The sequence below is a fragment of the Oncorhynchus mykiss genome, chromosome 5 (genome assembly GCF_013265735.2).
Source record: "Oncorhynchus mykiss isolate Arlee chromosome 5, USDA_OmykA_1.1, whole genome shotgun sequence".
Taxonomy (NCBI): domain Eukaryota; kingdom Metazoa; phylum Chordata; class Actinopteri; order Salmoniformes; family Salmonidae; genus Oncorhynchus; species Oncorhynchus mykiss.
Genome location: NC_048569.1, coordinates 43303411 through 43366187, shown reverse-complemented (window position 1 = coordinate 43366187; position 62777 = coordinate 43303411). Strand labels below are relative to the sequence as shown.

The following is a 62777-nucleotide window of genomic DNA, read 5'->3' as shown; positions in this document are numbered from 1 at the left end:
AATCGTCTCTTCATTCCTTTTTAGTTGACACTGTTATCCAGAGGGAGTGCATACATTAGGGAGTGCATACATTTTCATAGTACTGGTCCCCTGTGGGAATCAAACTTACTTTTCTCTCGTGTTATTTGATCAAGAAAAATATGACATTTTAAGTGGATGTTTTGTGTCTTTGCCCATTACTTTGCACCTTTTGATGTAAATGTTTTGAGGACAGGGTTTTGTCATTTCTGGATTCCATTAGAATGGCAATCACAGAAAAACAACCAACTCATACTATTCCAACTACTGAATCCTGCAAGATACTGTCCTTAAATTATACAACTACCATTCCTGCCAAAGCAGAGATTATGATTTTTTTGTTTGTTGCCTGTGCTACAGACGTCTATATTGTTCCGTTAATACTAGTAAAGGCTCACAGTACCAACTTTTATTTCAATTTTTGTATTTTTTTCTCTTCTGATTTTTCAGGGGGTGCCACAGCACCCTCAGCTTTCCACTGCTATGGGATACATAATTCCCATATTCCCTATATTTGGACTTAATTGGCTCCTGGGTGGGTGTAATGCACACAATTTGACATTTTACAATTGCTTGTTCATAATCAGAGACAGACAGTGATGAGTTTATACTGTCTAAAATCATTGATTGGCAAGTGATGCACAGTAGAAGAGGCTGGTGGGAGGAGCTATAAGAGGACAAACTCATTGTAATGGCTGGATTGGAATCAATGGAATGGTACCAAACAGATGGAAACAACACATTTCACTCTGTTCTATTGATTCCATTCCAGCCATAACAATGAGCCCGTCCTCCTATATCTCCTCCCACCAGCCTTTTCTGATGCAATGTTTTCATTTTTTTTTATCTAGGCAGGATGAAAACGGTTGGAAACCCCCTGATTAATTCAATAGCAGAGTCTATAAAAGTGAATGACCCTATCCATCTTCAATATGGACCAACAGAAGGCGGGGCACTGCCTGTGAGAGGGTGGAATATTTATGTAGTGAGGTCACCTAGCAACCCCTACGATCTCCCCTGCCTCTCTATGCTGCTTGGGAATGAAACATCTGCATGTTCCTCCCCCATCCCCCTTATGCACACACAGCAACAAAAATATGTTTCCATTGCACTTTAAAGGCTTTTGAGATAGGCTCAACAGAAATCAAGAGAGCACAACTAAGATATCTTAACAATGTGTTTTTTAATAACTTTGTTACAGATTTCTTATGTTGCCATAAGGTTCTGCTGCATAGCTGGTCTGCAAAAAATCAGTCATAATTGTGCAGCTAGACTGCCTCCTGCTGGTCAACTGACAGAAGACCAGTGTCAAAACAGAGCTCTACATTCTCACTTTCAAGTCGGCCTCGGCAAAGCCACCTCTCCCTACGAGCTGAGCGTAGGGCCCCTTGGCCGCTAGGGGACCCAGACCAAAAAACCTCAGGAACCAGTTCTTAAAGTACTGCTGAGAATGAGAAAAGTAGAAAACACAAGGTGCAATTAAAAAATGTGGTAGTACATAAGCAGTATCCCACTTGTTTTGTCAGTCATTCAATTAGCCCATGTCAGCTAACACTTCTTAAATTGGTAGTTAATCATAACCAAATTACCATCCGGACCGCAGGGCATGTGCTCAGGGGGACTGAACTCCCCATTGATTTTGTTATTCACTCTCACACTGATATCATATGAATTTGGCATAAATCAAGGGCACCTGAGTGGCGCAGCGATCTAAGGCACTGCATCTCAGTGCTAGAGGCGTCACTACAGACCCTGGTTCGATCCTGGGCTGTATCACAAGCAGCTGTGATCGGGCGTCCCATAGGTCGCCGCACAATTGGCCCAGCGTCGTCCGGGTTAGGGGAGGGTTTGGCCGGGGTAGGCCATCATTGTAAAATAACAATTTGTTCTTAACTGAAAAATTACCCACTGCCAAGTGGAGACACTAAAACTTTTTTTCCTGCGAGGTGGGCAGCTAAATCTCGCTTAAGGCCCTTAAAAAGGCGACAAGGCCTAGTTATCAAATGTTATTTTCTCATCTGTTATCGCAACACATGAAACATAGTAGACATTAACATATAAAACTTTATTAACATATTTTACATGAGCTACAGAACAGCTATGTTAGTTTGAACCAACAGTGGCTGCAGAACATAATCAATAATTGAGAACTGAAATTGAACTCATGATCTGTGCACTGTTTCTGTGAGTTTGTCACTGTACATGGATTAAACTAGAGGATTCTGTTCCAGCGCCGTTTTAAATTATATTTCCTGTATCTTCAGCGAGCATGAAATAAAGAGACATTGCTGTGCTGTCCCTCAAGCTGCAAAGCTGGGTCTTGTTCATGCATGAAGAGTGAAAAACCAAAGTAAATGTTAAGGGTACATACCCCTCCAATATATCTGATCTAAATTATAATAAACATATATACACACACAATGCTCATGTTTAGACAATGGCTACCTATGTAAACAATTTTAAAATAAGAACACAAATTTGAATGTGAAAGTCCCTGTAGTAGAGTGAGTTGACACTGATTTCAAGTATTCTCCTTCTTGCCGATAGAGGGAAATTATCATGAATGTCTGGCTTGGTGTGGTTTGAAAAAATGTAAACCAAATAAATATAAATATGTAATTAGAATGAATAGATTACTCAATAGGCTAGATAATATGATTGGGGTAAAAGAGCCAAAAAAACGTAATCGTTCAATATAGGAAAGTAGCTTAAAGGCGCGCCAGTTTGGTCCCCCCCAAAATTTGAAGAGGAATTATCCCTAGTTTGGTTTCACTGTTGCCATCTTGTGACCAAATCTGTTCGCTGCAAGCATGAAACCTTGTTCACATAAACACAAGCAAGCAGAAACGTAATTTCAGTGGTAGATACAAAAACATGTTTTCTTAAGTATTTAACATTTTGTTCTCCAGTTTGATTCAAACAAAGAGTCAAAGAGTGCCTTTTTGATCTCCTTTCCCTTCCTCCGTCTCTCATCCCTCATTCTCCTCGACCTCGGTGAAGATGTCACTGAAGAAGTACTGGGACACGTTGATGGGTTCCTCGTCTGCTGAACCACTGTCCACACAGGGAGACGCACTGGGCTGGGCGGCTGGCACCTGAAAGGACTGGTGGAGAGAGATGGGGAGGGAGAGAGAGCGAGAGAGAGAGGGACAGGAGTACAATGAGGGTTCTGTTTCTCATCATTTAAAACAAAAAAAAATACAAGATCATACCCACAACAGTAGGTTAATGTTTTTTTTGTTTTTTTGCAAAGTTCATAGGTAAAATACTGTATCACCAGATGTTGTCCATCTCTTTACCTCAGTATCTGTAGTACACAGGGAAGTACTGGGCTGTGGGTCTGAGTGTAAGGCCAGGGCATCAGAGGGTTTTTCCTGAGTCACCCTGGCGGAAAAATCTGGCTTAGTGGTGGTTCTGGTGGCCCTAGTGGGGGTGGTGGTGTAATGCATTATGGAAGGTGAAGGCATGGTTCTGGTTGTGGTGGAAGGTGCAGGAGCAGCCCGTTTCCCCCCTGGGCGGGTGGTGTTGACCTGGGGCCTCCGAGCGGCTGCTCTGGTACCTCGGGGGGGGGCAGCTACAGGGGAGGTGTTCTTATTGGACATGAAAGACAGGAATCCTCTGGGTCTCCTACCAGGCCTGTAGGGGGAAGGAACATACAAAAGATTTAAAATCAATAATTATTAACACTCCTAATCAATCGAATCAATGGAAGACAATGGAATGTGTCCTGTCAATTAACTATAATACAACAGCAGGTCCTTTGAGCTACTAACGACTTAATCTTTAATTGAGGAGTTCATAACTAATAGATAGTACAAACAGGGGGAGATAGAGAGTGACAGGTATAAGAACGAATGCTTTTCAGATAAATCACCTGCTCAAGGGGCCACTCATAGCCAGCGGTGTAATTTGACGGGCAGCCTGAGACTCCGCCCCTGAACTATTGTCCTCCCCTCCAGTCGGCTTGTGCTCGGTCTCTGTACGATCGAAACAGCCCACAGTCCCCTGCTGTGGCTCATCAGCCACCCCCTGTCGTGATGCAGTTCCCGTGACGGAGGGGCCTGGCTGGGCCAGGGGACTGGAGGCAGTGGGGTGGTAAGTGTCTAGGGTGGTAGTGGTCAAAGAGGGTGTCTGGTCTGGGGTAATGGGTGACACAGCCTCCTTGGCAGGGGCCGAACAACTGGTCTGTTTCCTTACTGCAGTGTTAGGTCTCACCTGCAGTTTGTCTACTTCGCACAAGCAGAGACAGAATTATATTAGGAGAATTTTACACAATAAAATGGATGGACGGATAAATGAACGGAATCGAATTGAATGAACGAACAAACAGACGATGGAGAGTAAGTGTTCTACACATTGTATTAGATGCACTACGGTGTACTCTGTGCCCACCTCTCCTGTCTCTCTCTGGCGCTTTCCTCTTCTTAGGAGGATGCGTGTCCTCACTAGTCTCTGCATCAGCCATGGAGTCTTCTGAGGGTTTGGCCGAGGCACACACACCTACTGGACCCGCCGTGGAGCCAGACTCCACTTCCTTGATACTGGTGTATGAGGGTTGAGGAAGGACCTCATCCACTGACATAGGCTCAGGGACTTCACAGAGGACACCAGCATTCCCTTTCTCCAAACCACCTCCGGGGGCAACAATATCACTGCTGAAGGAGAGGAGAAGGATATGCAAGGTGAAGGGACAGAGTGCACAAAAGAAGGACGAAAGAGAGAAAGAATGAGGGGGAGAGAGGAGAAAATGTACATTCATTTGGGAGATAAATTGCATTTGTGGGGGGGGCTGAGTGGAAAAGGGGTTAGTGATGACTGACAGGCACTAACCTCTGCTGCAGTTGAGCGCCTGCGTCTGGTAGAAAAAGGAAAGGCTCAGAGAGGGTCTGGGATGTGCAGCCACTCTCCTCCCCTGTGGGGAGCACTGGGATTTCAGTCAGGGAGAGGATGAATATAGGCTCATCCGGGTCTGACTGGGCCTGGTCCAACGGAGCAGTCGACACAGACGTTTCTGAGTGCTGTATGAAGACAGCATCACTTTGTTGCGAGAAAATGCTTCCCTCCGTAAAGACAGACATATCGCCCTGTGAATATTAACGTCGGACACACACAGATGAGATGCATATCTTAGGAGCACATTTCTACACGCAACCAGACATCTTCGGGTAGGAATACAATGAATTACCTGGGTAGAATCAATGACGTCAGTAAGAGGGATGACTTGGTGAATCTGTTCCATTTCCTCCTATGAATACAAACACCACACACACAGATCCGAGACTTTAAAAACACATTGGGGTAATGCAACCGGCTAAACCAATAGCTGACATTTATACTAGCCTTACCTGGGTCGTATCGATGATGTCACAAAGGGGGGAGACTTGGTGGATCTGTGGGATTTCCATGGGAACCTCAACAGCTTCCTCTGGTGTCTGGATTTCAGGGCTTGGCCTGCTTTCTGGTACCTGGACTGCAAAGCGCGTAGCGGCTCTGGCGGTGAGACCCAAGTTGGGTTTGGGTTTAGGTAAACGGGCCCTACGGGTTAGAGGACCTGTCTGTTTGGGCTGGTCTGAGTCTGATGTCCCTGACTGGGACCCTCCAGCACTGAGGGAAGTATTTCCCTTACGGCCATCGTGACCTTTCACCTCTTCTGATGACGTCAGAGGTGACTCTGAGACTATGGGTGTGAGTGTAACTGGACCTGGCTGCTCAAGGCTTGAGGTGGGCTGTGGTTGTGAGAGTATGGTGGTATTCTGTGTGGATTGTTGTTTTGAGAGTGTGTTTGTGGTGGAATTTAGTGTGGGCTGGAGTGGTTCTGACTGTGTGGTGGTATTCAATGCAGGCTGTGGTTTTGAATGCGCTACTCTGGTTCTCTGAATGGGCTGTGGTTCTGAGAGTGTGGTGGTAGTCTGTGGTGGTTCTGACAGTGTGGTGGTAGTCTGTTGGTGTTTGGTTTGTGTGGTCCTAGCAGCCCGTCCCAGGTTGGGTTTGACCTTAGGGAAGTGGCTCCTCCTGGTCTGTGAGGTTGTCTGTTGCTCTGAGCCCTCTGACACTTCAGAACCTGATTCTACCTGAGAGGCGTGTCCAATATCAGTCCCCTCCCTCTGTCTGAGAGGCCCCTCTATGGGTGGATGAGGGATGACTTGGTGAATCTGTTGTATTTCCTCCTATGAATAAAATCATACACACCCTTTAAAAACACACTGTGGTAATGCAACTGCAACACAATCAGACATCTTTGTTAAACACATTAAATTATAAATAGCATTTAGGCTAAACCAATAGCTGAAATTTATAAAAGCCTTACCTGGGTAGTATCGATGATGTCACAAAGGGGGAAGACTTGGTGGATCTGTTGTATTTCAATGGGAACCTCATCAGCTTCCTCTGGTGTCTGGACTTCAGGGCTTGGGCTGCTTTCTGGTACCTGGACTGCAGAGCGTGTAGTGGCTTTGGTGGTGCAACCCAAGTTGGGTTTGGGTTTAGGTAAACGGGCCCTACGGGTTAGAGGACCTGTCTGTTTGGGCTGGTCTGAGTCTGATGTCCCTGACTGGGACCCTCCAGCACTGAGGGAAGAGGAAGTATTTCCCTTACGGCCATCTTCTGATGACCTCAGAGGTGACTCTGGGACTATGGGTCTGAGACCTGGCTGCTCAAGGCTTGAGGTGGGCTGTGGTTGTGAGAGTATGGTGGTACTCTCTGTTGATTGTGGTTTTGAGAGTGTGTTTGTGGTGGAATTTAGTGTGGGCTGGAGTGGTTCTGACTGTGTGGTGGTATTCAATGTAGGCTGTGGTTTTGAATGCGCTACTCTGGTTCTCTGACTGGGCTGTGGTCCTGAGTGTGGGATGATATTTGTGGTGGGTTGTGATTTTGAGTGTGTGGTAGTTCTCTGTTTGGGCTGTGTTTCTGACTCTGTGTTAATACTCTCAGTAGGCAGTGGTGGCTCTATGGTGATAATCATGGAAGGCTGTGGTTCTGAGGTTGTGGTGATATTCAGCATAGAATCTAGTGGTGGTTCTGACAGTGTGGTGGTAGTCTGTGTTGGTTCTGACAGTGTAGTGGTCGTCTGTTTGGGTTGTGTGGTCCTGGCAGCCCGTCCCAGGTTGGGTTTGACCTTAGGGAAGTGGCTCCTCCTGCTCTGTGAGGTTGTATGTTGCTCTGAGCCCTCTGACACTTCAGAACCTGATTCCACCTGAGAGGCGTGTCCAATATCAGTCCCCTCCCTCTGTCTGAGAGGCCCCTCCTCTATGGGTGGATAAAGGATGACTTGGTGAATCTGTTGTATTTCCTCCTATGAATAAAATCACACACACACACACACACACACACACACACACACACACACACACACACACACACACACACACACACACACACACACACACACACACACACACACACGTAATGCAACTGTAACACAATCAGACATATTTGTTGGAACACATTAAATTATAAATAGCATTTAGGCTAAACCAATAGCTGATATTTATAAAAGCCTTACCTGGGTAGTATCGATGATGTCAGAAAGGGGGACGACTTGGTGGATCTGTTGTATTTCCATGGGAACCTCATCAGCTTCCTCTGGTGTCTGGACTTTAGGGCAGGGTCCAGTATCTAGTCTCTGGACGTCAGATTTGGGTCTGGAAGCCACATCTGGTACCTGGACTACAGAGCATGTAGCGGCTTTGGCGGTGCAACCCAAGTTGGGTTTGGGTTTAGGTAAACGGGCCCTGCGGGTTGGGGGACCTGTCTGTTTGGGCTGGTCTGAGTCTGATGTCCCTGACTGGGACCCTCCAGCACTGAGGGAAGAGGAAGTATTTTCCTTGAAGCAATCGTGACCTTTCACCTCTCCTGATGACCTCAGAGGTGACCCTAGGACTCTGGGTCTGAGTGTAACTGGACCTGGCTGCTCAAGGCTTGAGGTGGGATGTGGTTGTGAGAGTTTGCTGGTACTCTGTGTTGATTGTTGTTTTGAGAGTGTGTTTGTGGTGGAATTTAGTGTGGGCTGGAGTGGTTCTGACTGTGTGGTGGTATTCAATGTAGGCTGTGGTTTTGAATGCGCTACTCTGGTTCTCTGACTGGGCTGTGGTCCTGAGTGTGGGATGATATTTGTGGTGGGTTGTGATTTTGAGTGTGTGGTAGTTCTCTGTTTGGGCTGTGTTTCTGACTCTGTGTTAATACTCTCAGTAGGCAGTGGTGGCTCTATGGTGATAATCATGGAAGGCTGTGGTTCTGAGGTTGTGATGATATTCAGCATAGAATCTAGTGGTGGTTCTGACAGTGTGGTGGTAGTCTGTTTGGGTTGTGTGGTCCTGGCAGCCCATCCCAGATTGGGTTTGACCTTAGGGAAGTGGCTCCTGGTCTGTGAGGTTGTCTGTTGCTCTGAGTCCTCTGACACTTCAGAACCTGATTCCACCTGAGACGCGTGTCCAATATCAGTCCCCTCCCTCTGTTTGAGAGGCCCCTCTATGGGTGGATGAGGGATGACTTGGTGAATCTGTTGTATTTCCTCCTATGAATAAAATCACACACACACACACACACACACACACACACACACGTAATGCAACTGTAACACAATCAGACATATTTGTTGGAACACATTAAATTATAAATAGCATTTAGGCTAAACCAATAGCTGATATTTATAAAAGCCTTACCTGGGTAGTATCGATGATGTCACAAAGGGGGACGACTTGGTGGATCTGTTGTATTTCCATGGGAACCTCATCAGCTTCCTCTGGTGTCTGGACTTCAGGGCTTGGCCTGCTTTCTGGTACCTGGACTGCAGAGCGCGTAGCGGCTTTGGCGGTGAGACCCAAGTTGGGTTTGGGTTTAGGTAAACGGGCCCTACGGGTTAGAGGACCTGTCTGTTTGGGCTGGTCTGAGTCTGATGTCCCTGACTGGGACCCTCCAGCACTGAGGGAAGTATTTCCCTTACGGCCATCGTGACCTTTCACCTCTTCTGATGACGTCAGAGGTGACTCTGGGACTATGGGCATGAATGTAACTGGACTTGGCTGATCAAGGCTCGGGGTGGGCTGTGGTTGTGAGAGTTTGGTGGTACTCTGTGTAGATTGTTGTTTTGAGAGTGTGTTTGTGGTGGTATTCAATGTAGGCTGTGATTTTGAATACGCTATTCTGGTTTTCTGAATGGGCAGTGGTTCTGAGTGTGGGATAATATTTGTGGTGGGCTGGTGCTTGGAGTGTGTGGTGGTGGTTTGTGGTTTTGAGTGTGTGGTAGTTCTCTGTTTGGGCTGTGTTTCTGACTCTGTGTTAATACTCTCAGTAGGCAGTGGTGGTTCTGTGGTGATATGCATGGTAGGCTGTGGTTCTGAGGTTGTGGTGATATTCAGCATAGGCTCAAGTGGTGGTTCAGAGAGTGTGGTGGTAGTCTGTGGTGATTCTGACAGTGTGGTGGTCGTCTGTTTGGGTTGTGTGGTCCTGGCAGCCCGTCCCAGGTTGGGTTTGACCTTAGGGAAGTGGCTCCTCCTGCTCTGTGAGGTTGTCTGTTGCTCTGAGCCCTCTGACACTTCAGAACCTGATTCCATCTTGGAGGCGTGTCCAATATCAGTCCCCTCCATCTGTCTGAGAGGCCCCTCCTCTATGGGTGGAGTTTCTAGAGTGGGCGTATCACTGCTCTGAGGCACTGGGACAGATGCCGTTGTTGTCAAGGTGACTGGAGGAGAAGATGTTGTCGTGGTGACTGGGACTGAGGCTGTTGCCATGGTAATTATGACACAGGCTGTTATTTTGGAGCCTGGGATAGAGGCTGTTGTCGTGGTGACAGGGACAGAGGCTGTTGTTGACGAGGCAACAGGTACAGAATCCTCAGCGATTCGTGATGCCTCAGTGACCCTAAAGGATTCAGAAGGAATGGTGCTAGTTTGTGATTGGTCAGTGGGCTGTGGTGTCATCTGGTACAGTTGGTCCTCATTGGAACGTTCTTCCGTGATGATATCATCTGCTCCGGCAGTGAAGGCCTCAGCCGCCTGAGACAGGTGGGTGAGGTTGCCGATGGCCAGAAGGGTTCTAGCTGCCTCGTTGTAGCTCTCCTCAGATACTGGAACACAGAGGGGAGAGGAGAAGAGAAACAGTTGAACATTCAATAGTTAGTGGTATGAGGGAGAACGTTTATATTTTGTATATATTTTTTTACTTAAGAGAATACAATAGATATCAGCTCTTGAAAGGACCAACCTACCTTCCGTGTTATCTGGAGACAGGAAGTCTATCACGTCCTAGAACGAAGAAAACAAAAACATTAGTCCTCATAACATAGACAGAATCTGGAGCAAAACAGCAGCCGTGCTTGACCCAATTGGATGCTTGACCCAGTGATCTCAATTTAACACCGAGAACTTCTGAAAGGTGCTATATACTGAATCTCAAATGTGAAACTATAACCAGATTTCTATCCAACCATTTAATACGGATGAATTGCCTGACACATGAAAAAAGACACGAATGGACCGATGGAAACAGTAAATACTGGTACAATTTCAGAAATGTTGACAATTCGTTCGTTCGACATCTTTTAGTGTCTGGAAAATGTATTTTGTGAGAAATGGCGGTGAGAACCGCCTTAATGCGCAAATAATATTATAATAACCATCAGAAGGTAGTAAACTTGAGTCACGCGATGATGTGTGGTCCTCCCATTACCAAGCATGCAGTTTATTAGGCTACAGATGAAATAAACTTCACAGGGTGGTGAAAGTGCACAGTGATGAGTTTGATGCTCCTTTCCCATAAATATCGAGGGATTTATTCTGGTGACATGATGATCGATGCTTGGCTGCCGTTTTGACAAATAAAAATCCCCTAAAATCCCATAATGGTGAGAGGCGACCCACACTGTATCCGCGAGCTGTTGGCTGGAGCGCTTGTGACAAGACTAGAGTGGGCACAGTTGGTATATAACTCTATTTTTTTTTGCGACTGAACCATCAGTAGAGTTGAAAAGGCGATGTAAACCCATTTTACTTGTTCCCCCCCCCCCCGGGTACTTGGGAATTTAACCTTAAAAAGTTATTTTTATGTGCACTACGTCATCACACACAGCCTTGTATCCGCAATAAGTCTGTTTGATTGAAACATCTCTGGTAGGAAAATGCTTATATATTTTTTTTATGCAGATTTGAGAATTTTCACCTGAAAATCTGTCACTAATTGGATGGAAACCTAGCTATTGATGACAAAATGTTGGTCAAAAACATGGATGAAGGAGGGATGGTAGACAGACAGGACAAACAGGACAGGGCACATGAGGGCACATGATGACTTACTACTAACAGGTCCAACTGATGTTCACAGGGCACTGTGCCCATTTCACCACCCTGTGCCCGCTCGCATGACGAGTCAGGGCAGAATGCATCATGGGAAATACCCAGGACATCAGGCACGTTGACGGAGATATCGAGCTGTGAGCGGGGGAGAGGATGACAGGATGGAAGGGAGGTTACAGGATAGAAAAACCATGCATGATAAATAAATGAATAAAAAGACATACACAGGGTCGGTTGTGCTGTGTTTCCAACATGTAGGACAACTAAAGCCCCTTTGTGAATAGCAAGTCGGAGAGTGAATTAAATGGGTAAACCAATGGGATGAAACTGTGAATGGATAAAATAATAATAAAATAACCTAAAAATAAATCCAAATAGATCCATTACGTAGGATCTAGATCTCCGGGACAGTAGAATATCCTTTTTCAAAGCATTGATCCAACCCATTCCATAGTGGCTCAGATTTGTTCTTTACACATGGATCCTTTTTTGCAACTATGGTGCAATTATGGTGGAGAAATTAAAGGGGCTGTGTAACCAGGCCAGTGCATTACAGCTAAGCTCAGTAGTGTGAAAATGGTAAGTGTGTCACCCCTTTCACCTCCTCCATGGTCTCCTCAACCTCTGTGGCGACAGGTTGTGGCGAGCGAAGGCTCATGGGGATGAACGCAGGTGCCTGATTCTCCTCCTCTGGGCTTGTGGGATTGTGGGTGTCCTCCTCGGCCTGCGGCTCCTCTCTCCATGCTCCTTCTTCCTCATCTTCATCCTCATCTTCAGACTGGGATGCCCTGAGGGTGACCAGCTTGGATTTCCTAGCAGTTGATTGGCCCATCCTACCTGGCAGGGCTGGGCCAGGTTTGATTTTGGCCCTCCTGGTAGCTGGTTTGGATTTGGGCATGGTGGAGGGGGATCCGTCTGAGGCGGGAGTGGGGGCAGAGTCTGAGGGCGAGTCCCCATCCTCCTTTGCAGGGTAATTCAAGAGCTGTGTCTTTTTGGGTATTCTGCCATACCTGAAATACATTAACATAGTTAGTTTTACTGCCATCTGTGGCCCTCTTCAGTTATGTAGGATCAGTTTTACTGCCACCTGTGGCTGTGGCCCTCTTCAGTTATGTAGGATCAGTGTGCGTGTGTACCTGGTGGGTTTGATGGGTTTATCGTTGGCTTCTTCCTCCTCTCCCTCAGATGAAGAGAGTTTACCAGCTTTCTTCTTCTCCTTTTGACTGACTGAAGGGGAAGCATCTTCATCTACCTGGAAGTAAGTTAAGGTAGAGGTTGGACCACACAGACACTCAACTACTTTTCAGCTACTGAGGTTCAGACAACAGTCTTAGGGTTTATAGAATGTTACAAACATTTACGATTAATTTGTCACAGGACAAAGACCTACCTGTTCTTCAGACAGCCCTTCTTCAGTGTTCTCCTCCTCTGTAGGTGTGGCCCCATCTTTAACGTTAGGCTTGGTATTGGGCTCGGGGCCCCTCTGGCCCCACTTCCTACCCAGGTTAGGAAGAGGTCTCTGGGATCGGCCACGGGACAACTGGGCTGGTTTGATCACCACAGGTCCCTTGGCTGCTTCCACAGGCCCTTCTGCCTGCTTTGAACTAATAAAAAATGCATCATAATTATTAAACCTACAAGATGTAATATTTTGGGCGACCTGACCAAATTCACATAGAAATTCTTAAAGCTCCCGACGAGCAATTCTTGTGCTGACATTGCTTCCAGAGGCAGTTTGGAACTCGGTAGTGTTGCAACCAAGGACAGACGATTTTTACGCGCTTCAGGGGTCCCGTTCTGTGAGCTTGTCGCCTACCACTACGCGGCTGAGCCACTGTTGCTCCTAAACGTTTCCACTTCACAATAACAGCACTTACAGTTGACTGGGGCAGCTATAGCAGGGCATACATTTGACAAACTGACTTGTTGGAAAGGTGGCATCCTATGACGGTGCCACGTTGAAAGTCACTGAGCTCTTCAGTAAGGCCATTTAACTGCTAATGTTTGTCTGTGGAGATTGCATGGCTGTGTGCTCCATTTGACACCTGTCAGCAACTGGTGTGGCTGAAATAGCCAAAATCCCTCATTTGAAAGGGTGTTCACATAATTTTGTATGTATAGTGTATGTTGATGTTGGGGTGGTGCTGGAGATGATGAATATGAAGTCTAAAAATTATTTCAGCACTTGACACTTTTTCTCTTAATGTAAAGAACAAAATAGTTGACATTTACAAACTGCAAGTGTTACCTCTCTGGAGGCCCTGCCTCAGAATCTTCAGGTACACCAGCCTCTTCTGAGGAAGCAGAGGAAACAACGGCAGTAAGTAAGATAAATAATGAGTTACTAGATTTTGTATATTTTCACTTTGTTATATGGCTACTGTGAAAAGCACCACTGAAGTCGTGGAAGTTCTACCGCACCTTGATCACTTGTTATTAGGTCAATCTTCTTTTTCTTTCCATCCTTTGCTTCTTCAGGAGAGGACTCTCCTCCACCATCCCTACTTTTGCGTTTTCTCTTAGGGGTGGGAGCGGAAGAAAGCGTGGTCCCTTCGTTAGAGACGTTCTCGTTCTCCTTCTCTCCCTCCACCTCCTCTGTGTCCATCTCCGCGTCTAACCCCTCCTCCTCTACGTCGCTCAGCTGCTTCGCTGCTTTCTTTTCTGATGGACAGTGAGAGCAGAGATATTGAGACTCATACAGGGAGCAAGGACGGATAATGCGTGGGCTGAAGACATTACTACCTTTAAACTATGAATAATGTTCAAGAAATCACAACAATTTCACCAGATTACATAGGTGAGAGATGCCATACTGAGAATTCCAGGCATTGACTTTGTGGTGGAACTCCCGACATGACCAAATAGGTAGTAAACAAGGAAATGTATCTTAGTTACCTTTCTGTTTGATTTTTTTCTTGATCCGTATCTTCTCTGTGGGGGACTTGTTATTTTTGTTCCTCTTTGCCTCTGCAGCCAAGATCTTCTCCAGGAGACTAGTGAAGAACTCATGGTCCAGCCTGCGTTTCTCCTCTAAATCAAATCAAATTTTTGTTGGTTAGATACACATATATAGCAGATGTTATTGAGGCTGTAGCGAAATGCTTGTGTTCCTAGCTCCAACAGTGCAGTCAGAACAGAGAAAAGACCAAGATGAATTGGATTCCCGAATCACGTCTAACGGTAAATTCCTTCTGATAATTTTTTCAAAACTTACTGAAGGCCTTGTCTATCCTCCAGCTGTTTGCTCTCTCCTCTTTCTTGAACTTGTTCTGAAAGACAAAAAACAGGAGACAAAATTACAAACCGGCAGTAACACAACCTAGTGCAGTTGTATAGTGCTACAGCCCCGATCTACAATATTTAGGGTTGGGCGGTAACAGACCTTCATATCTTCATTATCGTCCTTCTCATCCTGGGTTTTATGGTATTAGCAACTTAGTACACAAGAGGGTGAAAAAAACACACAAAAGAAAAGCCCATTGGGCATCCATTAACCGGAATGCTAACAAAATGAGTGCAAGTAATGGCGAATTTCCATGGAGGCTGCTAGCTAAATATGCTAACGAGCGCAAATGAAGTCGCTCGGGCAACAAGCCTGCTTGCTCTGCTCAGAGAAGGGGGGGGGGGGGGGGGGGGGGGTAGCAGAGAGAGCAATACAAATAACTCATCCAAAGGGATTTCACTTCTTAAACAAGGCAGAAAGCTAACACAATATGATGCCCTGTTACCTTAATTATTCAGCCACTTACTTATAACGACCAAGTTAAACTTTAACGCAGAATTTCCCGCAGGGAAAAATAAATATCTTTCTGCATTTTGTAAACGCAGACCTAAAATGCTCCTTATTGTAATTTCTGCTCGGCATCAGACAAATCTTATGCTTCAGTTGCACTTCTCCACTCAGATGAGAATTCACGAATGGGCATTCTATCATCAGACTGACTGCGCTCTGACTGATGTGTAGCTAAAAATTGAAAGATGCTGGAGGAGTGCTTGACGCCATCTGTCAAGCATAGTGGAGGCAATGTGATGGTCTGGGGGTGCTTTGGTGGTGGTAAAGTGCAAGATTTGTACAGGATAAAAGGGATCTTGAAGAAGGAAGGCTATCACTCCATTTTGCAACGCCATGCCATACACTGTGGACGGCACTTAATTGGAGCCAATTTCCTCCTACAACAACAGGTCAATGACCGAAAGCACAGCTCCAAACTATGCAATAACTATTTAAGGAAGAAGCAGTCAGCTGGTATTCTGTCTATAATGGAGTGGCCAGCAGTCACCGGATCTCAGCCCTATTGGAGCTGTTGTGGGAGCAGCTTGACCGTAAGACCGTAAGACGTGCCCATCAAGCCAAAACAACTTGTGGGAGGTGCTTCAGGAAGCATGGGGTGAAATCTCTTCAGATTACCTCAACAAATTCACAACTACAATGCCAAAGGTCTGCAAGGCTATAATTGCTGCAAATGGAAAATTCTTTGACGAAAGCAAAGTGACAAGGACACAATTATTATTTCAATTAAAAATCATTATTTATAACCTTGTCAACGTCTTTACTATATATCCTATTCACTTTGCATCTTATTTCATGTATATTTTCATGGAAAACAAGGACATTTCTAAGTGACCCCAAACTTTTGAATGGTATCAAATCTTAAGTGTAACATACACATGGATAGCAGATGTTAATGCGAGTGTAGCGAAATGCTTGGGCTTCTAGTTCCGACAGTGCAGTAATATCTAACAATACCCCAACAACTACCTATTACACACAAATCTAAAGGAGTGAATGAGAATATGCACACCTCTCTATGTTAGTGATGGCTGTTTAACAGTCTGATGGCCTTGAGACAGAAGCTGTTTTTCAGTCTCTCGGTCCCAGCATTGATCCACCTGTACTGACCTCGCCTTCTGGATGGTAGCAGTGTGAACAGGCAGTGGCTCGGGAGGTTGATGTCCTTGATCTTTTTGAACTTCCTGTGACATCGGGTGGTGTGTAGGTGTCCTGGAGGGCAGGTAGTTTGCCCCCAGTGATGTGTTGTGCAGACCTCACTACCCTCTGGAGAGCCTTACGGTTGAGGGAGGTGAAGTTGCCGTACCAGGCTGTGATACAGCCCGACAGGATGCTCTCGATTGTGCATCTGTCAAAGTTTGTCAGGGTTTTGGGTGACAAGCCAAATTTCTTCAGCCTCCTGAGGTTGAAGAGGCGCTATAGCGCCTTCTTCACCACACTGTCTGTGTGGGTGGACCATTTCAGTTTGTCCGTACGCAGAGGAACTTAAAACTTTCCACCTTCTCCACTGCTGTCCCTTCGATGTGGATAGGAGGGTGCTCTCTCTGCGGTTTCCTGAAGTCCTCACCTCCTCCCTGTAGGCCGCCTCGTCGTTATTGGTAATCAAGCCCACTACTGTTGTGTCGTCTGCAAACTTGATGATTGAGTTGGAGGCGTGCATGACCACACAGTCGTGGGTGAACAGGGAGTTTGTACGGACAAACTGAAATGAAACTGAAACTTGAACATCAAGCCTCCAGCTTGATGATGAGCTTGTAGGGTGCTATGGTGTTGAAGGCTGAAATGTAGTCAATGAACAGCATTCTTACATAGGTATTCCTTTTGTCCAGATGGGTGTGATGGTGATTGCGTCGTCTGTGGACCTGTAGTGGCGGTTTGCAAACTGAAGTGGGTCCAGGATGGCCGGTAAGGTGGAGGTGATATGATCCTTGACTAGTCTCTTAAAGCACTTCATGATGACAGGAGTGTTACGGGGCGGTAGTCATTTCGTTCAGTCATCTTTGCCTTCTTGGGTACAGGAACAATGGTGGCCATCTTGAAGCATGTGGGGACAACAGACTGAAATAGGGAGCATTGAACATGTCCGTAAACACACCTGCCAGCAGGTCTGCGCATGCTCTGAGGACACGGCTAAGGATGCCGTCTGGGCCAGCAGCCTTGCGAAGGTCAACAAGGTTTAAATGTTTTACTCACGTCAGCCACAGAGAATGAGAAGGGGAGCAGTCCTTGTTAGCGGCCGCGACGGTGGCACTGGATTATCCTCAAAGCGGGCAAAGAAGGGGTTTCGTTTGTCTGGAAACGTGATGTCGGTGTCTGTGACGTGGCTGGTTTTCTTTTTGTAGTCTGTTATTTCCTTTAGACTCTGCCACATACGTCTCGTGTCTGAGCCATTGAATTGTGACTCCACCTTGTCCCTGTACTGGCATTTCTCTTGTTTTATTGCCTAGCTACTGTCTATATTCAGTCATATTCCCAGACCTCTTTCCATGGTTAAATGCGGTGGTTTGTGCATTCAGTTTTGTGCGACTGCCGCCATCCATCCACGGTTCCTGGTTAGGGTAGGTTTTAATAGTCACAGTGGGTACATCATCTCCAATGCACTTCCTTATAAACGCACTCACCAAGTCAGCGTATAGGACAATGTTGTTCTCTGAGGCTGACCGAAACATATTCCAGTCCACGTGATAAAAACAATCTTGAAGCATGGTTTCCGATTGGTCGGACCAGCATTGAATGGTTCTCGTCACTGGTACATCCTGTTTGAGTTTCTGCCTATAAGACGGTAGGAGCAAGATGGGGTCGTGGTAGGATTTGTCGAAGAGAGGGGCTTTGTATGCATCACGGAAGTTAGAGTAGCAGTGGTCGAGGGTATTGCCCATGCGTGTAGCACAATCAATATGCTGGTAGAATTTAGGTAGCCTTGTTCTCAAATTTGCTTTGTTAAAATCCCCAGCTACAATAAATGAGGCCTCAGGATATATGGTTTCCAGTTTGAATATAGTCCAGTAGTGTGTGTGTGTGTGTGCCTTTACAATTCAGGTTATGTGGGGCTAAATCAGGAATAACACTATAATAAATTACACAGGTGATGCCAGTGATACCTTGATCTCGGTGCGACCGCGGTGAGGGAACAGCTGTCCAATCATGGAGAAGTCTGTTCCCACCATACTGATGGCCAGGAAGAACATGTCCGTCTCTGAAGAAACAGCACAAAGACTTTGTTTTAGTAGGACTTTTGGTTTCAACATGCACAAACATAGGTAAACTAAGGTGTAACTGATGATTAAGTAAATATTGGGATAGAGTAGAGTTCTATTGGACCCATGTAGTGGTAGTCAGACAGACCTTTGTTGGACCAGGGCTTAACGTGTGTCCCCTTCCTGAAGCTCGAGTAGGTGGTTGTGGAGCCACGCTCAAAGATGGGGTCTCTATCATCAGCTGGGTTGGGCCCTTTCTGCCTCAAGACCTCCACCGTCAAACTGGGACACACACACACGGGAGAAAGTTAAGGGACACACACACACAGGGAGAAAGTTAAGTAACATCCAAACATAACAGGATTGGGGTGAAGTCCAATTCAGTCAAATCAGTGAGTCAATTCAGGAAGTAAATCAAAAAATTGCTTTTCAATTAGGAAACTGAGAGACATCGCTGACCTCTCCTCATCGATGATCAGAGAGCCGTCTTCTGCCACCTTCACCCGCGGGACCATCACCCCATCGTCATCCTCATCTTCATCTTCATCTCCCTGGCTGGCTATCTCAGCTGGGGCCTCCGGTGTTGGGGGTCTTTCAGGTGACCTGTACAAGACAAAGATTATCATTTCAATTGGGTTAAATAGCACAGCTCACTTGGTTGTTACATTGTGAGATGATATTTCACACACTTTATTGCCTGCCTAATATATATTTTCTAGAAATGGAAAATAAACTTGAACATGATATGGTCTTACTCTTCTCTTGGTGGGGTGAGTGGGAGGACAGTCTCATTCTCCCTCTGTTCCTCTACCAGATAAGACCTGGAAGGAAAACACAACACAGGGAACTTCAGAAAAAACTTTAAAATAGAACATAGATTTACACTGACTGTGCCCAACAAATACACCCCCCCCCAAGACTCACACCCACTGAAGATGTAAGCTTACGTCATGGGGTTGGTATCAGGCAGGTAGTAGATGAGATCTCTCATGGTCATTTTAGAGGGATCTAGTGTGTATTCGCTCACACACACCTTGGCTTTGCTCCGTTTCTGCACGTTCAAAACATCACAATGTTAAAATTCAGTGGCATGACAAGCATCTAAACAATGACAGTAAACACTGTGCTCTGCTGTCATCTAGCAGCTTCTCTTGGTGACAGCAACAACTGGTTTAACTGAAGAACCTCTGCTATCTAAACACAATCAGTGTGAGTGTATGAGATATGCTAATTCGTTGCAGTTCTTGGTATCTTCAAACATTGACAGTGCCTAGAGAAGCATTTAACATAATAATCCTACATTCTGTGCAGATTGTGTGTTATCAAACATGCATAATGGTGTTAGCGTCACAAGATTACATTATCCAGCCCAAAAAATAGATTGACGGGATCTTAAGCACATACAAATTAATAACATTGTACGAATTGGAATTTGTAAAATACTAATGAATTTTTAAAAATAACATCAGGACGTAACAGAGTAAATGGATGATGTTGAATACAGTTGTGCACACTTACTGGGGATCCGTTTTGGCTTGTGAGCGCTACTTTCAAAATTACTGGCTGAAATTATACAAAACCTTTCTAGCATCACTTTATTCTTTGAACTAAAGATCACCAGTGAGACTAAAACCAATCTCACCTTCTCCTTGTTCATCTCCTGTCTCAGCAGCTCTCTGAGCTTCCGGGCCTTAGCCAGCCTCTGTAGGTCTGTTGGGTCATTCAGGAACCTGCTAAGCCTGGACTTCCCTGGTGCCAGCCCGGTGAGCCCACCAGACACAGACCTGGCGACCAGAGTCTTAGCTCTCTCTGACACTGAGATACCCTCTTTGTCTGGAAGGGAGGACGATGGGACCATCTCTAACGGAGTGGATGGAACTTTAATGATTGGTGTTTTTTTCAGGAGATCTGATTGGATGCAGTCTTTGCCTGCTGCCTGCAGGGTCTGTTGTGACGAGGATGAGTTCTCCACTGCCACATTCCCCAGAGAGGTTGTTGTAGGGCCTGGGGAAGCTGGGGACAGTGGCCTGGGTTTGGGCTGTCCTTTGGCCTGCCTACTACCTCCAGAGGGCCTCCGCCTTGGGGATCTCATGCCCTGTGGGGGTCCAGAATCTGTCTGGCTGGGGGCCTCTGGAGCCTCAGGGGTTGGAGCTGGAGTCTCAGTGCCCGCTCTTACAGGGGACTTGGGGGTCCTGGGGGAGGAGCGGGTGAGGGCTGGGGTGGCGGCCACCCGGGGTTTGGCAAGGTTTGGCATGACAGAGAACCGCTTCCTCCTTTGAAGACCGGCAGAGGGGGTGCTGCTGGAAGCCTCGCCATTTGGGTCTTTTCCATCCCTATACCAAAGACAAAAGGGTCAGAGACAATGCAGACAATCAGCTAATACGTGAGCAACACTGAACCACAGTCAGTGGATGGTTGTTGGGGCAAAACCAAGTTTAAACCTAGTCTGATTAATATGTATATACAGCCTGAAGCCAATGGCTGCAAAATTGTGTAAATGTTTCTTATGAGCCAGAATGTATACTACATTTACATTTAAACTTACTCTCCAGGTGGTCTGTGCGGTTTGTCTTTTAGCTGCTTGAAATGTGAGACAAATCTCCACAGGAAAGTATTGACTGTGACAATAAGTTATATATTCGGAATCAGGGGAGGATGGAAAACAATCCAGACCTTTTTTGTGTGACTTTTTAATTTATTTTTTTCTTCAGATTTCCATTTTTTAAATTTTTTTATTAAGGTGTGGATTGTTCCACAATACAACATTTTCATTGCCATGGCATGCTTAGTTCAAAGCTATTGACGAAATGAAAAAAGATCCAATACAAAACAAACTTCACCTTGGTGCCAAATCATATACCTACTGCCTCACTAAAAAACAAAATCTGGTAAACAATACTTTCATGTGGATATTTTGTCTCAAATTTTTAGCAAATGAAGGACAAACCACACGGTATACCAAGTTTAAATTTATTTTTATTAAACATTTACACGATTTTGCAGGCATTAGCTTCAGGCTGCATATACAAATTTAGTGTATTACAGCCTAATTCATCAGACTAGTTTAAACCATGTGTACGACCCATGTTACCTTGAGTAGTTCTCAATTCTACAACAAAATTTGAATTCCTACGAGAGATTATAAACCTCCAGAACAGTCACTGACAGCCACACCTCTGCATTTACACATTTAGCTGTAAAAGTGACTATAATACATTTGATTCAATTCTGGATGTTGAATAAGGCAGCCCCCTGCACCTCTCTGATTCAGAGGGGTTGAATTAAATGCAGAAGACACATTTCAGTTGAAGGCATTCAGTTGTACAACTGACTAGGTATCCCCTTTCCCCATTGATCGATTGGCACTCACTCTCTGGGTGTGGTGGACTCTGTGGAGGCTTCTAGCACTGCAGTTGTGGTGGTGTCCTTCACGCACTGGCCCCCTGCCTGGGGAAGGTCCTCGGAGGCCTGGGAGACTGCAGCCTCCTGGGAAGGTGGAGTGTCCTGGGAGGATGCTGGTGCTGGCCCTCTGCCTGCTGGCCTGACGTTCGGGCGAACACTGATCCTGGATCTGCGAAGCATTCTCTCCTACTGCAGAGAGGCTATGACACGGATGATGACATTAGCTATAAGAAACACATCAGAGCTCAGGGTTGCTAGCAAGCGAACTTTTATTATATATTTGGCAAATGACCATCAATGGCTTGTGTATAAGCTAGTTAGCTACTAAATGCATCTGTTGGCTGTAGGAAGTCTGCTCAGCTGCTAAATGTCACTCACTGGCTCACTTATCTTCTGACTCAGCTAGCTAACGTCAGCTACGTGTCAGTCACATACCATAGCTGACTACCACGGGTAAGTCAGCTAGGGAAATACACCAGAAAACGTAAAGTGAGATAAATTACAATTTCAGCTCATTATATTTTGTTAGCTAGCATGTCTTACATAGTAGTAACGACGAATGAGCATTATTAGCGTGCTAAAAGTTGTAAACTTGCTAACAGTTAGCTAGCAGTCACGCTTTCTTTAGACGTCTAGGAAAGTAATGTAGCAATGTAATACTAACTGCCACTTCTCCAAATACGTATCGTAATCCATAAAAATACAAACCTCGTATTTAATGATCAGCTTTTCGACATATATTCCATATGGTCGACGTTTTAATCCAAGTCTAGCACCATGCACACACACACGAGTCCACCATGATGTTTTCGATGACGTCAGTGTCATTCGTGAAAGGGATTGTGGGAATAGTAGTTTAAGTGATTGAAAGGCCAAAGGTTGTTAGAACAGCAGCTCGTGTTCATGTTATTTCTACATTGCAAAATTGAAAGGGACAGGTCCACAATATTATTTGAATGCATACTAGCTAGCAGTACTTTATTTAGAACATGATTTTAAAGTAGGTATATCAAACACATAAGTCATCACATCATTGGGCAGGAACCTTGAGTCAAATTCACCCACTTTAATTTCTTAATCAGGGGCACTAAACTAAAAAAGTACATTGTGACTTAACACATGAATATGTATTAAAAAGTCAAATCATTTAAATGTCAGTGATTCTGACAACAGCAAAAAAATACAAGTGAGTCACACAACCCATTGTATGATAAAAGTGCAAATAGTTTGGGGTAATAGTAACCTAGGATTGTGTTACATTTAACCAGGTGCTTTACAGTCTGCACTCATTAGGTGAATCATTACCAAAGTATCTATAGACTTATTTGGATAAGGCAAGTATGTATTAGCAACCAAAATTGCATATGAATGAATTCAGCCTTTTCCCAGTTTTAGATTCTGAAGACCCAGGTCCACAACTCAGTAACTATTGGTAACTTACTTCATAGGTTGAATGAAACATTGCACCCCACACGTACATGTCTATGAAAACTTGTTTGAGTGGCGTATACTAAGACACATGAATGTTGCCCACTTTAAGCAGCCTAAGGATACAGTAAAACCCCTTAACATTTCCCGGAGAATAATAATAACTAAGACATGACAAAGACCAATGAAAAAAGTGTTTAATTAATAGACAGTATTTGTAGGGCCTTCCCTTCCATCCATGTTCCTCCCTTTCAGGAATAATTTCATTAGAATGCATTTCATTCAGTGGCACTGAAAAGCTAAGTGAGCTGAGAACAGAAACAAACTACTACTACCGATTGGGCAAGACATATTAAAGTCCTCCAGCTCATTCATCACTTGATTTACTTAAAGGCACAGACCAACTCCTTGAATTGGCTTACGAGGAAGTTTGCACTCATCTTTTAAAAAAAACACACAAAAACTATTTTGCTGAAAACCTTTATTTTTTCCCCTTAAAAGTGTATACAAATGTGGGATATTGTTTTTCCACCAGGAAAAGTTAGACATTTCTGGAGTGCATCTTTAAAGTGACGGTGGTTTGGGGGAAGCTAAGTAACTGACATCAAAAAAGGCAGGTGAGGAGTTAGTGTGCATTGGGGCAGGGGCTAAAAGACGCAATCGTGTAGATTGTCTGGCGCTCGTTGTAGCAGCTGGTTCTGAAGATCTTATTTGGTCGTAGAGCCTTGCTGCTTATTTTCTGGAACTGATGGGCAGGATGTCACTTAGGCAAAGGGGTTTCCAAAGGGGTCTCCGAAGGGATCCGAGCCGCCAGTGGTCTGGGCAACAGGAGTGTTCTGTCGGAAAAACAGTGATACAAAGCAGTACGTTATCGTCAATTGCTTGGCGTTTGATAGGATTCATTGCGATAAGAGTCTGTTTCCGTACCATTGCTAAGAGGGGTGCTCCAAAGGCATTAGGAGTTGCAGTGCCAAATGCATCATCAAATAGGCTCTGGTTGAGACCGGTTGCTGCTGTTGGAGCCAGGCCTGGGGCTGGATTTGGGGCAAAGGCATCCAGGAGCCCTGGAACGGGGGCCGCTGCAGAAGACATGGGAGCAGCTTGCCGTGGGGCCGGTTTGGGTGAGTCTAAAGAGACAGGAAAGAAACGGGAGAAGAATCAGGTGGATTAAAAATAAATACATTTCACAGATACAATACCAGTCAAAAGATGACACAATTCAAGGGTTTCTATTTTTACATTGTAGATAATAGTATAGACATCAAAACTATGAAATAACACATTTGGAATCATGTAGTACAGTCTTAAATCAAACTATATTTGAAATTCTTCAAAGTAGCCACCCTTTTCCTTGATGACAGCTTTGCACACTCTTGGCATTCTCTAAACCAGCTTCATGAGGTAGTCATCTGGAATGCATTTCAATTAACAGGTGTGCCTTGTTTTTTTCCTTCTTAATGCATTTGAGCCAATCAGTTGGTAAGGGTGGTAAACCGAATATGGACTTGGTCTTACCAAATAAGGCTATATTATGGCAAGAACAGATCAAATAAGAAAAGAGAAACGACAGGCAATCATTACTTGAAGACATGAAGGTCAGTCAATCCGGAAAATGTCAAGACCTTTAAAAGTTCCTTCAAGTGCAGTCGCAAAAACAATCAAGCACAAGAAAGGAAGACTTACCTCTGCTACAGAGGATAAGTTCATTATAGTTACCAGCTACAGAAATTGCAGCCCCAAATAAATGCGTCAGAGTTCAAGTAACAGCCACATTTCAATAACTGCTCAGAGGAGATTGTGTGAATGGTCAAATAGCTGCAAAGAACCTACTACTAAAGGACACCAATAAGAAGACTTGCTTGGGCCAAGAAAAACAAGCAATGGACATTAGACGTGGAAATCTGTCCTTTGGTCTGATGACCAACCTCAATGTCTTTGTGAGAGAGTAGGTGAACGGATGATCTCCGTATGTGTGGTTCCCACCATGAAGCATGGAGGTGTGATGGTGCTTTATTTATTCAGCAGCAATACGCCATCCCATCCGTTTTGCACTTAGTGGGACCATTGGTTTTCAACAGGACAATGACCCAACACACCTCCAGGCTGTGTAAGGGCTATTTGACTAAGAAGAAGAGTGATGGAGTGCTGCATCAGATGACCTAGCCTCCACAATCACCCAGCCTCAACCCAATTTGGATGGTTTGGACCACAGTGAAGGAAAAGCAGCCAACAAGTGCTCAGCATGTGGGAACTCCTTCAAGACTGTTGGAAAAGCATTCCGGGTGAAGCTGGTCAAGAGAATGCCAAGCGTGCAAAGCTGTCATCAAGGCAAAGGGTTGCTACTTTGAAGAAACTTAAATACATTTATTTACTACTTTTGGTTACTACATGATTCCATATGTGTTTCATTGTTTGTCTTCAATATTATTCTACAATGTAGCAAATAGTCAAAAATAAATAAAAAAAAACCTTGAATAAGTAGGTGTCCAAACTTGACTGTTACTGTACATCAAAAACCATCCTGTAACCCAAGCCATAGACTTCACTGTGCTACCGTCCAGGAAAACGGTACCGGACCATGTTATTTTTTACACATTAAGGTATACACCCGTTGTATTCGGCGCATGTGACAGAGATTTTTTATTTAACTTGATATTTGCTGGGGCTAGATGATAAATAGGTATTGGGGTAATCTCCTACAGATTTGATAGGATTTTGAAATTCCAAAACAACCACCATTACCATTGGCAACCGCTGAAATCTGACTCTGAATTTCAAAGTCGTCGTGATCCGCAACCTCCTGGAGCATGCCCACTTTGCTGGAGAAGTACTGGGCAAATGCGCCATCCCCATTAGTGCTGGGGGCGGCTCCAGGAGCCTGCTCCCCCTTCCTGGCTGGGATGGCTGGAGGTTTGGCAATCTGGAAGTCCTTGAACATGTCCTTCCCACTCTTCTTCTCCTTCTCCCCTCCCAGGGGGTCCAGAGCCGTGAAGGCACTGGGTTCTACCTTGGCTGGGGCCTCCTTGATTGGGGGCCGGGGTGGTGGCCGAGGTGGTCCTTGTGGCATACCCTGTGGAGGGCCTCCCATCATGGCATAAGGGCCGGGTTGGAAGGGGTTAGCCATGGGAGGCTGGCCCCAGCCAGGTGCAACCATGGGCCCTGCAGGAGCAGGCTGTCCCCAAGCCTGGGTGACCGGCTGGGCCCCATACGGGGATGGAGCCTGCTGGCCCCAGGAGGCCGGGGGTATAGGAAGGGCACCGAAGGCAGATGGCTGGGGGAAGGTGGTCTGGGGGTTGTGGAGTGTTACCCCTCCTGGCATGGTGAACATGGAAGGTCCTGGTGCTGGGACTCCCCACGGTGATGTGGCTGTGCCATGAATGGTGACTGAAGGGGGACCCAACTGCAATGCTCCTGGAGGACAGAGGAAGACCAGGGGAGAGAAGAGGATAAGGTTACCTTTTCATTTAGGTATAATAGGTAGACTGAATAGAACTTAAAACACCATCTAGTTTGACTCAAATGCAGCATAGCTAAAGGATGATTTGCGCCAATGCCGATTTAAGCTAGCCAATTGTTTCGCTTCAACACAACATGGGTTCTCACTATTTGGAGCCAATGACGCCACTAGTCTTACCCAGAGCTGCTATGGGAGAGGTGGTGGTCGGACTGTTGAAGAGGTCAGAGGCAGATGAGCAGTCAGGCTGACTGAGAGCAGCATATGGGTCAGTCCCAAACAGGTCATTGGCAGGAGGAGACTGGTGGTCAAACCGCAAATAAGGCAACCAAATTTACTACAGGGATATTGAACAATTGACTATCCAGCGAGGGCCAGTAAACAAGGGGAAACTGTAGTGAGCACTGAATTAATGGCAAGGTTTATATGGATGATAATGCGGTTGAAAAACTATCACTTATATACTGTATTCACATTAATATGAACCTTTTTAAAAAAAAAAAACACATCCCTAATAATACTTAAGACAAACACCAACACTTACCTCCACACCTCACTGAAGCATGAATGTTAAGACAAGGAACATATAAATAGATAGCAAAGGGAGATAAGTGGTTACAGTCAAGCAGAGAGGTTGTTAATCTCCAGGGACAAGCAGGTTAGAGAAGCCATGTGAGCACCACTACATGCAGTTACATTAGAAACCCATACCAGTTCCAGTTGTATCCCCAGAGACAAAAACACCAACCCTAACATCCTTGTACCAAAACCATGTTGGTAAAGACAAAACAGTGCAATGCTACCTGTTGGCCTGTAGGAATAGAATATGCCAGCATGGTATCCCAGTGCTGTGAAAGGGGGTTGTTGTTAGAAGACCAATTATGGTTTGGGGAGGTGGTGTGCAGACAGACTCATTCTCAGACATGCAGCAACATCATAGGACCTCTATGGAGCTTCACCTTGGCACTCCTCCGACCTCGTCCAGCCTTAGTGCTCTGTGGAGGGGGGCTTATCACAACCGAACCATCCTTGCTAGGACCCACAGGGGCAGGGAGTTGTGGATCGAACATCACGTCATTACAAAGGAGAGCGCTTTTCCCAGAAACGTCAAGAAAGGGGTTCTGTGGTGAGTGCACAGATCCCAAACCATTCTGGACAGGAACCCTGCTCTCTTCTGTCATCACTCCCCCTAGTGGCCACTGGCCATTACTGAGAGCCAGGATCATGTTCCTATTGGACAACCCGCTCAACCGCTGACCGAAGTTGTCAGAGTCTTCTGTAAGACCAACGCCACTCCTGATTGGCCTACCCAAGAAGTGAACAGAGCTTTCTTGGTTGTGATTGGTGGAGGGGGCTGAGATCAGAGAATGGGGGGGTGCTGATTGGACAAGGGGGTCATTGCCAAAAGGGTCCGTGTCTGGGGTTGGAAAGAAGCCAAACGTGGAGGAGAAGGGGTTCTCTGTCTGGGGGGTGCCCCAAGGGTTAGGTGTACAGGAGGTGAAGGGATTTCCCTTTATACAGTTCTGATTGCTGTCAACCTCTGCAGACAGATCCAGCAATAGAATATCACTAGTCTCCTGGTTATCAAGGGAGGGAACGAGAGGGAGAGAGAAAAAAATAAAAATCTGTTGCGCTGAAAGAGAGAAGCAACTGTTAACACAGCTAAATGAATAACAAATGACATGAGAAGACGGTTTGATTGATAAAGCAACAGTGGTGATAGCTAAACAAACATTTAAAACAGGATTCAGAAACTCAACTGTAGGAATGTGCTTTGTCAAGGCACCCGCCTTTGTGTCCGAGGGATTACAAGCATTATTCGGAATGTGTTGCCATTTAAGATAGCCAGGATTTGACCTTTGTAATCAATCAAAACTACCTCAAGTTAATAAACATACACTTATTACAGACAGACTTTTACAGAGTTGAGTTTGAGAGCCCTGTATGACATAAGATGGTTTGATTGGTTTAAGGGGTGAAGTTACGCAGTTAAGCTATGGTTTTGGGCGAAAGACTGGCATACATCCACAAGGCAGAACAAAACATCTATGGCCAAGGGTAAGACTGAGCTAGCTAGCACCTGAGAGGAACTTTACCAGAGCTTGAGTAGTCAAAGCCACCTGATTATAACATTGGGGGAAAATATCCTTGTTTGGAATAGGAAAGGGTGCAAAAATCCTCCAATATTTAAAATAAAACACCAGCAAGGTAATTTGTTGTCCGTTCTGTCCAAAAAGTTTACTTCGAAGACACGCATGGCATATAACATAATTGCCAACCATTGGCCCTATCCATGTGTAAAGTCTGTGTTACGAGCATTTCCCCCAGCTCTAGCTCTTAGGCCTTTTCACATTATGAGTATATTCCCAGAAAAAAAAATATATTCCCATAATAATGTGTGCACATCCAGTGAACACAACAGCAGGCTAACTTACTGTAGGAGAGTGGATGTCTGGGGGGGTGGACATATCGCCAAACAAATCCAGCTGTTGCACCTCCTAAACAAAAACATATCAATTTTAAGCATCTTAAAAATACTGGATGTACCATAAAATGAGACTCAACAGCACATCTACTAGTAGACACTTGTGCCTGGAGAATCCTCTTCTGCATCCACTTTGCACTCTTTTACATGCATGATTCCAATATCTTAAAACACTTACTTTGGCAGCGCCAGCCTGGCCATCGATACTGAGCAAGGCATCACCACCATTCTGTAAATGAAAACACAGCAGTAGGAGGTCAAGGATGCAGTACGTTGCAGATGAAGCTTATAGTAAGCCAACATACACAGGCACTTACCTCAACTACCGCATTATTACTCCCACCCTGAAAAGATAGTGCAAGAAGAGAAACATGGTGAATATTCCCATTGGAGGAAAGTAATATGTTCTCCATTTACTTATTGGAAGCGATTTGTGTGCGATGAGTCATCTCATCGGTATTGCAATGAAAGCATGGTTCGTGGTGCAGGACTAATGAAGCACTAGGGGGCAGTGTTGACTATAAACTTCTGTCACATGACCAAAAATGTTTGGAAACAGGGCTGTACTACCAGAACAGAAAAACATTTTCAACAGAAAAGTACCATTTGTATGGCATGCCCTAATGAACAACCCCACCATAGTTATTTACCTTCTGTGAGGCCTCGGACTTCTTCACGTTGAAGATGACCTGGAATAGATCCTTTAGGTCAATGACCAGGGGCTCTGCCTATATGGAGAGGAGATGAATGGAAAAACAGTCAGACAATCAACTACTTGCAACAATCAAACAATCTACGCGTGTCCCCATGCATCTTACCTGCTGGCCAGTCTTTATGGCGAAGAACTGGTGCTGTCCCTCGGCCCCACACACGTAGCCGAAGGCCCTGTTATCCGTTACGTCTCTGGCGATGAATGAGATCTTATTCACTATGTGCTCGTGTTCTATCACCTGAGAGGGAGAGGAGAGAACTGATTTTAAAAACAGTCAGTCTTCAATAAAATATAAACACTTGCATTTAGGCCAACATGGAACCTACTCGTCTGAGATCATGTCCTGTGTTTACCTTGTGAAAATGTCTCTACAATTCTCTATTATAGGAATTGTAGTTGTAAAGGTTGGTAGTAATGTTGGTAGTAATGTTGATACTCCCCAGCCACTGAGACATGATAGAGGGATGAAGAGGGATGAACTGTGGATTAGAAAGTCAAACAGTTCTCACCCCTGTTTTCTCATCAATAATCTTGATGCCTGACATGGATATGTTGACCCAGATCCTTTGCTTGTGTTTGCCCTGGGACCGAGAAGCTATTGCCATGCCCTGCAAAGACAACACCACAACACAATGACATACTAACACAGACAGCTCACCACCATATGCACACCCAGAGAGAAATTACCATACAAAATCATATTCAATTTGCTCTTCACTAACGTGTACTGTAGCATCTGCATCCTAATATCTGGTACCTTGAGTTTCATCATGGAGTCCTGGCTCATCTTGTCCCCTCGGGCCTCTGGAACATAGTCGATGCCGATCAGCTTGGCCTTGTACCGCACACCATCACCCTGGAACCTTGACAGTAGGTACTCATCAGTCTTCTCTGGAGCTGGGCAAAGGGAAGGAGAGAAAAGTGAATCATTGGATCGATTGTCACTTTGTCTGGTTGAGAATGCCATTTATAATTCATGACGTAGCCTCAACCATCACACCACAAGACGCATGGAAAGCAAGATGTAAAACTAGACCAAAGGTCAAGTCTGACGAGTCAGAAAAAGTATGTTCTGCCCATAACACCAAATCCCTTACGTAGAGGGAGAGGCCCCTTGCTTATAGTACCTTTCTTCTTCTCTTTCTTAAAGGGGGTCTTGGCTGGTGCTGTGGAGGGTGTGGTGGGAGGGCTGGTTGTGGAGGCGGGGGTGCTGGAGGGGGCAGCCGGGACCACGGGTGCAACGCTCTCCATTTCAGTAGACATGGTGGGGTAGGGGCTAGCCTTACTGGAGTCAGGACAGGTAAACCAAATCAGACGGCAGCTCCTTGTTCAGGCCAGGGGGTCGACTCAGCAAAGAGACTCAGTACTAGCACATGCTCCGTTATGTCCCTGTAGGAGGGAGGGGGAAAGCGAGAAATATAATGCAACTACACTCCGATGTTAAAGAAACTGTCACTAAAAAAGTTAATATTCTGTTAACTCGTACCCAAACAATGTTGTTGACTTGGTCAAAGCATAAAATGAAATATCAGTCTAATCGCATTAATATTGTTAATGAAAGGCATATGGCCACAGCATTCTGACACAGAAAGCTGCTTTTTAACATATTAAAGCGGCAATATTCACATAGGAGTCATAGATCTGCCACTCATTGAAAGCGTGTCTAAGAAGTGGTAGCTCTGTTCCATTTCTATGCTTCCCATTCTAAAGTTAAGTTTTGAAGTCTTTCACACCAGCTTCAAAATACTAGATTTTCAGTTATAGCAAATATATTTCACAGTGGTTTAGATGGTACAATGATCCTCTACAAAATACTTGCTCGTTTTGTCCCAAACTGAAAAAAGGCAAACTAGAATTTGAGCAACCGGGAAATGGCAGGGCGATTTCTGCATAGTGCATCTTTAATTTTTTTTTTTTATTCAGAAAGAAAAGTATCACTCATATTACTAATTATAGGTCATATTTCATAGAAATCAGGAAACACTGGACAATTACTTTAAGCTTTTGGAAAATGTATATAAAGTATGTAATTAAATTTCACATAACAAACTTGTTTACAAAAACATTTGTGATAAAAGAATGATAGAACAAAGACATTACAGCTCCAAACATTTTAAAGATTAACAGCTTCTGCTGGCTTCCGCTACCTGAAATTGTCCCCTAAAAAAGGTTGTGAGCATCATAAAAAGTAATATCCCTATAATGATCCACAATGAGGAGCCATGACCCAGTACCTCGTTCTTACTAACCACCCATCATATTGAAGCCTTGCTGTAACCCATTGATAGCCATGCATGTAGGGATGGGAGGTGATTCAACTCTGTGGGGTCTTTAATTAAGACAATGTGTGCGAGAAAGGAACACCTGGAGGGCATCAGAAACAGCTGCGCAACTAGCCAGGGACACACACACACTTCCTCTTTCGAACAGTGCGTCCTGTCAGTCATGTGATTCACATAGGGCAGAGGCCCTGTCCAGTCCAACTCTAGGCTGTCATAAAGCTCTTAGGGTGAGAGGATAGGTGTTCAAATTAAAGCTGTTCCATGTAACCTACAGTGGCTTGAGAAAGTACTCAACCCCCTTGGCATTCTTCCTATTTTGTTGCCTTAACCTAGAATTAAAAAATAAATAAAATAAAAATATATTTTGTTTTGGGGGGGGGGGGTGTATAATTTGATTTACACAACATGCCTATCACTTTGAAGAAGCTAAATGTATTTTATGAAAAACCAGACAGACAATATATAAAACTACTCACGCCCCCAAAATCAACACTTTGTAGTGCCACCTTTCTCAGCAATTACAGCTGCAAGTCTCTTGGGGTGTCTAAGCTTGGCACATCTAGCTACTGGGATTTTTGCCCATTCAAGGCAAAAGTGCTCCAGCTCCTTCAAGTTGGATGGCTTACGCTGGTGTAGAGCAATCTTTAAGTCATACCACAGATTCTCAATTGGATTGAGGTCTGGGATTTGACTAGGTCATTCCAAGGCATTTAAATATTTCCCCTTAAACCACTCGTGTTGTTTTAGCAGTATGCTTAGAGTCATTGTCCTGCTGGAAGGTGAACCTCCATCCCAGTCTCAAATCTCTGGAAGAATGAAACATCCTTCACTCTGGGGATGGAATTCCCGGGGTGATGAATTGTTGGGTTTGCACCAGACAGTTTTCCTTGATGGCCAAAAAGAGCAATTTTAGTCTCATCTGACCAGAGTACCTTCTTCCCTATGTTTAAAAAGTCTCCCACATGCCTTTTGGCGAACACCAAACGTGTTTGCTTATTTTTTTTTCCTTTAAGCGATGGCCACTACTTTTTTCCTTTTTTCTGGCCACTCTTCCATAAAACCCAGCTCTGTGGAGTGTACGGCTTAAAGTGGTCCTATGGACCGATACGCCAATTTCCACTGTGGAGCTTTGCGGCTCCTTCAGGGTTCTGATTGGCTTCTGATTAATGCCCTCCTTGCCTGGTCCATGAGTTTTGGTGGGCGGCACCGTCTTGGCAGGTTTGTTGTGGTGCCATATTTTTTAATAATGGATTTAAATGATGCGCCGTGGGATGTTCAAACTTTCTGATATTTTTTAATAACCCAACCCTGCTTTGTACTTCAACTTTGTCCCTGACCTGTTTGGAGAGCTCCTTGCTCTATGAACGCACCACTTTTACATTTTTTTTTTTTTTACTTGTTTTGTAAAATTTCACTTCAACAACTTGGACTATTTTGTGCATGTCCATTACATGAAATCCAAATAAAAATAAAAATTACAGGTTGTAACGCAACAAAAAAAATAAAAATAGGAAAAACACCAAGGGGGATGAACACTTTTTTTTGCAAGGCACTGTAAATCAGGAAACTATGCTCGAGTATAATCCATTGTGATTAACATTGCTCCTCTTTCAGTGTAGTGAAGACAGTATGAGGCAGAGTGAGCCATGGAATACCAAGATATTATGTTAAAGGAACACTCAGCCGTTCTGGTTTTAGAGAACGTAGTGACTTAGGAAGTCACACTCAGCTTGGGTCACCCTATCTGAGGCTAAAAGACAGCTGGATACCACCACACTGTCCATCTGTGTGCAACTTGGTCCTCTGGTTATGGTAGGAGACAACATTTGCTATTAACAACTATAGCCACAGTTCATTATTACTAACACCATCACAGCTGTAACTAGGCCCTTCATGACAAAGACAGAAACCGAGCACAGACAGAGTAGCCTACAGTAAAATATAAAGTCAGTGGCCGACCAGTACTGTAAACTGCAAGAGGAGACTTGACTGCCAACACAGAGCTCTGGAACCATCAACACTCACAGCTGGATTAGGGAACAAAATGGCTTCTTTCTGAGAGAGAGAACAAGAGAAACACTACAACAGCACATTATAAAAACCACCATAGGTTGATTTCAGCAGCTAAACGCTAAGCATTTATTTTTCATATGACACATACCTTCAGGGGCACTTGCAGATGCTGCGTAGATCACCGCACTACTGGAAATTGGCCTTGACTGACTATGGCAGAGGAGAGCAAAGGTTGGGAGTGAACAAAGGTTGAGCTATTAAATTAAGTTAATCTTACGCTACCTGGTTGGTGTTTAAAACTGGCCATACGCTCCAGTAATCTCATAACACACAACGCAACATGACAGTAGAGCTTGCAATCCACCCTCAGCAGCTGTAGTCTAAAACCTTAAAAAAGGTGAGAAGACTACAGTGCAAAGGATTGACCATGTATAGTAATGTCCAAGAATGTGACCGAGGCAGGATCGAGAACATAGGCCTACTAAACTCTATTTCTATAAAATATAGAGTGTAACTCAGGAATAATGAGACATACAAGGTCAAGAACCAATGTTGCCTCAATTTTTCAGCACTGAGCAAATTTCAGGTCTGAGGAGAACAAACTTCCAGCTATACCTTTTGCCAATTAGGCTACTTCATCACAATGTAGGCCTACCAGAGTGGCCTACCATCAAAACAATGGAGAAAATGCACCCCATAACATTTTTTACATGGAAATAGCTGTTCTATCATTCAGCCTCCAGTAGAAGCCAATGTGTGGTGTTAAAGCCTGTCTCAAAATACAACACTGCCCCTTTAAGACAAAAAAATAAATGCTCTTTACTAGACTTGCTTTTCAAAGATGCCTAGAAATGTACACATTTTGTGCTCTTGTAGGAAGCAATCGCTCCCCTATTGCTGACTACAAATGATCTAAAACTGGGTGAATAACTCCAACTAACAAAGGATATGAACAAAATGAGCACATGCCAGTCTCTCAAAACAAGCATCATTGTAATTTAAACCTAATTGCCTGTAAGTCACTCTGGATAAGAGCTTCTGCTAAATGACTAAAATGTAAATGTTATGCCGCACAGGTCTGTGTAGAGTACGGGCTGAGTTGTGCGTGTCAGTGCAATAGTATCCTACTCCGATGTGTTCGGCCTACAACAAATTCTCTTGCATAGTTACTTTTGGTATGTTGCATTGAAAGTGGCTATTGATTCGATCACAATTGCCACAGTGAAGGGAAACGTTGATCACTTTCTAGAGTTTCCCCTGTTGACGCTATAAAGTTAAGTGAAGTTCAATCTTGTGTGCTTTTCTCCGTGGGCTGATATTTCTTCTGCGCCGCAGTCTCGGGCTACTGCTCGCCAGCTTACTAGCGGAGCTTAGAGAGAACATTTCCAAGAACCTCATGTATGACACAGCTCCAGCTGAATTCCCGCCACTCTACATAGAGGCCTCTTGTAGTCCTCTCAGGGTCAGTCTGGGGGGGGGGGGGGGTTACTCAAAAACAAACAGTCCATTTCCTGAAAACAAGTACAAAGCTGACAGTCCACAAGCTCTTGTAAAACCAGTGCACAGTGACTGCTGAAGAGTAGTTAACATTAACTTGACTCGTCAGGTAAATTCCCCTCTGATGACTGGTAAACACGTACGTTAACATTTAAACTACAGTGGGAGAATGGAAGCCGTTTAAACGATAGTCAAGGCAGCCCCTTTAGAACCCTTTTTCACACTACTGTGCCAACCTGAACATTTATTTTCACATAGTCCTGAACAGGACAGTTCCAGCCACTACAGGGGATGTATAACCAGCCCAGTACACATTTCTTTGGTGAAAAGCCTTGGATGAAATGATTATATAATGACTGTGCTCAGTCCCAGTTGTCCTCAAGCGATTGGACTAGTCCATATTCTATTAAGATAAGAAATAAGCTCTTGGGGACATTTAGTGCATCAGGCCTGTATGTCAATATCACCTTTAACCATCTAAATCAGTGATATAATAATAATAATAATAATAATAATAATAATAATAATAATAACACTTACAAACTGCCATTAGAGAAGTATGCAGCTCTTCTAAACCAAACTAATTTCAGCATGTAAAAGTCAGATGACTTGCTTTGCAGAGCTACAGTGGCAAATGTTGATCTAACATCTTCTTGCAAATCAAGTTTATAATTGCACGCACACTCAAAACGACAGCCAAATCTCGCTCTGCCAAGCAATCATTTGCATTATATGGCTTGCATCACAAGAGCGACAGCACTAAGACAATAAAACGGTCATGCATTGGTTTCTGCTATGAGAGCAGATTTTTTTTGTCGACCTTGAACACACCAAAGTGCATTCAAGGTCTACAGAAATGACTAGAACAGTTTCCCAGTCATCATATGATAGCTGGAGACAGGGTTTGATTGCATCCCCCACTTTAAGACACACGTAACCTTTGGGCCTATCGGTCAACGACTAAATGTTCTCACACTTTACATGTGTTTACCGGGCCTCTATCACAGAGGAAACAATTATGTTCCTAATAGCCGATAAGTTATCAGATAACAAGCAGAGAGGGTTTCCTTTCCAAACCAAATGACTGACTAGATAACCAATCAGATCCCAGATAGCACCACGTGACTGATTGGGTCATCTGTGGATCACAACACACCACAGTGTTTGTGTGTCAAGTCAAAATCCCAAGTAAATGGGCAAGAGGGTTATTGGGATACTGTCAGCCAGGGTTGACAGGCTGAACTACCTTTCGGGTGGTGGTTACATTAGGCACATGATGCTAGCTGCTCAGTAACTACCATGGACTGACAGTCCCAGTGACTTTGCCCTAATAAGAGGCCGTGTCAGCAACTTCAGAAAAAAGCTCATTAAAACAACTTCCCAATGTCAGCATGACTAACTAACCTGACAGTAAGTGCAGGAAGAGACTGCCCCTAATCTAAGGACAGACAAAAACCATTGGCATCTCCTGAGCAAATACTCAATGCCACAGCTTTAAAAAGGTGAGAGAAGGACTAGCCAGCAGCATGGCTATTTGTAATTAGGCATTTTAAACCAGCCAGGGGACCAACTTTCCAAACACTGGATGGTTAAGCTACATCAAGAACACCGACCATATTTTGGATTCTTCAGGCATCTTCAACTAGTTAGGCTGAAGCCATACACATTTTTTTAAAGAAAAGATTTACACTGAGTCAACAGAATGGCTGCAAAAATGGAGAGAGATGTCCCAATCCTGGGCGTTGTGTTGCTTCATTAGAAGGAAAAGTGAAGTTCTATTCAGCACATCTGGAGGAGATCAGGGCATGAATCAGACACTCAATAGGATGGTGAAATACCACAACTGCAGCCTAGACCCACTGTGGATACAGACAGTGGCCGAGGCTACAAAGACTACATTCCGACACCGCCAGGCAACTGTCCACTAGGGATACTAACAAATGCTGTTAGTATCTGACTAATGAGCTATGGTATTTCATATATACGTAAATATCCAGTTATGAAAATGATAAATATGGTGGCGCAATGCAAAGAGACCATGATAACCCATTTTGGTAGGCCCATTTAGACGGCCTTGTTTAACAGATAAACATCTTAGGTCCCAAAACATGATTTTAACGTAGTTTAAATATAATATTCAACAAGTTGTCCCGGAAAAAAAAGAGATCTGTTACTCAGCCGAAGTATCTTTTCAGAAAGCTAAAATAGCGACCTCCCACAATTACCTAGCACTAAACCATTACTTTAGCGACGTGTGCATAGCGCGCACAGCTGGATCTAATGGAAAAATCATGGGGGCTTCTTGGATTTGTTTGATCCAGCATGTAAAATATAATTCCAAATGTATGAATTTCCATTTTAAAGTGAAGCGTTCCGTGACAGCGAAACACAAATAGCCTTCCCTGCCTGTGAATTTGTGGATGCGAAAGAATGTGGATGTCACGTACCGTTAACAAGCGCTCCAGACAGAATTCTTCATATTCGAGGTTTCTCTTCCAGTGTTCTGAATGTTATTCAAAAGCTATCTAGACCGGTCGACACGTCTCCTATCCTCTATGAAGGTTGAATCAAACACCGCTTTTTCAGAGATATGTTTGAATCAGATGTTTTCCGCTAAGAAGTGCCCCAGAACGCGCCGCTATGTGGTGAATTGGTGACTCCCCTACCGCGCACAGGGCTCCTTCTACCTCCCAATTTAACCCCTAGCACGCCAGAACGTCAGGAGGCACGTTGCGCCTGTATAGGCCGCACAACTACACCAATCAATTATGAAACCAATAGGATGATTGCCATGTAACCACTATTTAATTCATCATAACCTGCAATCCGACGGGTTTAGGGTCATGAAATATTGTGTGGATGAAGGGCATTTGGGTGGCGGGCGGGTTGAATAAAGATAAAACAACACATTAGAAAACCATCATGTATCATACATGTATCATTCTTGTGTAATTTATATTGATAGCCTAAAATAATGAAATACAACTAAATGTAGCATTAGTGCATAAGCCTAAATTTTATGCCAAACACCAAATGTTTTTGGGAATGGGGAGAAAAAGTTCATGTTGGAGGCAATAACGACAATGTCAGAGTTTAAGTTGATAAGAGAAAATCTGCAAAAGAGAGGGCCAGAAAAGTCATGCTTGAGAAAGATTTGGTTCAAATGCGCCTAAGGCACTTCAACCGTAGCCTACTATGCAGATTAGTTAAATGGACACTGAAATCTGGACACTGACTGTAAGTCTATAACTTCGAACGTAGCTTTAATGTTAAGTCCATCACAATTAAGCATTTCTTGCAGTAAATTGATACACCAAATGTTGACTCGGGAACAGGAGGAGAGAAATTTGATGTATTTATTTCAGCATCTTAAGAGAATGGTAATGCAAAGTTGGATGCCATATGTAGAGGTGTTATCTTTATCAGCATCATTAGTTGATAGTAAGTTAATACAACCACATAAAATATGTATCCAAGCCCAACTGAAATCTTATAAGAAACATGTTGGGTCTTTCTCACAGCTTTCTATGTCCTTACAACCGGTCAAACTGATGTTATTTGGACATTTTGCAATGAAAATCTTTCCCGTTTTTTTTGTTGTTAATTAAGCTATTGCGTTTTCTCCCCGGTCCCCAAATGTCTTTGCTCCGCGAAAGAAGCAGAGACGACAGAACAAACTTTCCCTATTTGAACTCCACTGAATCAAGGGTTTGTTTAGTATTCTAGGGAAACATATAATGACAGAATATAAGCTGCATGTATCTACTTATAGACGAGTTGATTAACAAATAGCCTACGAAAATGTTGGAAATTATAAGCACTAACATAACTCAATCAGGTATCTCTGACTGTAGCCTACAGCATATTTTCAATTTTAGTTGCATGCATCACTATGCTTTTACAACTCACATCAAACATACTTTCAACCTGCTTTTGCCTTCCGCTTTATACAAATCTGTGGGCCATGTTACTTAGCTATGGGATCTATGTAGCCTAAGCCTATTGGAACATGATCCGATATTTCCTGATGTTCTTTGCAGATTAAAAAATTAATATTTTGCCCACTGCACTACCCCAGGATTGTTTGACCCAGATTTAGTAGGTTTATAGTAGGCTAAAGACAAACATTGTAAATGCAATTTACAGTAAGAGAACATATTTCAGTAAGACATGCTGCTTAGAGTCAAATTTGTCAAAACCTCCATCAGACGAAAAAGAAGAGGACGACAAAAGTATTTCCTTTTCAACCTTACACCTATTGTTCACAATGGGTATGATGACAGTAGAATGTGTTAGTGGATGTGTCCATGCTTGCATACTTTCATGCATGTGTGCTTCCACATGTGTGTTTACATGCATGTGTGTGCGCTAGTGGTCAGCTGTTTGTTAACCAGCACCCGGCAGCAACTGCTAATAACCCATCTGCAACGCCCGACTATGTGTGATGTTTGATTAAATTAAAATCTGAGGCCACCCAATCCTAACCCAATAATATAGAAAACGTGCTATAGGCTAAATCAAAATCAAATCAAATTATATTTGTTAAATCCCCCTGAATACAACCTTAACGTGAAATGCTTACTTACAATCCTTAACCAACAGTGCTGTTAAGAAAAATAAGAGTTAAGAAAACATTTACTAAAAAAAAGAAAGAAAAGAGCAACAATAAAATAACAATAAGGAGGCTATATACTAGTCAATGTGTGGTACAGATTAATCAAGTAATTGGAGTAATATGTACATGTAGGTAGGGGTAAAGTGACTATGCATATATAATAAACAGGAGTAGCAGCAGTGTAAGAAAAAGGGGGGGGGGGGTTTAATGCAAATAGTCTGGTTAGCCATTTGATTAGCTGTTCAGCAGTCATGGCTTGGGTTGGGTGTAAAAGAAGCCTTTTGGACCTAGACTTGGCGCTCTGGTGCCACTTGCTGTGTGGTAGCGGAGAGAGAGACCAGTCTATGACTAGGGTGGCTGGATTCTTTGGAAATTATTAGGGCCTTACTTTGACACCGCCTGGTATAGAAGCCTGGTATAGTGGCAGGAAGCTTGGCCCCCGTGATGTACTGGGCAGTACGCATCAACCTCTGTAGCCCTTGCGGTTGGAGGCCGAGCAGTTGCCGTACCAGGTGGTGATGCAACCAGTCAGGATGCTTTCGATGGTGCAGCTGTAGAACCTTTTGAGGATCTAAGGGCCCATGCCAAATCTTTTCAGTCTCCTGAGGGGGAATAGGCATTGTCGTGCCCTCTTCACTACCGTGTTGGTGTGCTTGGACCATGTTAGTTTGTTGGTGATGTGGACACCAAGGAACTTGAGGCTCTCAACCTGCTCCACTGCAGCCCCGTCAATGAGAATGGGGGCGGGCTCCGCACTCCTTTTCCTGTAGTCCACAATCACCTTCTTTGTCTTTATCACGCCATAAGAAGTTAAAGGTCTTGCTCACATTGGCTACGGTGAGTGTGTTCACACAGTCGTTAGGAACAGCTGGTGCTCTCATGCATGCTTCAGTGTTGCTTGCCTCGAAGTACGCATAGAAGTCATTTAGCTTGTCTGGTAGGCTTGTGTCACTTGGCAGCTCGCGGCTTGCTTCCCTTTGTAGTAGGTAATAGTTTGCAAGCCCTGCCACATCTGACAAGCGTCGGAGCCGGTGTAGTATGACTCAATCTTAGTCCTGTATTGATGCTTTGCAAGTTTGATGGTTCGTCGGAGGGCATAGCTGGATTTCTTATAAGCGTCCGGGTTTGAGTCCCAGTCCTTGAAAGCGGAAGTTGTACTCTTTAGGTCAGTGCGGATGTTGCCTGTAATTTACGGCTTCTGGTGTGGGTATGTACGTACGGTTACTATCATCGATGTACTTATTGATGAAGCCGGTAACTGATGTGGTGTACTCCTCAATGCCATCGGATGAATCCCGGAACATATTCCAGTCTGTACTAGCATAACAGTCCTGTATCTTAGCATCCGCGTCATCTGACCTCTTCCATATTGAGTGAGTCACTGGTGTTTCCTGCTTAAGTTTTTGCGTGTAAGCAGGAATCAGGAGGATAGAATATGGTCCGATTTGTCAAATGGAGGCTGAGGGAGAGCTTGGTATGTGTCTCTGTGTGTGGAGTAAAGCTGGTCTAGAGTTTTTCCCCTCTGGTTGCACATGTAATATGCTGGTAGAAATTAGGTCAAACGGATTTAAGTTTCCCTGCATTAAAGTCCCCGGGCCACTAGGAGTGCCGCCCCTGGATGATACTTTTCTTGTTTGCTTATGGCCGTATACAGCTCGTTGAGTGCAGTCTTAGTGCCAGCATCGGTTTGTGGTGCTTAATAGAAAGCTATTAAAAATATAAATTAAAACTCTTGGTAAATAGTGTGGTCTACAGTTTATCATGAGATACTCTAACTCAGGCGAGAAAAACCTTGAGACTTCCTTTATATTAGATTTTGCACACCAGCTGTTATTGACAAATAGACACAGACCACCACCCCTTGTCTTACCAGAGGCAGCTGTTTTGTCTTGCCAACGCACATAAAACCCAGCCAACTGTATATTATCCATGTCGTCGTTCAGCCACGATGCAGTGAAACATAAGATATTACAGTTTTTAATGTCCCGTTGGTAGGATTGTCTTGAACAGAGGTCATCCAGTCTATTCTCCAATGATTGTACGTTGGCCAAGGATGGTAGGATGGTAGAGGCGAGTTACCCACTCGGCGACAAATTCTCACAGGGCACCCGGACCTGCGTCCCCTGCATCAGCGTCTTTTCTTCCTGCAAATGATGGGATTTGGACTCAGGTATCTGCAGTAAATCCTTCGCATCCGACTCATTAAAGAAAAAACCTTTGCCCAGTTTGAGGTCAGTAATCGCTGTTCTGATATCCAGAAGCTCTTTTCAGTCACAAGAGACGGTGGCAGAAACATTATGTACAAAATAATTTACAAACAACGTGGAAAAACACACAAAATTAGTTAGGAGCCCGTTAAACGGCAGCCATCTCCTCCGGCTCCATTTTGGCTCCCTAAAAACTTGAGACATCTGTGGCATTGACTCTAAAATTGCACATTTTAGAGTGGCCTTTTATTGTCCCCAGCACAAGGTGCATTTCTGTAATGATCATCCTGTTTAATAAGCTTTTTGATATGCCACACCTATCAGAGGGATGGATTATCTTGGCAAAGGAGAAATGCTCACTAACAGGGAGAGTAATACGCTTTTTGTGCTTATGGCACATTTCTGTGGAAAAAAAAATTAACTCATGAAACCAACACTTTACATGTTGCTTTTATAATTTTGTTCTGTGTGGTTCTCTTTCATCTCTGCTTCTTTCTTGGAGCAGAGACGGATGAGTACCAGTGATAAAATGCAATAACTCAAAAGAAACGGGAATGATTTTCTGTGCAAAATGTCATCAGTTTGATCATTTGTAAGTAAATAGAAAGCTGTGAAAACGACCCAACGTGATTCTGATAAGATTTCTTTTGGGCTTGGATGCATATTTTATGTGTTTGAGATAGCCTACTTTCAGCATTTATGATACTAATTAAGATAGTACCTCTAGGCTACAGATGGTATCTAACTGTGTATTAGCATTGCCATGTGTGCTCCCTCTCCGGCCTCTAGGTCACCAGGCTGCTCGTTATGGCGCATACCTGTCACCATCGTTACGCGCACCTGCACGTCATCAGACTCACCTGGACTCCATCACCTCCCTGATTATCTTCCCAATATATGTCACTTCCTTTGGTACCTTCCCCAGGCATTATTGTTTCTGTTCCAGTGTATTGTCTGTGCGTTATTTGTGTTTCTTGTTTTGTATTTAGTTGCGTTTACTTATTATAATAGTCACTCCCTGAACTTGCTTCCCGACTCTCAGCACACTCGTTCCAAGCATTATTTCAAGACGCTGAAGAAAATAAACTATGTTTCTCCACTCCTGTTCCTAAATAGTTGAAAGTTGCTAATTAGCTAAACTGCTAAAGTTGTCCATGATGAAATTTGAACTCACAACCAAATATTTTCCAAACATTACTTTTCTGGACCTCCCTTCTCTTTATTTTCAACTCTCCATTTTGCAGTTTTTATCTCATTAAATTGAACTCCGTCATTGTCCTTCTTGCCTCCATGGATCTATGTTAACTTTTTTTGCACGTTCCCAAAAGCATTTGGCGATTGGCGTGTAGGCTTTTAGGCACTCATACAGTTAGGCCCTACATTTTAGGCTTACCTGCTGATGCTAGATAGCCTCAAATAATGAATGAAAAAACTCAATGTAGCCTATAGGTATAAATTCCACAATAATTATATAATTATGATAGGCTACATTTATGGATTTTTAAGGTATTATTTCTTTATTCAACCCGCCACTAGTGATCCGCTGGTTGACTCATAACCCGCGGCCTCTGCGGATATATAACCTCCGTGACTGCGGGTTATGAGTCAACTTGTGATGCGCATGTCCAGATTAGCCTCAGGGGACAGAGCTGTGCAGAGCAGGGGAGACAATAAGACAGAGAAAAGCCTTCCTTCCTGGCTAGGTTTCCTGTGTAGTTCTGCTGACAGAGGGTGTTATTTAGGAGGAAAAAGGGAGAAGAGCCTCTCTGAACCAGATCATTGACAAGCCAAGGAAGAACTTATTTTCCTTTTTTCCTGTCACCTCTGGAATGCATAGCCAGTCGTTGCATCCCAAATGGCACCCTATTTCCTATAGTGCACTACTTTGGGCCAGAATCCTATTGGCCCGGGTCAAAAGTGTTCTGGTCAAGATTTGTGCACTATAAAGGGAATAGGGTGCCATTTTGGACGCACCAAATCAGGCTCAGTGAAGTGGATCAGCCCGTTTCTGCTATGTTAACCCATCACATATGATACAGGGGTACTGCATTAAATTAGGTGCAGCTTATAAAGGCTTCGTAAACACTACATAAATGTGTCACAAATCATAAAGGGTTCATAAATGTAGCATAACTGTGTGACATAACCACTAATGTAAAATGTGACATAAACTTATGCTTTATAAAGCGTGGCATAAGCACCACTTATTAAAGGCTTTATAAATCATATTAAATGGAGGGTTCATAAAGCATTTATAACCTTGTCCTTAATCTTGGTAGAGCATTGCAATGCCAGGATAGTGGGTTCGATTCCAAAATTCGGTAAGACAGATTTAAGTTTCCCTGCATTAAAGTACATTTAAAGAGCGCCATCTCTGGTTGAACGTTTTCCTGTTTGCTTATTGTGGAATACAGCTCATTCAGTGCGATCTTAGTGCCAGTATTAGTCTGTGGTGGTATGTAGACAACTACACAAATACAGATGAAAACTCTCTAGGTAGATAGCTTAGTCTACAGCTTATCATGAGATACTCTACCTCAGGAGAGCAAAACCTTGAGACTTCCTTAAATATCATGCACCAGCTGTTATTTACAAAAAATACATAGACCACCGCCCCTTGTCTTACCAGGCGATGCTGTTCTATCCTGCCGATTCAACGTATAACCTGCCAGCTCTATGTTGATAATGTCGTCGTTCAGCCACTACTCCGTGAAGCATAAGATATTACAGTTTTGAATGTCCCGGTGGTATTTTAATCTTCCATGTGGGTCATCGATTTTATTTTCCAAAGATTGCACCTTTGCTAGCAGAATGGAAGGAAGTAAGGGTTTATTCGATCGCCTACAAATTCTCAGAAGGCAGCCCAGCCTCCGGGCCCTTTTCTCCCGCCTTCTCTTCACGCAAATGCCTGTTCCCTGGTAAGCAGCATATCATTCACGTCGGGCTCGTCGGACTCGTTAAAGGAAAAAAAAGGATTCTGCCAAACCGTGGTGAGTAATTTTCAGTCATAAGAGACGGTAGCAGCAACATTATGTACAAAATAAGTTTGAAAAATAAGTTACAAACAACGCAAAGAAACAAACAAAAAAACACAATTGGTTAGGAATACGTAAAACTTCTTCTTTGTTCCCCTGCGCCATCTTGCGACTGCACTTGAAGAAACTTTGAAAGTTCTTGAAATGTTCCGTATTGACTGACCTTAATGTCTGTTCTTGCCATAATATGGACTTGGTCTTTCGTAAACCACCCAGTGGAGGCTCCGCAGAGGAGGAAGGGGAGGACCAAAAAAGTAATAATTTTTCAAATTAAATAAAATATTATTGGTCACAAACACATGATTAGCAGATGTTAATGTGAGTGTAGCGAAATGCTTGTGCTTCTAGTTCCGACAGTGCAGTAATATCTAACATGTAATCTAACAAATTCACAACAACTACCTTATACACACAAATGTAATGGGATGGAATAAGAATATTTGCATATAAATATATGTATGCGCGATGGCCGTGCGGCATAGGCAAGATTCAATAGATGGTATATAATACAGTATATACATATGAGTTGAGTAATGTAGGATATGTAAACATCATTAAAGTGGCATTATATAAAGTGACTAGTGATACCTTTATTAAAGTGTCCAGTGATTTGAGTCTATTTTGGCAGGAGCCTCTCTATGTTAGTGATGGCTGTTTAACAGTCTGATGGCCTTGAGATAGAAGCTGTTTTTCAGTCTCTTTGTCCCAGCTTTGATGCACCTGTACTGACCTCGCCTTCTGGATGATAGCGGGGTGAACAGACAGTGGCTCGGGTGGTTGTTTTCCTTGATGATCTTTTTGGCCTTGCTGTGACATCGGGTGGTGTAGGTGTCCTGGAGGGCAGGTAGATTGCCCCCGGTGATGCGTTATGCAGACCGCACTACCCTCTGAAGAGCCTTGCAGTTGAGGGCGGTGCAGTTGCCGTACCAGGCGGTGATACAGCCCGACATGATGCTCTCGATTGTGCATCTTTAAAAGTTTGTGAGGGTTTTAGGTGACAAGCCAAATTTCTTCGGCCTCTTGATGTTGAAGAGGCGCTGTTGCGCCTTGCCTTCTTCACCACGCAGTCAGTGTGGGTGGACCATTTCAGTTTGTCCGTGATGTGTACGCCGAGGAACTTAGAACTTTCCACCTTCTCCACTTCTGTCCTGTCGATGTGGATAGGGGGGTGCTCCCTCTGCTGTTTCCTGAAGTCCACGATCATCTCCTTTGTTTGGGTTTAGATAAAACTATGTTAAATATATTCATGTCACCAAATATTGATTAAATTACACTTTTTTACAATGAAGGTCAACAGTAACTTCAACAGCGCTGTCTGGGGTAGCACCATGGTGCAGCCGGAGGACAGCTAGCTTCCGTCCTCCTCTGGCTACATTGACTTGACTACTAAACTTAGGAGGCTCGTATGCCTCACCCCCTTCCATAGACATTCATAATAATTATGACCACTTCCGGAGGACATCCATCAACCAATCAAAGCTTTTGCAGTATGAACTGACATGTTGTCCAACCAATCAGAGCATTTGGACCAGAGAATGAACCTATTGAGTTGTGTTGGGATTGTGCCGCAGAACATTTTGGGGGTTCTATTGTTGAGAACCTTGGTGACATTGTTGGATAGAGATTACGAGTAAAAAGTGATAAATCAGTTGTAAAAAGGATTTATATGATCTTTGATGGGACCAGTTTTTCCTAATCAAGTTTTAAAATATATATATTTTTAATAACATATATTATTAAATTCAAATTTGTTAGTTTTTTTCAAATTACAGGAGACTGTTTGTTGTTTCCTTGATTTTATAACTTCATTTTTGTGTCCAGTTAGTGCAATTTATTTAAATGTACCTTGCTAACTTCAGTAGCTAGCTAGCTACCAGCGCGAGTGTCCAGTTTTCTGTGCCAGAATGGCCAACGCTGACGAAAATGTTGTGGACTTTTGGTTGAAGAACCCCTTTCATTTTCTGGTGTACACGGAAAAGGTGCGTATTAAAAGCAAGGGTCGACCTCTACCTGAGATCAGTTTCATGGAGAAGGATGAAAAGGTGAGAGCGTTCAGTACCACCTGACGTCAAAAGTATAGCTGGTTAAGAGCTTTTCATCAAGCCGCCTGTATTGCTGGCCTTGTCTGCGTTTTTGGGCATGCAATCATTTGCTTTTAGAGGACACGAGATGGAAAGTTCCGCCGACAAGCGCAACAACAAGCAGCTTGCACCGGTAATTGCACGTTACGATGCTTTACTTGCTGAACATATCGAACTTTCGACTGTCTTTTATGGGATGTCGAAAAGAATTCCGAATGATGTGATTGCTTCCATCGCATCATCCATTAAAAGATTATTGAGAGAGTTTGACGCAGCGCACTTTTTCGCGTGCGCTCAAATTGGCTTTCCACTTTCCTCCGGTATTTATTTAGCAAAGATAATAACACATAATCACTCCGGGCAGACACAAGCAAAAACGAATTATATAAATGTTGCAGCAGCCTAGGCTACACCTAAACATTAGAAATCTGACATGCTTTATGGGATGAAAACGAGACCATTTTTCAGTCTCATCAAACTGTAGTCTACTAATAAGAGCAGCTGCATACAGCCTATGCGCCCTGTCAATCTGGTCAGGATAAACTAATTGGTAACGTTATGTATTTATTATAGTCCATTTGTGTGTCAGGAGAAAATGTAATTGTGATCAAATTGAGTTTATATTCAAAATTGGGCTGGCTAGGATGCCTATACGTTTTTAATCCATAATGCTTTACTGGAATTAATGAATCAACATAATAGTGATGACGGTTGTGAGCAAATGTTTTGTAAGGCCTACAGTTGCATAGGCCTGCATGATGCAAACATACATAAAGCAAGCTCAGCCCTGTGAGTTATATTGTCTATCAGTTGTTTTCTATGTGTCTGGGTAGAGGAAATCCCCCTCCTAATCTAGTCTAAATATAATTTAAATGAACAAATGTAAGGTAGCTGCAGTTTGACAGGGTTTTCACCCCCACAGGTCCAGGAGTTTGTTTCGGGAGTAAAAAAAAAACTTGATTAGGAAAAACTGGTCTCATTATCATTTTACAACTGATCAATCACTGTCATACCTTATAGGGTCCAGAGTTTTCCTATTTAGGTTAACATATAAGGGAAAAATTACCCCACCGCTCTGGGACCTGTGCCACCAGTCTGCTTGCAGTTATCAGTTGTCATTAGGCATGTGAATGATCAGGGCTTTACTCAGGAACGTTTCTTGGGTTACTTTGATGTGTCAAGTGGACGAGATGCGCAGTCTGTGTTTGACTTTATAGTTGTCCAAACCTACGATGGCGCAGCTGTAATGGAATGTATCTGCTATTTGACTACTCCACTCCACTACCTTTGTCAACTTTCTCCTGACATGAACTCATATGCCCAACTCATCCACTGGCACATTGAATGTTTCCCCTCCAAGCACTGTGAGTACCCCTATACATTTTTTTGTCATTACTGTATGTAGAGTCAATCACATTATTACACATCAATGATTTTACTCCTTGCTTGGACTAACTCATTCTTAGCTCTTTTGTCTAACTGTGTAGTGTGTTGTGTTATTGTTTTTTGTCTTCCCTGTCAAATCCTATCCTGCACTGGTCAAGTCTCTGAACACCTCAACTCATGCCTCATACCCTCATTCATTCACTGCTGTGATCCCTTTCCAACACTGTAAGTAGCCCTCTCATGTTTTCATTAAATGCTTTAGGTTAAAATAATTGGTCTTTGATGATTTTTGAAACACACTTTGTCATCTCCGTGCGTTACGCACCTATACCGTGGGTCTCCCATCCTCCTCAATATTCAAGTCACCAGCCTCCACTGATACTACCCCTACCTTGTCACAACACAACTGATAGGCTCAAACGCATTAATATGGAAAGAAATTCCACAGATTAACTTTTAACAAGGCACACCTGTTAATTGAAATGCATTCCAGGTGACTACCTCATGAAGCTGGTTGAGAGAATGCCAAGAGTGTGCAAAGCTGTCATTAAGGCAAACGGTGGCTTTTTGAAGAATCTCAAATATAACAATTTTTAAAATTCAGACTTTTTTGGTTACTACATGAATCCATATGTGTTACTTCACAATTCTGATGTCTTCACTATTATTTTACAATGTAGAAAACAGCAAAAATAAAGAAAAACCCTGGCAATGAGTAGGTGTGTCCAAACATTTGACTGGTACTGTATGTGTTATAAATGACCAAAGGAGTCTGACTTTAAAGTGTCACGTGATATACAGTCTTTATCGATGTGTCAGGAATGACCGAAGGTGTCTCACTTCAAATGAAGTATTACAGGACACTACATAAGGTGTCAATGAATAGGTTATTCATGTTCTGATGATTTATGAAAGACAGCCACAAAGTCGTAATCATGGCAAAATTCTGCGCATTTCAACCATTTCTCTTCTTAACATATGAATTTTAAACCCAACTCTAACTAATGAAGGACAAGGTTGTTGCGTTGGTCCAACAGACATTCCGACGCATTTGGGCGGAAGTGTCTGGGAACGCGATTAGGTGGAATGCGACTAACATGACTTTACTTCAGATCGTGTGCCACCCTTTAATAAAGTACATGTTTATATCATATTCGACACAAGTGGCTTATGTGACATTTGACATTGGTGATTATGTCACACAGTTATGTCACATGTATGAACCCTTTATAAAGCATGACATATGGTCATAGATGCTTTGTAACACATTTACACAAGTATTTATGAAGGCATTAGGAAGGCTTTATAAATAATTTAATGCGGGACCGATACAGGTTTGGGAGGACTGACCTCAGCAATAGATAAAGAATCTTTATAAAACAGACTTGGATGCATGTGTGCGCTTGTGTACACGTAGGGTATTCTCATTGTAGACACAAAACAATGCCTCGTGACATTTGTCAATCATTGATGACTCAAAATTCAAAAAAAGGCACTCACACATCTGAGCTAACTTTGTGCAGGTGCATGGTAACAGTTGAATGAGATGAGAAAAAAAAAGAAGAAACCCGCACACTGCTACAGTAGCATCAGTGCTCTTTATTAAGTTACATGTATCGGCCTCGAGGTCTTCGTTAGAGCTTTTTGTTTTCTCTCAAAGTCATCCTTCTGCTTCCACTATGGCCCTGTTTCAATGACACAGGTGTCAGGAAAAATGGTTGTTTCATATTTCAGTTGAATATGAATCACTTCCTTTCTATTTAGTTGAGTGCAACACCCAATCACAAAATCACTTGCCTATTGGGACACTTCTGACCGCAAAGAAGTGTCCCAACTTCCCTGTCTAGTCCCTAGGGTCATCATGGTCACGACAGAGATTGCAGCTACATACAGAGTTGCTGAGATACAGAGTGGAATCCACATCATGTGATGAGTAACACTTCCATTTCATATTTTCATACCAAAGGTACACTATATATAGAAAAGTATGTGGACACCCCATCAAATTAGTGGATTTGGCTATTTCAGCAACACTCGTTGCTGACAAGTGTATAAAATCGAGCACAGCGCCATGCAATCTCCATAGACAAACACTGGCAGTAGAATGGCCTTACTGAAGTAACTTTCAACATGGCACTGTCATAGGATGCCACCTTTCCAATAAGTCAGTTCGGCAAATTTCAGCCCAGCTTGAGCTGCTCCGTAAGTGCTGATATTGTGAAGTGGAAACGTCTAGGAGCAACAACGGCTCAGCCGCGAAGTGATAGGCCGCACAAGCTCACAGAACGGGACTGCCGAGTGCTGATGTGCGTAGCACCTAAAGATTGTCTGTCCTCGGTTGCAACACTCACTACCAAGTTCCAAACTGCCTCTGGAAGCAAAGTCAGCAAAATAACTGTTTGTCGGGAGGTTTATGAAATGGGTTTTCATGGCCAAGCAGCCGCACACAAGCCTAAGATCACCATACGCAATGCCAAGCATCAACTGGAGTGGTGTAAAGCCTGCCTTCATTGGTCTCTGGAGATGTGGAAACGCATTCTCTGGAGTGATGAATCACGCTTCACCATCTGGCAGTCAGGCTAGGCCCCTTAGTTCCAGTGAAGGGAAATCTTAACGCTACGTCATACAATGACAGTCTAGAAGCTTCTGTGTTTCCAACTTTGTGGCAACAGTTTGGGGAAGGCCTGTCTCAGCATGACAAAGCCCCGGTACACAAAGTCACCTCGGGAGGTGGTTAGACTGTTGGGCCAGTAACTGAAAGGTTGCTAGATCGAATCCCTGAGCTGACAAGGTAAAAATCTGTTGTTCTGCCCCTGAACAAGGCAGTTGACCCACTACTCCTAGGCCGTCATTGTAAATAAGAACTGACTTGCCTAGTTAAATAAAGGTTCAAAAACAAAATTTAAAAACATAGAACATCTTTGGGATGACTTGGAACCCTAACTGCGAGTCGGGCCTAATCGCCCAACATCAGTGCCCGACCTCACTAATGCTCTTGTGGCTGAATGGAAGCAAGTCCCCGCAGCAATGTTCCAACATCTAGTGGAAAGCCTTCCCGGCAAAGAAGAGGCTGTTGTAGTAGCAAAGGGGGGACCAACTCCATGTTAATGCCCATTTTGGAATGAGATGTTCGACTAGCAGGTGTCCACATACTTTTGGTCATGTAGTGTATTCATGTAGTGTACTAGCCAATTGCCCTGTCCACAGCAGAGCAGCTGACTCATATATACCACCGGAAGGCTTGAGTCCCTGAGAGGAACAATGTGAGGAGTGAATCCTGGCATCACGTCTGGCCACCAGACCATAGCGTCAGCCTGGACCCAAAGTAACCAATCAGACCACATTTTGGACCCAAAAGAACCAATCAGACAACAGCCTGAACCCAAAGGAACCAATAAGACCACAGTCTGGACCAAAGGGAACCAATCAGACCAATCTGACCGCAGCCTGGACCCAAAGGAGACAATTAGCTCCTCTCCGAGTCCATAATTAAGGGAGTCTTCTTCCTTTGGCCTTTTTTCATTCAGTGTTCTGTGCCAGGGGAGTTTCTCCTGAATGTTGACTTTGATTCCTGGACTGGTCTATTGTCTGAATGGGTCCCTTGGTCCTTATGGAAGACAAACAGAATGTAAAACAGCATAGTAAAACATTTGACTATATCTATTGTTATTCTTTCTGAACCGGTTATTATTTTCTCACTTTCTTACTTCTTTTGAGTAGTGATTTTTCTACGTACATACGTCAGTGCTCAAACTCTGTCCTCCCCCTCAAAAACAGGAAGTCTTTCTAGTGAAGAGAAACATTGACCAAGCAGCACCTTGCCTCCCCTCTGGCTTCCTGAGAATGCTGGGAGGAAACTGGCCGCAGGGGCAGAGTGGGAGAAAAACTGTGACTTCAGCACATATTTCTGCCTCTCAGGCAGGACCTGAGACACCACACACACACACATATGCATTCACAGCACGCACGCACATACACATGCGCACACACACAGTGCCCATGCATGTACAGTACGGCATACACACACACATGAGCGCGCGACCTGGCCAGATGCCCTCTGGACTACCTCTCTCTCTGCCAGTCGTTTATCACAGCCTGGGGAAGAGAAAGAGGGGAGAGGGCAGGCCCCAGATTGACTGGATTTTTTTTTTGGGGGGGGGGGGGGGGGGGGGGGGTTGACTTGTGTTTTGTTTAAAGAGTTGCGAGCAACTCGCTGCTAACTCAGCATAAATTGCTGGCAGCTTGGGCTGGGAGTTTTCTGTTTTTATTTCTGGTTTTGTTTTCTCAGATCTGGAGAAATTAGGTTGGGAACACTAGGTACACACTCACACAGTACCACAGACATATAGAACATGAGTACAGCACATACAACACATTGATTATACACATAGCAATACTAACAATAAATATGTGACCAACATTTCTTCAACATGTGACTCTTTAAATAATCCACCTTCAAATCAATATTGATCAAATCAAATCACAACTTTTGTCACCTACGCTGAATACAACTGGTGTAGGCTTTACCATAAAATGTTTGCCTACGAGCCCTTCCCAACGGTGCAGAGTTTAAAAAAGAAGAATAAAAAGAAAAATAGTAACACAAGGAATAAAATACACAAGAATGAAGCTATATACATGGAGTAGCAATACCAGATCAATGTGCAGAGGTACGAGGTATTTGAGATATAAACATGAAGGCAGGGTAAAGTGACTAGGCATCAGGATAGATAATAATAATAGTAAAATAAAGAACAGAATAGCAGCAGCAAAAGATGAGTGATCAAACTAGACTTAAACAGACCCCTTTAGTTTAAAATAACTTCATCCAATAGCCTACCTTGCTGACTGTCTGAGCTTTTCACTCTCTTGCCCCACATCTCTTGATCTCTCCTCATTTATCTAAACACAGCAAACTCCTGCTTCCTGTTGGAATCACATGACTGCTAGATCATTCCGTGGAACATTGTGAATATTCTGAAATGTTCTTAGAAGCTAACTTTTTTTTGTTCGAGGCTATGTTTTAACATACTGTACATATTGTACTTTTGTCATGTTGCACAATAGGCCCTACTGTGGTTTCCCCATAAATGTTCTAGGATTACAAGAGTGCAGTTTTTTTTCCAGAGTGATTTCAACGTTTTTAACTCAAAAGCCACTTTAATGCATCATGGATTCACGTTCACAGTTCCAGACGGATCAAGGCAAAATGCTCTCCTGTTTTCAGATGTGTCTAGTGTTGCCATCTTGTGGGCGTTTATTGAAACAACAAGCACTACAGAACCACACATGGCCCTGTTTGTGGGAGACAGATTTGGGGCTGGTTTCCCAGGTACAGATTAAGCCTAGTACTGAACTAAAAATAGTTTAATTGAGAATCTTCCTTTAGAATGCTTTCCCAGAATGCTGTCTGGGAAACTGGCCCAAAATGTTTGGTGGACTGTTATGTCAATAGTTATGTTTCCATCCAATTGGATCAGATCTTCATGCAAATATTTTTAAATATCACAAAGAAAATATGTGTTTTCCCACCAGTGGTGTTTCAAGCAAACGGATTTGTGAATAAAAGTCAGTGATGGGAGACGACATAGTGCACACAATTTTTTTTTACCTTTTCGCTTAAGTTTCCAGTTACCGAAAAAAAATCTGAAATTCAATGTGTTTCCAACACATTTTCAACTACTTATAGTTTTGTCACAAAAACTGTTGCGTTAAATAGAAAATGTGTCTACTCTGGTCTTGACACGTGTGCTCTAGCCAACAGCTCGCAGATACAGTGCAGGTGTACATGATGGAAGTATTATGGATAAGAGCGAAAATATTTTTATTTGTCAACTGGTAGTCAAGCATCAATCAACATGTCACCAACATTATACCGTTGATATTCATTGGAAAGCAGCATCAAGATCACATTTCAACACCCTGTGAAGTTCATCATAATTAATTTAATCATCGCGTGACTTCAAGTTTACGTAGATATTATGGTTATTATATAAATATTAAAGGCCTTTCTGCTTCAATTCTTGCATAATTCATTTTACTGACACAAAAAGATCCCACCATGTCAAACGAACACATTATATCAAAAAGAAAGGAGGACCAAGGCACTCTTCATATCATTAATTAAAATGCCTTTATTTGTATGGCATGTTCAATAGAAACAAAGTTTTACAAATCCGATGCGTTTCGGCTGCATGGCCTTCGTCAGGGAGTACAAATAAATAATACAATGTCCTCTTTTGAACAGCTTTTCCAATTAGCCCTAATTGGAAGAGGGAGTGGTTACAAAATTGATTGGACACACCTAGGAAGCAATACTATACACATTAAAAAGTGAAATACTGTAGCTATGTTATCATAAAAATACAACTCCAAGCTAGAAGTATCAGAACACTTAGAAAGGTAGTTCTAACCTTAAATATGACTGGGAGAAGTGTCAAGAATAAGAAAGCAATATATTCCATAGTACACTAGAACACAGCAAAACATGAACAACAACAGTCTAAACATAGCGGAGGGCAATTAAGCAAAAAGTCCACTAGATGACAGCAAATGGACCTATCACGACCCTACAGGAAGGGGGAGAAATCCATTTCTTCATTTAAACCAGGGTATTTAGTGGCCTGTAGTTTGTAAATCCAAAATCTTTCCCTTTGGTTTAGCTGTTTCAGATGGTCCCCTTTTCTAATAGAGGCCGGAATATGATCAATACCCATAGCTTGTCGGAGGCAGGGTTGCCATGGTGTAAGGACTTGTAGTGTCTTGCCATGGGGTAGTCTTCGCTAAGCGGTCTTGAAGGCTTCTCTTTGTCCGTCCAATGTAGAACACCTTGCACTGTGGACATTCCAATCTGTAGATGACATGAGTGGTTTTGCAGTTAATGAAATGCTTGACGCAATATTCCATTTTGGAAGATGTGTCAACAAAATACTTTTTCTGTGCAATATTTCTGCAATGGTTACATTTAAAAGAGCCCTTGGGTTTGTGGTTTAGCCAAGTTGGTTGAGAGTCACCAGGAAGATAACTGTGGACTAATTTGTCATCAATCAATCAAATTTATTTTATATAGCCCTTCGTACATCAGCTGATATCTCAAAGTGCTGTACAGAAACCCAGCCTAAAACCCCAAACAGCAAGCAATGCAGGTGAAGAAGCACGGTGGCTAGGAAAAACTCCCTAGAAAGGCCAAAACCTAGGAAGAAACCTAGAGAGGAACCAGGCTATGTGGGGTGGCCAGTCCTCTTCTGGCTGTGCCGGGTGGAGATTATAACAAAACATGGTCAAGATGTTCAAATGTTCATAAATGACCAGCATGGTCGAATAATAATAAGGCAGAATAGTTGAAACTGGAGCAGCAGCACAGTCAGGTGGACTGGGGACAGCAAGGAGTCATCATGTCAGGTATTCCTGGGGCATGGTCCTAGGGCTCAGGTCCTCCGAGAGAGAGAAAGAAAGAGAGAATTAGAGAGAGCATATGTGGGATGGCCAGTCCTCTTCTGGCTGTGCCGGGTGGAGATTATAACAGAACATGGCCAAGATGTTCAAATGTTCATAAATGATCAGCATGGTCGAATAATAATAAGGCAGAACAGTTGAAACTGGAGCAGCAGCACAGCCAGGTGGACTGGGGACAGCAAGGAGTCATCATGTCAGGTAGTCCTGGGGCATGGTCCTAGGGCTCAGGTCCTCCGAGAGAGAGAAAGAGAGAAGGAGAGAATTAGAGAACGCATACTTAGATTCACACAGGACACCGAATAGGACAGGAGAAGTACTCCAGATATAACAAACTGACTGACTGTCATCATCTTAAAGTTTATGACTGGTGGCTCAGGAAATACTTGGCATAGTAGCTATCACTTTGGATGATTCCCAATTATTTGTAATTATTCTTTTAATGTTCTCTGCTTCAGTGCTGTATTTTGTAACAAAATACACTCTCTCTGATGTATCACGAGGCACTCCCCTTCACAACAAGTTCCCTCTGTCAAGTAATCCAGCCCTTATACCTGCATCTTTCAGGACCTGAACGCTGTAGCCCCGATTCAAGAAGATATTCTCCAATTCAGTAGATTTGACACTGTAGTCTGTTTCCTGATCGCAAATTCTGCGGACTCTTTGGAATTGGCCATATGGAATATTGTCTTCTACGGACACATATGTTGGCATTATTCAAATTGTACCGAAACTACCTGTTTCCATCACAGCTGTCCGATATTGTTTTATATGTTATGACTTTACTCGCATAAAAAATATGGATGGAATTATTCAAATTATCTTGCTCTTTTGTCGATAACAATATTATAATGTAGGCTATATATGCGCTGTAGGCAACAGCATGCAGATATAATTGTTGGCTAGAGCGCATGTGCCATTACCAGAGTGGGCACATTTGCTAAATAACGCAACGTTTTTTTGTGAAAAAAGAAAACTTCAGTAGTGTTGAAATGCGAATAATTTTTATTTTATTTTATTCGGTACATCGGAATTTAACCGCTAAATGTATTTTTATGTGCGCTATGTCGTCACGCACAGACTTTTACTACCGAGGTAAAGACAGTTTCAAGTTGGAGATCCGACGGATATTCGCGCTTTCAAACCACTTGAGCCACAGACTCCAATGTTGGAAAAATTGAGCACAACATTGCACAGGTCTTATTTTCACGATATGGGCATTAATTCCCTTTCCAAAGCTAATAAACGTGGAAATGTGAGCAGCATTTTGTATTCCAAGTTGAATTAGTTAGGGAGTGTAAACAAAGTACAAACTTTTTTTACATTCAAATTTCAAAAGCTCCTTGGTCATGTGACCCTTTAGTTTGTACATTTTCATCTCACACGTATTTACATGAATTTTTCAAAATGTCCAAGGAGCTACTGAAATTTTACATTTAGAAAAATCCATGTGGGTCTGTGGGTGTTTGTGCCTATAAAGTGCCAATTCAATTCTACCACTGACTAGTCTCTCATGCCCAAGTTTTGAATGTAAACCAGACTTTTTTACTGGAGTACACTAACCCCTAATTGGGGCTCTTTTCTTGACACACAGTAGCAGTTTACCAGATAAGAAGTCAAGAAGATCAAAAAGTAGATTGTTGTAAGGGTGTATTACATCCTGTGCTGTCCCCATTGTCATATCCATTCTGGATTCTGAGTGGTAAAATCATAGCTGAAAAATGCCTCTATGTATGTGTTTACATTTTCCGCCAAGACAGAACCGCCACAGGGGGTGGAGTTGAAATCTACTGCAGAGACAGCCTGCAGAGTTCTGTCATGCTATCCAGGTCTGTGCCCAAACAGTTCGAGCTTCTACTTTTAAAAATCCACCTTTCCAGAAATAAGTCTCTCTGTTGCCGCTTGTTACAGACCCCCCTCAGCCCCCAGCTGTGCCCTGGACACCATATGTGAATTAATTGCCCCCCATTTATCTTCAGAGTTTGTACTGTTAGGTGACCTAAACTGGGATATGCTTAACATCCCGGCTGTCCTACAATCTAAGCTAGATGCCCTCAATCTCACCCAAATTATCATGGAACCTACCAGGTACAACCCCAAATGTGTAAACTCGGCCACCCTCATAGATATCATCCTGACCAACCTGTCCTCTAAATACACCTCTGCTATCTTCAACCAGGATCTCAGCGATCACTGCCTCATTTCCTGCGTCCGCAATGGGTCCGCGGTCAAACGACCACCCCTCATCACAGTCAAACGCTCCCTAAAACACTTCAGCGAGCAGGCCTTTCTAATCGACCTGGCCCGGGTATCCTGGAAAGATATTGACCTCATCCCGTCAGTAGAGGATGCCTGGTAATTCTTTAAAAGTGCTTTCCTCACCATCTTAAATAAGCATGCCCTATTCAAAAAATTTAAAACCAGGAACAGATATAGCCCTTGGTTCACTCCAGACCTGACTGCCCTTGACCAGCACAAAAACATCCTGTGGCGTTCTGCATTAGCATCGAATAGCCCCGCAATATGCAACTTTTCAGGGAAGTTATGAACCAATATACACAGGCAGTTAGGAAAGCAAAGGCTAGCTTTTTCAAACAGAGATTTGCATCCTGTAGCACAAACTCCAGTCCAGTGGGCAGCTCCTCCCAGCTGCCCACTGCACTGAGGCTAGGAAACACTGTCACCACCGATAAATCTACGATTATCGAGAATTTCAATAAGCATTTTTCTACGGCTGGCCTTGCTTTCCACCTGGCTACCCCTACCCGGTCAACAGCTCTGCACCCCCCACAGAAACTTGCCCAATTCTCCCCCATTTCTCCTTCACCCAAATCCAGATAGCTGAAGTTCTGAAAGAGCTGCAAAATCTGGACCCCTACAAATCAGCTGGGTTAGACAATCTGGACCATCTCTTTCTAAAATTATCCGCCGCAATTGTTGCAACCACTATTACTGGCCTGTTCAACCTCTCTTTCTTATCATCTGAGATCCCCAAAGATTGTAAAGCTGCCGCAGTCATCCCACTCTTCAAAGGGGGAGACACTCTAGACCCAAACGGTTTCAGACCTATATCTATCCTACCCTGCCTTTCTAAGGTCTTCGAAAGCCAAGTTAACAAACAGATCACCGGCCATTTCGAATCCCACCGTACCTTCTCCGCTATGCAATCTGGTTTCCGAGCTGGTCATGGGTGCCCCTCAGCCACGCTCACGGTCCTAAACGATATCATAATCTCCATCGACAAAAGACAATACTGTGAAGCCGTATCCATCGACCTGGCCAAGGCTTTCGACTCTGTCAATCATCGCATTCTTATCGGCAGACTCAACAGCCTTGATTTCTCAAGTGACTGCCTCGCCTGGTTCACCAACTACTTCTCAGATAGAGTTCAGTGTGTCAAATGGGAGGGCCTGTTGTCCGGACCTCTCCCAGTCTCTATGGGGGTGCCACAGGGTTCAATTCTCAGGCCGACTCTTTTCTCTGTATACATCAATGATGTCGCTCTTGCAGCTGGTGATTCTCTGATCCACCTCTACGCAGACGACACCATTTTGTGTACTTCTGGCCCTTCTTTGGACACTGTGTTAACTAACCTCCAGATGAGCTTCAATGCCATACAATTCTCCTTCCGTGGCCTCCAACTGCTCTTAAATGAGAGTAAAACTAAATGCAAGCTCTTCAACCGATCGCTGCCCGCATCTGTCCACCCGCCTAGCATCACTACTCTGGACGGTTCTGACTTAGAATTTGTGGACAACTACAAATACCTAGGTGTCTGGTTAGACTGTAAACTCTCCTTCCAGACTCATATTAAGCATTTCCAATCCAAAATTAAATCTAAAATCGGCTTCTTATTTCGCAACAAAGCATCCTTCACTCATACTGCCAAACATACCCTCGTAAAACTGACTATCCTACTGATCCTTGACTTCGGTGATGTCATTTACAAAATAGCCTCCAACACTCTACTCAGCAAATTGGATGCAGTCTATCACAGTGCCATCTGTTTTGTCACCAAAGCCCCATATACTATCCACCACTGCGACCTGTATGCTCTTGATGCCTGACCCTCACTTCATATTCGTCGCCAAACCCACTGGCTCCAGGTCATCTATAAGTCTTTGCTAGGTAAAGCCCCACCTTATCTCAGCTCACTGGTCACCATAGCAGCACCCACACATAGCACGCGCTCCAGCAGGTATATTTCACTGGTCACCCCCAAAGTTAATTCCTCCTTTGGCTGCCTTTCCTTTCAGTTCTCTGCTGCCAATGACTGGAACAAATTGCAAAAATCACTGAAGCTGGAGACTCATATCTCCCTCACTATCTTTAAGACGTAGTGACTCAGAGCTTCTAAATGGTGTATAATAAACTGTAGTTGGAGGAAACATGAGGAAGTAATGACTCAGCGCTTCTATCTTTAAGCATCAGCTATCAGAGCAGCTTACAGATCATTGCACCTGTACGTAGCCCATCTGTAAACAGCCCATCCAACTACCTCATCCCCATATTGTTATTTGTATTTTTTATATTGGTTGCTCCTTTGCACATTCATCTTCTGCACATCTATCACTCCATTGTTTATTCGTGAAATTGTAATTATTTTACCTGGTTGATGGTGAAATAAAAATAAATAAATAAATACTGTATGTGGGAATGTCTTATGTCCATCCTACATGAAGTTTTGGTACATGGAATATATATGCATATATCATAAATTGCTATTGCAAATAGAAGTATTATGTTCAGCAACTGTCATTTTCAGATATTATTTTGACAAACACACTTTGGTGCATACAATTAATTATCTCTTGTCATAGATTTGGTGGAGACTGTCATCTGTGATCTTTGTGATATGTTTTTCATTAAGCACAAATGGACAAACTGCCACAACATTTTTTTCTTAAAGTCTACAAACGCTCTACATGTATTCACTCAGTGATACGGTTGGATCCTATATGCTACTTTTATTATTGTCCTGTAAATGGTTCAGTGGCTATAATTTAGGTTGTGTAGAATGGGGAATAAAGGAAATTACCTCCACTAATAAATTACTACTAGATTATAGAGATAAGGAAAACAGCATACAAATTTGGCTTGTGTATCCATTTGCCTATAACTAATCAGAATTACATTTATTTTTTACATAAAAAAGAGAATACTTCAAAATGAGAAGATCCTGCCATGGAAAAGATGAGTGGGTGGACATAAAGTGGAAAGGAGGGGAAATAACTCACACCATGCAGCAGGACACCTTCATCTGTGGGGTCTTTGTAATGCAGCTTTGACAGTTATATTTTCAATAATGAATGGTTAGCTGTTATGTGACAATTAGGTCAAAAACTCTATTTTATTTTTTGGTGTAGATGGCCAAGGAAGTTGCACAGAACTTCCCCAACATCCCCTCCCAAACTGATATGGAACCTTCAAAAACACATGGAGCAACTGCGAAAATAAATGTCTGAGGACATAATAAAAATGTCTGGTATGTAATGACATTTAATTCAAAGTAAATGTAAATTCTTTATTTTTATGTAGTTGTGTGGGACAGCCGTATGTTCAGTTCATGCCTATGATTTCAGAGTTCAACAAAGTCAACAACTGCTTCATGTGTGCCACTGATAAAGAACCTGGATGTGGCCCAAAGACTGACTGGGTTAGTAACTTTATTTAACATGTTTATAATCTTTTGACAACAGTGACAGCATGTAAGACAATTTATGATATAACACAATGGATTGCTAATTCGTCATTCGTCATACTGCATTGGTATTTGATATAATTTATAACGTGCTACATTTTGTTTTCGATTGAATGTTTTGCATGCCAACGGCGGTTCCATGTGCTGTGCCTAGGAATGAAGACAAAATAATTCAACAGAGTAAAGAACTGGAAGTGCAGTCTTTGTTGTTGAAAATGTATGCTATTCCCCATCCACACTGAAGAGGCTCTGAAAGGTACATCAACCAGGGATCAAGAGAAAGTTAACACTGTGAAATGTTTCATACTTAATTGAAGTTAAGTGTCTGTTGATGTCACGACTTCCGTCACCAGCTTTCTAGCTGCTACCGATCCACGTTTTTTTTCTCCATTTGTGATGTCTTGATTGTACACACCTGGTTCCCATTACATTATTATTATTTCCCTATTTAACCCTCTGGTTCTCATTATGTTTCGTGCTTGATTGTTCCCGGTTCTGTGTTAGTCTGTTGTGTTAGGGTTTGTGATCCCTGCGTGGATTTATTTTTGCTGATGATTTTTCCTGAGTAAAAGTATTTTATTTTACTCAGTTCTGTGTCCTGCGCCTGCACAGCTAACACATGACAGAATCAAGCACCATTTTAATGGAGTCAGCAGGTGCACCCAGTCCTCCGGTACCAGTAGAGGAACGTGTCCAGCAGCACGCGACGATGCTCCAACATCTTGGCCCAGCCA

General features: G+C 43.4%; 2 protein-coding genes across 23 annotated transcripts; both read right to left on the bottom strand.

Annotated features, from left to right (window-relative positions):
• Positions 1–2064: 2064 nt before the first annotated feature.
• zgc:162472 (uncharacterized protein LOC553495 homolog) lies at positions 2065–22557 on the bottom strand. Of its 16 annotated transcripts, none has more exons than XM_036977613.1 (27): positions 22404–22557; positions 21664–21895; positions 19936–20626; positions 19241–19344; positions 19049–19114; positions 18753–18896; positions 18442–18575; positions 18198–18292; positions 14521–14575; positions 14202–14336; positions 13728–13967; positions 13555–13600; positions 12697–12910; positions 12443–12558; positions 11899–12316; positions 11307–11441; positions 10223–10259; positions 8679–10081; positions 7520–8530; positions 6326–7309; positions 5364–6185; positions 5204–5263; positions 4849–5102; positions 4411–4673; positions 3893–4247; positions 3318–3654; positions 2065–3122 (listed from the first exon to the last, which is right to left on the bottom strand). In XM_036977613.1, the coding sequence occupies exons 2-27, from the start codon at positions 21873–21875 to the stop codon at positions 2988–2990; spliced, it is 8466 nt and encodes a 2821-aa protein (XP_036833508.1). In that variant the 5' UTR covers positions 21876–21895; positions 22404–22557; the 3' UTR covers positions 2065–2987. The 16 variants fall into 16 exon arrangements, with proteins under 16 accessions (XP_036833508.1, XP_036833509.1, XP_036833510.1 ...); XM_036977614.1 differs by having other exon boundaries at positions 2521–3122; positions 3893–4244; XM_036977615.1 differs by having other exon boundaries at positions 2521–3122; positions 4411–4670.
• Positions 22558–23587: 1030 nt separating this feature from the next.
• Positions 23588–38278, bottom strand: LOC110523898 (disabled homolog 2). 7 transcript variants are annotated; one of them, XM_021603020.2, is made up of 16 exons: positions 38014–38255; positions 34218–34279; positions 34082–34111; positions 30902–31163; positions 30532–30671; positions 30284–30382; positions 29881–30012; positions 29713–29790; positions 29380–29406; positions 29241–29291; positions 29013–29075; positions 27537–28154; positions 26758–26878; positions 25866–26534; positions 24051–24250; positions 23588–23959 (listed from the first exon to the last, which is right to left on the bottom strand). In XM_021603020.2, exons 4-16 carry the CDS (start codon positions 31035–31037, stop codon positions 23888–23890), a joined length of 2406 nt encoding a protein of 801 aa, XP_021458695.2. In that variant the 5' UTR covers positions 31038–31163; positions 34082–34111; positions 34218–34279; positions 38014–38255; the 3' UTR covers positions 23588–23887. The 7 variants fall into 7 exon arrangements, with proteins under 7 accessions (XP_021458695.2, XP_021458698.2, XP_021458694.2 ...); XM_021603023.2 differs by having other exon boundaries at positions 34218–34275; XM_021603019.2 differs by lacking the exon at positions 34082–34111.
• Positions 38279–62777: the final 24499 nt, after the last annotated feature.

Coding starts and splice junctions, on each gene's coding strand:
- zgc:162472 (XM_036977613.1), bottom strand. CDS start 21,875: ATGCTTCGCAGATCCAGGATCAGTGTTCGCCCGAACGTCAGGCCAGCA. Junction 12,911..13,554: donor GAGGCAGGGCCTCCAGAGAG/GTAACACTTGCA, acceptor ATTTTTTATTAG/TTCAAAGCAGGCAGAAGGGC. Junction 7,310..7,519: donor ACATCATCGATACTACCCAG/GTAAGGCTTTTA, acceptor TTTTATTCATAG/GAGGAAATACAACAGATTCA.
- LOC110523898 (XM_021603021.2), bottom strand. CDS start 31,037: ATGTCTACTGAAATGGAGAGCGTTGCACCCGTGGTCCCGGCTGCCCCC. Junction 30,383..30,531: donor ACTCCATGATGAAACTCAAG/GTACCAGATATT, acceptor TTGTCTTTGCAG/GGCATGGCAATAGCTTCTCG. Junction 23,960..24,050: donor GAGCACCCCTCTTAGCAATG/GTACGGAAACAG, acceptor TTTTTCCGACAG/AACACTCCTGTTGCCCAGAC.